Below are 72,089 nucleotides of genomic sequence, written 5' to 3' on the forward strand. Positions count from 1 at the left end.
AGCTTTGATACATTGTACAAAATATGGCAAAAATTGTCTTAAAAATGCTAATCTACACCTATACTATTTTGCATCGTAAATACATATAATCAAGTATATGGTTCATATATAAATGTGCCATAAATAAAACAAGTTATTTCTCTCTAGTTTAGGGAAAGGAAGAAAAAGAAAAGAATTGTGCAATTTTAGCTTTCTATTGAATAAATACATATTTTTCACAAATGCTTTAGTTGGCAAACATGATCTCACTTTGTAGTTTGTAAAATGGTACCTTGTTAGCAATGGTTTAGTTGGCAAACAAATATCACTTTTTTTATATATTAATTAAAATAAAATATACAAATATATATATATATATGAACATATTATATATTAAAAAATCAAAAAAAAAAAGAAATTATTAAAAAAAATAGTGGGGAGTATTGTAATCAATCCACTCTTGGTGGGTTAATATAATCCCTGGACTAATCTAATTGATAAGACTATACTGTCCAATCTTTCCATATCCAAAAATAAAATGCACCAAACATACCGAAGCATAAAATAGTCCAAAATAATTAGTAGCGAAATTCTTTTATGTTATAAATGTTATACACTTATTTTTATTTTTTGGTGATAATGCCTAAAGTTTATTTTTCAATAAAGCCTTTCAGCCCAAGTATCCCGACCAGCCCGGTCCACGTGGCGGATGCGGATTGGTCAGCAATCTGCAGTCAGACTTACCAACCAACCCGCATCCGCCATGTGGATTGGGCTGGCCGGTATACTCGGGCTAGATAGCAGGGTTCTTTATTTTATATACAAACTTGAGATTTCAGTTCAATTTTATTGTCAAATATTTTATTATCAAATGCCAACTAGAATTGCTGAACACCTGTATACATATGATACTAAAATTTTGAATCGAATGAAAACATGTCTGTATACACTATGGTAATATAATTCACATTTAACGGTAAAATTTAATTAGCATCCAAAATTTACAAGCGAAAATATTTAAGGGGTATTGCCACCTAAAAAAAAATAAAATCAAAGAGTTCAAAGTGTATAAAATTTAAGGTTTCATCCTCAATTACCCAAAAAGAAAAAGACTTACAGTATTAAATTAACAGACAATTATTAAATCAAAAAAAAAATTATAGACTAATAACTATCTTCCCCAAAATAGCTTACACAGAAGGGAAAAGAATTTTCCAGGAAGAAATTGCAATTTACAGAGATACAACAACAAAGAAAGGTTCAGATAGGCTGAAAAAGAAACGAAGAAACATCCAGTTTCAGAGTTAGTGGAAAGGAAAATCTCAATCTCGGAAAAAGGGAGAAATATATATTGACGAAATTAGACCTCGCAATTCGCAAACAGTTGAAGATTTAAGAGTTAGGGGCATTTTAGTAATTAGGGAAGTCATTTCTGCAACTCTGTCTGTTTCTGTAAGCAAATCTGAGAGTGCTGTTCTTCATGGCGTTCATATAAGGATCAAAATAGCAAGAGAAATTGCTAAGAAGAACGAATCCAAGTATCGTTAATAAAAAAATTAAAACATAAACAAGAGAACGTGTAACTTAAAGTCTCCGAATCAAATCGATCTAACATATAAGCTTAACTAAATCTAAAAGATCCCAAGAAATGGTTCATCCAATTCAGTCAAATCAATTTTTCTAAACTAAAATCACAGTTCGTTCTCCAATATCACAGGTAGAAAGAGGGATTCGCAGACTTAATCGATCAAAATCTAAGATTCAAAGGACGATACATTGAAGGAGAAAAAAACCAGATTTACCTTCCTGTAGGTGGTGCCGTCTTCCTCAACGGTCCAGCCAGCTTCATTGCAGAGAGCTTTAAGGACTTCGTTGTTGTCACAGTGCTTGGGTAACTTATAGTTTCCGTACATCCTCAGACCGGAGTAGATCTTCGCAGCGATCGCCCTCCGACGCCGTTCCCTCCGCTTGTTGTTCTCTCTCTCCTTCCACGTCGGCATTCTCGTGCCGGACGTCATGATTGCCCTATCTAATATTTTCTAACTGGAATTTTCTTGACAACCAAACAAGTTGATCTAGCGAAATCGGACCGGAAAAGTCACGGGGTTGTATGGACCGGATGTTGGCGGGCGGTTTATTTTTTAATATAAATAGAGTGAGTCTTTATATTAGAGGGCAAGTGGAGTGGTTAATCTTTTTAATCATATATAAAACTGAGAGAGAGTAGTTTTGGAAATGAATAGAATTGTAGCTAAATTACATGTGAAACGTTATTTTGCCCAATTTTTTTGTGGAAATTTACTAAAGTTGCCACTTCATTTTTCGTTTTTCTTTTTTTTTTTTGTGTTTTGGTTTGCGCGGAATCACGGGGATTAACACGTGTTTAGGCTTTTCATAAAGAAGAACCGAGGGCTTTCAAAAAAAAAAATTAAATAATTAAAAAAGAACCGAGGTATGATGTTGGGTCGGGTCGGGTCTGGTCGACGGGTGGGGTGTTGCCCTTCGCAGTAGTTGCTCGCCTGGTGGTCTTCTGATTCACAATTTCAAATCCATGATCAAGAAACAGCAAATTATTATTATTATATCTATATATATATATATGGTGAAATACAAAGACAAAAATAAACGAGGATTCTGATTATATTTTTAGTGTAATTTGCGCTATTAATATTTAAGTTTAACTTTTAATTATAAATAAACTAAGAAACAAATCGCACTTCGCGTGCGGTTGTAGTTTATTTAGTGAAATTATAAAATTATATGAAATTTTAATATTTTTATATAATTTTTTAAATAGTGAGTAGCCATTAAAAAATTTATTTTTTAACTCTTAATAATAAAAGAAAAATAAATTAATATTTTAGAGTCTTAATTTTTTTAATTATTTTAAACTCAATAAATGATAATTGTTAATTAATTTAATAGACATATATTTTTATAAAGTTAGTTTTCAAAATATATCTTTTGAATAAATTAAAATAGATTCAGGATATGATAGAATTTTTTTTTTTTGAAATGGGATATGATAGAATTTTAGTAATTAGATAAATGTTATTTTTGTGTGATTAAACTTATCTATAAAAAATAGAATTAGGAAAAAAAAAATATCACAATTGAGAAATCTATATATAGGAAACTCATCAAATTTAAAATCGTTCTCATTACCGTGTCTCACTTGTCACTAAATTTAAAGTTATTGTCATCACCGTATCTCATTTGTAATCGTCACTATCTTGAAAAAAAAAATATAACGATTGATAAATTTATATATATAAATAGGGTTTATCTACTGTAGGCCTATTTGTTTCTACCTCATCACATGGGGAAGTTTTTGGGCCAATGAGAATGAATTGAGGGGATGGTACATGTTATGGTAAATACATCTATGCACATGTGATTTTTTTTCAGTTTTTTTTTTTTTTTTTTTTTGAGTGAAATGATTTTTTCTAGTTTAAATAAAAAAAAAAATTACAGAGTCCCAGAATTAATTAGGGGCCGGCTATGGTTTTAGGTTTTTTGTTGTTGTTATGGTTTGTTATTTAAAAAATAAATAGTTTTTTAATAAGAATATGTGATTTAGGAGTAGTAAACTTCACTTAATAAAATATTTTTAAATAAAAATATTAATACATAATTTTATATAAATATTAGAGCAAATTAATTTGAAAGATAATTATAGCAAAACTCCTTATTTAGTTTCTTTTGTTACAATTAACTATTTATGTAAATAAATTGGTGAGAAAAGTACTTAAATGATCAGTTTTGTTGTAATTCACTACTAGTATAAGAAAATTAAAACAAAGTTCCTAAGTTAATATTTTTTTGGGACTTTTTTTTTTTATTTTTACACTTCAAAACAGTTTTTTTTTCTTATATTTTTACGAAATTCTACATAAAAATCTCTATTGCAACTAGCGGAGCAACCTAAATCGCAACGAAAAATCGTATAGCAACCCACATAGAAACTACTGGAGAAACCACTTTAGAAACTCAAACCGTAAATTTAAAAAAAAAAAAAAAAAGTTAAAAAAAAATAGTATATGGAGTAATTTCCATATTTTTTTACAATTAAATACCTATATAAAAATAATTTACATTAATTTTAGAAAAGAATAATATTAATTTTAATTAAAAATTAATAAATGCCTAATACTATGACTATTTCTAAATTTAAAATATTTGTATATATAGACCACTAATTACAAAAACATTTACTATTTTCGGTTTGCCATCAAAGTGTTTATATAAGTAGTTAACTTCAACTAATAAAACTATATTAAGAGTTATTCTTTAGTTTTATTTAAATTTAGTTGTGTAGGTTATTATCTATTTATTTATATTTAAATTATATTTAAAAGTGAAGTGAATACATTATAAATTTGTATTATTTGGAAAGAAAAAAATATACTATATATCTAATGTAAAAGCTCATCAAAATAAATCTTTAAAATATAAAAGTTATTTTGAACTTTTAGTTTTTTACAATAATTTTATGAAAATATTATTAGGAAGTAAACTTTTTTTTTTTTGAAAGAAATAACAATTTTATTTAATTTAGCATTCTTAATATAAGATATCCAGCATATAGGCGTAGCGTTAGACTCATAAATGCTACGATCACAATAGACTCGATTTATCCTAGCAACAGTTTGTGTTAGTCGGTTTGATGACTGTTTTACAAAACGAATTTTAACACTATATATATTGATAGTAAAATTGGTAACTAAAACTATTTTTTAAAAATAAATACCTACATATAAAAAAAAAAATTAAACTAATTTTTTAAACATAATAATAATTTAAATTAAAAATTAATAATTTTTTATAATTTATTAATATTATTTAATTTTTTAAAATAAACATATCATTAAATATTATTATAATATATAAAGTTTTAATTGTATACAAGCAGTCTTATCGTAAGAGTATACACCTTATATTATAATAACCACACGATCTAAAATTAATGGTTAAAAAAAGTACCCTACCAGTAGAGAACTTTTGCTAGGTCCTACCATAGTCTTGCCCTATATATATTGATAATTTCACTTTTATACATAGTGAATCATATTCTATTATATGTGAAGAGAGGGGTGATAATAAAATATAATTGAATTTAAAGTTTTGATAGATTTGGTGTACATGTAGATTAAGATTTTCCCTTTAGTACATATATATATTTATTAGTTATTTATGAAGTATTTTTTATCAATGATGATCTCTAATTAAATAAAGTATAATGTAATAATTAGAAAATATAAATAGTAGTTATATCTATTCTATATAGGGTGACTATTCAATGGTTACATTTTTATTGTAACCATATGGTTACATTTTTCTTTAACCTGTAATAGCAGGTTACTAATAGGTAGACTTTCCTTTTTTAGATTTAATTAATTATAATTAACTATTTTCTACATTCCTTTTTTAGAATTATTTAATTATAATTAACTATTTTCTTAAAATAATTAATTAAATATTTAACAAGACCTCTTTTAGCAATTATTATTTATATTTAAATCCTTTATTTAAATTATTTTAATAATTAAGCCATTTAATTATAATATTTACAATAAAATTTATTGTTTTTACAAAAATTAAACTTTTTTTTTGACACAAATTAAAATTCTCTTCTTATAATAAATTTTCAAATAATTAATTATTTTTAAATGATATTTAATTATTTTGTTACAATTATATGATCTAAGTATGAAGCCTCAAGCTAATCAATCGATAACAAGTGCAACCATTTTTTTTTCTAAAAAATCGTTCAACTTATTTCATTTTTTACTTTTTAAATATTTAAATAAAAAAATTAAATAATTAAGTGTAATAATTTAAAATTAAAATTACAAGTATAATAAAATTTAAATTATGAAATTATATGTGTATAATTTTTAATCATAAAAAGTTTTGCTATAAAATTTTAAATAATTTAAGTATAAAAAAATAAATTGCTAAAAGATCCTTATATAGTAATAAATTGCAAAAAATTAATTAATAATTATAATTAATTTAATTTAAAATATAATTAATCTTAATTAAAGTTATATAAGGAAATAAATGATTAGGTCACTTTCAGGTTACAAGTTATTTATTATTTATTTTTATTTAATTTCCAAATTAATCACAACCATTTAATAATAATCCAAGGGCTTAAAAAAATGTAACCATGATGGTTACAATAAAAATGTAACTATTGAAACCTCTTCCATTCTATATAAAGTGTGTCTATATAACTGAAATTCTTGGTTAATGAGAAATTCATGGGTAACTTTTAATTTTTGTTTAATAAAATAATAATAAAACAAATCCTATTAACATTTGAACAGATATTAAATATTCGAGAATCACACACCATTTTAAAAGAAAACAACGGGGATTAATCTCAAAAATAGCTTTTCCCCTTTCAATTCAAACCTCTTTCTTCTCTTCTTCGTCCATCGACGAAACCCTAGCGAGGTACCTCAAGTCCATAGAAGTATTTAAGCGTCAAAATTACTATCCCCACCGTCAACGGCAGGGAGATCAGGTAGAACACCCACATCTCTGCTTCTCTTTCGGAAGGTAAAGAGTTAAAGATATTTTATTTCTATTAGATCATAAAATCTAATCATGCGTTTAGTCAAGTCATACTTGATTCTGACTACTGCCCTCAATCTTCGATTCGGCATCCGTAAAATGCAACTATGTTTTGGTTCTAGGCATGATGATCGGCTCATCATTTATTGGTATATATGTTAAATTGTTTTTTTTTTTAAAAAAAAAAAAAAGTGTTGGAATTACTTCTGTTTATAAATTGGACTCCCACATAAATATATATATATATAGAGAGGTTTGTTATCAGTATTTTCAATAATGCTATTTTATCATATTTTGTTTAAATTCAAAAAAAAATATTATTAACTTTGACCAAATTGCTCTTACTAACATAAGTAAATAATTAGCTTTAAAAAAACTAATTAAATAATTAATTTTAATTTTAAAACTCAACTAATTGAAGACCATTGATTATATTAATAATTTTTTTATTGATTAAATTGAATTTAAGATACCAAAATGTACAATTCAAAATATCAAAACATAGAAGGTACCAGATATATTGAAAGCACAAAGCACTAAATTTTGTACCAAATAAGTACACATCATTTATAAATAGATTAGCATAATCTTTTTTAACTTGCCTTGGTATTAGAAACTTAGAATTAAATCAAGTGAACACGCTCTCGAAAATCTTTAGGCTACCTATTTTGAAAAAAAAAATGAAAAAGAAAGTTGAAACCATTTTGAGTGACATAGTATTGCATATAGCCATTGGAGGATGGACTTAACATACTAACCAACATGAGGCATCAGTTTTACTATGTGTGCAGGAGCTTTTTTCTGAAGTTGGTGATCTGAAACGTTATTCAATCCATTACGACCGAAGCGGTAGATCGAAGGTACCAAAGTTTGGCATAATTAGATCCTTTCCGATGATTCATTCTATGCTACTGTAGCTTAGAAAAAAAAAAAGCTCTTTTTCTTAGGGAACTGCGGAAGTAGTTTTCTCACGAAGGGGAGATGCTGTGGCAGCGGTCAAAAGATACAACAATGTGCAACTCGATGGGAAGCCAATGAAGATAGAGATTGTGGGAACTAACATAGCAACAGCTCCTGGGCCACCTCCTCCTGCCACGAATGGCTCGTTCAGAAATTCAAATGGATTTGCAAGCTCCAGACTGTATGTTTACTTCTATCTTCTCTTAGTGTTTCATTTTGTTACTGGTAGCTGTTTAAGCCCCCATTCATGTTTTGCTGAATAAGTCTGTATAATAGTTTGATTTCTTGCTTTATAGGTATGTTTGCATCAGAAAGAATTATGAAGTTTGCAAGTGATAGGAAAATAACATACAACTGTTTTCAGTTGACATTATAATTATGCAATATTGATGATAAACATGCTTTTATTCTCTGTTAGAATCTATCATTTGATGAGTGAGAGAGTAGGTGGAAGTTCAGTCGTTTGTTGCTGTTTTAACATATATGAAATTCTATTATTGCAGAAACCTGGAGGTATAATTGCTCTTCTGGATGAGGCGTGGTATGTATTGATATACAAGTTTTTATGAAATAAAATCTTTCATTCGTTTGTTTAAGATACGAATGTTAACATTACCTGTAGATGGTATTGTTTTATGTTGTTGAGGTCATGACAGCTCGTAATTGTTAATTGTAGTATGTTTCCAAGATCAACAAATGATACCATGAGCAGAAGCTGTATCAAACCTATAAAGACCACAAATGATTTAGCAAGCCAAAATTAGCCCGCAGCGACTTCACAATTTGTCATTATGCTGGAGAAGTAAGTGTGAAATTTAATAGACTTATTGTAAAATACTTTGATTATTTAATCTTGTGGAAGAGGATGCAAAAAATTGTACAATATTTATATCCATGGTAACATTGTACTGTCAGGTTACTTATCAAACAGAGCTCTTCTTGGATAAGAACAAAGATTATGTTGTTGCTGAACATCAAGAACTTTTGGGTGCTTCCAATAGTTCTTTTGTTGCAGGCTTGTTCCCTCCTTTACCAGAAGAATCATCCAAATCATCGAAATTCTCTTCGATAGGCTCTCGCTTTAAGGTCTGTTTTTCTTTCCTAATATTTATATCTTCAGGTATATTAGTCAGATCTGTTATGGTGACAATTTTTCTTGTACTTTATACATCAACAACTGTAGTCTTTGCTTGAAACGTTGAGTGTTACCATAAGATGTGTAAAGCCCAATAATCTTCTGAAGCTCTCTATATTTGAGAATAGCAATATTTTGCAGCAGCTTCATTGCGGGGTATGTTTTTTATTGTGGTCTTTCAAATGTTCTTGTGTCAATACCAATTGATTGTGTTTGGTTGCATTATGTACATAATGTAATTGATAAATTTCTTATTTCAGGGGGTTATGGAGGCCATTAGGATTAGTTGTGCTGGATATCCTACAAGAAAGCCATTCCGTGAATTTGTAGGTTGTTTTGGCATCTTGGATCCTAATGTCTTTGCTGGGAGGTAGGTTAATCAGAATCCAGGACATTTATTGTTATTGTTATTATTATGATTATTAGTAATTTAGTATATTTATTAGATTTACAAGAGTGATTTATATATATATATTAAATTGTCTACTTTTAGCTGTGATGAAGTAACTGCTTCTAAGCGGCTTCTAGAGAGTGGATCTTAAGGGTTATCAGATAATCACCAGTAGATCACTTTTTGCTTACCTACCCCCAATTGTATTTTCCTTAGCATTGCAGCTTTAGTTTCATAGGTTCCCGAATGTTGTAAACTAATCTTATTCTACTGTTGAGGTTAGAAGCTACTTGAAATAGAAAATCCTTTGATCTTTTTTGTCTTTTAACCATTTTTAATGACAGATTGGTAAAACCAAAGTTTTTCTCAGAGCTGGCCAAATGGCAGAATTGGATGCTTGTCGAAGTGAGGTCTTAGGAAGATCAGCAAGTGTCATACAGAGGAAAGTACGGTCATATCTTGCTCGGAAAAGCTTTATCTTGCTACGGGTTTCTTCTATTCAAATTCAAGCCTTTTGTAGAGGTATACAATAGTATCCTCTTGTTACTTTATACGTCCTCGATCACAGACTATTTTCCACATTGATAGAAAATTTTATATGACTCATGTTATGTTTTTTCGGATCTATGGCAGGACAAGTTGCACGTTACCAGTATGAATACAAGAGAAGGGAGGCCGCTTCTATCAAAATCCAGACTCATTATCGTATGTGTCTTTCTAGGAATGCATATCAAAAGTTGCACTCGTCAGCTGTTCTAATTCAAACATGTATACGAGGGATGGTTGCACGTAGTGACCTTAAGTTCAGGAAACATTTTATTTTTTATCTTTTTTTTATTTATTATTTTTTTGTTATTTAGCTTTTGTTTTTTTTTTATCTTTTTTTTTATTATTTATTATTTAGTTCGTCATAAAGAATTTAAAAATTAAATATCTATGTATTCCTTTTCCTATTATAATTTGGACATTCTTATTCTAATTTATATCAAAGCTAGCTGAGAATAATAATATATGTCATCAACTCAAAACCTATTTATATCTCATCTCTTCTCTCTTTTTTCATTCCAATATATATAACAGAATCATATACCCTCTAATTTTTTTTGTTGGCCGTTACACCACTTCTTTTCTTCTCCAGATTTTTCTCTCTGCTTATTCTCCCAAGTAATGTTAATATTCATCACTTTAATATTATATTTTTTTATTATTTTTTTTGGATAAAAATAAATATGAAATTTTAATGTTAATATTCATCGCTTCTTCATTTGTTTCTTTTAAGAAGAATATATCTTCATCATGCATCTCTCTCATATTTCGTTCTTATCCTATATTATTATTATTATCAATTTCGTTTCTATTGTTTCTATTAAATTTCAAAAACAATAATAACATTGATTGATTGTAAATTAAAAGAAAATATAAAAAGAAAGTAGTTGTAATAATTCATTGTGAATAATGAATATTGTCCAAAATGTTATATTCAAATATTATGAATATTGTCAAAAATAAAACTCTATACTATATTTAATCATATAGAGTTTTTCTTTTTTGATCTAACCGTTTCATGTAAGTATGGATTTTTTGAATTATTATTATTTAAATTTAATGTCTGCAATTATTTTATTACACCATCTTTTTTTACTTGTGTAGATTGGATTCTTACAACATTTTTTACATTATCATAATGACACATGGTAAGATGTCATACACAAAATACCTAAAACTTAAAAATGTGTTTTGTTTAAGAGAAACTAATACATATGAAATTAATGTTCATAATTTAATTTTACAAGATCGTGACAGAGAACCTTCAAAGCGGATTCCATATAAAGATTTACCAATCGAAAAAAATAAAGCAATATGTAAAAAACAAAGAGAGAGATATGCTAAACAAAACGCATTTAAGATCAATCCGATTAGTGTAAGTAGTAATCCCAATCATATTGATCTCCACACATATATTGTCGAGAATACGGCAGCGTCAAGTCAACAACAAACAAAAAGACTGCGAAATGATTCCACTCACACTACCATAAATGAAGATGAATCTTCTTGTGGAGATAATATTTCTACCAATGTCGATTGTGAAACTAATTTATTTGTAAATTCATCATCTTCGAGCAATGTCAATTTCAATCAGTTTTGCATTTGACCAATATTTTTTTTTTCAAAACTCTGCTACTTCCTTCACGTGATGAAACTCCATATGATTATTTTGGATGTTGTTTTTGATAAATATTAATATATATAATCAGAACCCAAATGAATTTGCTGGGGGACCAACCTACAATACAAGAGTAACAAGACCTCGTAGCGGTAAGGGACACTTTCAATTTATAATTAAAATCAATATGTTATGTGAGTTGGAATTTGATACCTAATTATTTTTTTACAATAAAAAAGGTCTCCATCTTCATTCCTCACCTCAATTTCGTCAATTGCTAAAAGAGGTGCCATCTGAAGCATTTTCTCTAGCATCTGTCCCTCGATGCAAACATTACAAAGCAAAGCGTTTCATTCATGAAACAACAGGCTTTTGTTGTGCCGATGGAAAAATTTATCTCGCAACAAATGATGTGCCGAATGAACTTTATGAATTGTTTACTTCCAGTAGCGAAGAATCTACACATTTTCGAACATACATTCGAACTTACAACAATAAATTTGCTTTTACATCAATGGGAGTTACTTACGACAAATCGATGTGTCGAAGGAATAAAGGAATATATACTTTCTGAAGCCAAGGGCAAATCTATCACACAATCAATAATTTACTACCATCTGATGGACGTCCCTCTAATCTGCAACTATATTTTTACGACACCGAGAATGAATTGGAGCACCGACTTAATAATTCAAAATGCAGACTGGATCCATCTGTTACAAGTCAACTTATGAATATCCTTCGAATCAATCCGTATTCTATATTCTTTCGTTCACTTGGAGATTTGCCAGATTTGGAAACATAAATAATTCAAGTAAGAGAAGATGCTGGGCTAGATCAGCGTGTATTCAATGCTCCTACATCCTCACAAGTTGCAGCAATTTGGGTGGAAGATGATGAAGGGTATCAACAAGGAGGGTGTGACATTTTTGTGTATAATCATTATGGTGGAAAACATAAAGTTCAATATTACTACGGCTGTTACGATCCATTGCAATATCCAATTTTATTTCCTCACGAAGATTCTGGTTGGCATCAACACATAAAACGAATTGGAGGACACACAACCAGATCCAATGTTCGTAGCCCAACAATAGATCCTCAACAGACAACCACTGCAGAAGAATTACTTGTCGCTGAAGAACGAGGTTAGATTGTAAAATTTTAAATCTCATCAATGTTTTATTCACTATGCACACCATATTTAGTAACACTTCCTTCTCACGCACCTCTTGTAGTATCAAACCGACAAAAAAAGGAAGCAGTAGTTTTGTGTCGCGAATATTATTGCTTCAAGTTACAAATAAGAGAAGATGCACGATCAATTTTGCTACTCTCAGGACGACTGCTACAACAGTATGCCGTAGATATGCATGTCAAGATTGAGACATCAAGATTAGACTATTACAGAAATGAGCAATATCATATTCGGTCTGAGTTGTATAAAGGTATAGTTGACTATTAGATTATGTTGGAGTTTATTTGCCACAACCTGTTTTTTCACACGGTCAGTTATATGTGGCATTGTCAAGGGCAAAAACATCGTCTACAGTGCGTGTGTTAATCTGACCTGTGACCACAGGCCAGCACGATAAGAACTACACCAAAAACATAGTCTACACAGAGTTATTAGAATTATCAAGTTCAAACTAATTTGAAGCAATAACCCCATACTTATTTTTATCTATGCCTTTACTTGGGTTTTTTGAACCAAGATGAAATGAACATTTTTAAGTGTATCACCTTTTTTGAAGTGATAATCATCTTATAATGGAGTTCACTATTTTTTGGGCTTATTGAAAATATTTCGAACAGTAATAATATTTTTCTCTCAGTTATATTTGTTTAAAATTTTAAAATAACACCGATATAATTTAAAAAAAAAAATGTCACACTTATAGTGTGTTTTTTAAAATAAAAATTAGTGTACTTTTTTTTGCTCAAGTTTTTTAAATGAATATTTAGTACTTACATGATAATTACATACTACAGAAAAAAAAAATAATAATTGAATATTTAGTGCAAAATACAAAAATTACACTATTGTCTCTATCAAAGAAAATGAAGATTGAAATCCACTAATGACTATCATTAGTTTTCTTATCTACAATTTTTAGACTAATGCTATCTTCAATTATCAACAATTTAGAGATTGATTTTTAATTTTCTTTTTATCTTATCCTCATTTAAGTAATGTTTCTTTAAGTATTGGAATATCAATTTTTAGTTTATTTTTGGATTAACTTAAGAACATATTTAAATCATTAAGCTTTCTTAAACACTAATATATTGCATTCAGTATTCAATAATAATCTCACTTTCAAATAACATAGAAAAAACCTGGCATAAAATTTATTACACGTGCCTCGCACGTAGTTTTTTGCTAGTATAAAATAATGTATATAATTTTAAAAATTGTTAGAAGATGAATATATAAATAGATATTTTGTTTTTGAATTTAAAATATATTAAAATGAATCGTGAATTAAAAAATTTTGTAGCCTACTTATATATTTATGTATTACTATATATTTTAACTAATATAAGATAATTAAAAATAAATATTCTAAAACTTTATAGTATATTCACATTTTATTTTTTGATGATTTTTTCGTTTTGTTTCTCAAATGTTCCTATAACTCTAGTACTCAATGCAAATAATTTTCTATAAAATTAATAAAACTCTACAACTTTAAGTACTTGAAGTCCACGTGTGGAATTTGAAACACAAAAGTTGATGGACATCTTTGTAAACAGAAAAATATAGAATTTTATACTAACTTAATTAAAAAATCACTTAATTTCAATCTTTCTACAAATTTATTATTACAAAGAATAAATTCTAAAAATATTATAATTATATGATAGAATCTTTTATAAAAATACATATTTATATATATTACTGGAAATGAATCTATATGATAAAGCATATTTATATATATAAAAAACTAATTAAGAAAATTTTAAGATAATAATTGAGAGAGAAGAAAAATGTACTCATACATAGAACCATATCTACATAGCAAGAACTTTGTTCGATAAAAAAGAAAGAAAAGAAAGAAAAAATCTTAGTTCTCGAGGTCTTTTAGATTAATATATGCGAGCTACTTGTAGATAGAAGTGTGTTGAGTTTGCTAGATGTAATAGTTTAATTAATAACTAAATAGATACCAAGACTTTTGATATTTTCTTTAATCGTTTGTTTTATTAAAATAGAAATCTCAAAGTTGAACTTAGAGAATGAAATGAAAACAGAGAAAACAGAGAAAGAAAAGAACAAAGTGAAGCTGAATCTTTATTCTCTGATATCAATTTACAAAGAGAGGTATATCTATTATATATACCAGTAGAACCAAGGCAACTGACAGATAACAACCAATACTAACTGAACAAGAAACAAACTAACTGTAATAACAGAATTCATAACTAACTATTAGTCGTTAGTGTCATGTGTTTCCTCAACATGCCCCCTCAAGCTACACGGGAAGAAATCCAATGAAAGCTTGTTACATAGAAAGTTAAATTTAGGAAAAGTTAAAGCTTTGGTAAAAATGTCTGCTGGTTGTTCTTCTGTAGGAATGTAGGAGACATCCACTTTGTTGTGCAGAACTAAATCACGAACATAATGGTTTGTTGGGTTTTATGCCCTAAATAAAACTCATTTCAATATAATCAGATTTACTTATTAATATAGATAAAAAATAACATTTAATGTAACGCCCTGACTCTCAGGAACGCCACGTGTGTGCTTTTACAATTTTATTATCAATAACCTACTAGCATAAGAAAAGTGTGGTTTAAATAAAGTTTGATAATTTAAAATATACATATAATTTTTTTTTAAAAAAAATACTACTAAAGTATGGGGATCCCTTGTTTATAAAATTTCCTTATAATAAATTTCAAAACCATTATTACCAAAATAAAGTTACATTTCCAAACACAAAGAAAAGAATTCGATCCTGCTTCCTAGAAGCCAAGACACCACGGTTGATATGTACATTACTGGAAGACCTCTGACTCATGGCCAAACACAGCTCTTAATCTCCTTACCTAGACCATGAAGCACTCGTGAGTCACAATGACTCAGCAAGAAAAGCTACTGATTAGACATTATGGAAAGTGCAGGCAGATTTCATAATAATATAATATACATACTGGTAGGTCTTATATATGTCAATCTACACATACAAAAATAGCATAACGCTTATGTAAGCACACTTAATACATAATAAAGAATATTTATAGCTATTCATAATCAACCATCTCAGTGGTTCATAGAGTACCCTAATCATACATCATTATAAACACTCACTTTCAGTACTTCATAAATCACTCTAACTCATATATTACAGTAACCACATAATCTCAGTGCTTCATAAAGCACTCAAACACATAATCTTAGTGCTTCATATATCACTCCATTCTTACATCCCTACATGTATTTTTACCCCCTGTCAGTTACAGAGACTAATATCATAAGTAATATAACGTTCATTCAATCATACCATAACACAATATATTTAGTTACAACTCATCACATAATAACACGCTTGATCGTTCCACAACTTCATAACCACATAATTTAGGTACTTCATAAAGTACCCCTACCACTCGTTAACCACGAGCTGCATGTGTCACTATCGTTGTCCGATACAACAAACGATAAGTAAGAAACCTATCCGCGATTTCAAGAGTAATTACTCATAACGGTAATAACCATTTCTTTTACTCGATCATAATCGAGCCACAACGATAATAATCGTTTCATAATACTTCCCTCGATCATAATCGAGTCAAATGATAATAATCGTTTCATAATATATCCCTCGATCATAATCGAGTCAAACGAGAATAATCGTTTCATAATATTTCCCTCGATCATAATCGAGTCAAACGATAATAATCGTTTCCCATTATTTCCCTCAATCATAATCGAGTCACAACGATGATAATCGTTTCCTATTATTTCCCTCGATCATAATCGAGTTACAACAAATATATATTAAGATCTCAACCATAATCGAGACCATAATAATGATATCATTAACCATAAACAGTGCTTAATACTTCTCTTACCTCAAGTCCAAAGTCAAGTATGTGGGCCAACCTGAGTGGAACGATGCCCGACACTTTCGAGTCCTATGTCACGACAAAGGTAAATCAATAAGGGTCTATTCCAAAACACTGTCTAAAACCCGCATAAAATAACCTAGGATTTTCTACCAAATCTTATGGTAAAAACACCCTAAAATAAAATATATCTTTTGGCTCTAATCTATGTCTCACACTGTAGAGCTCGACATAAGCTTCGAAATGGTACATAGAATGTCTAAAACGGACACCCGAGTGAAAAATTATGGCTAAAATACGAAAATCGACGATTCTTGAAAATTGACCATTGGGAATTCCGGTTCGTGCAGCCCTGTTCCATCCGGAATTCCGGTTCACAACAGCAGAAACTTGAAAATTTCAGCTCTTCAAAGTCCCAAAACTTGCTCCAAACCTAACCAATTGTTCCCAAACTTTGCAGAACAGTATAATAACATAAATATAACATATCTCAAGCTTCAAAACACAAAAATTCAATCCCTAACTCAAAATCACATGTTCAAGAAATTCAACTTTGGCTTCATCAAACGAAACTCAATTCAAACAGCCATAAAGACCACTTAACACCACTCCCAACATACTCAAAAACCTACCCTAAACACACCCCAAACTCAGTTTGATTCCTACAGCAATAGAAAAGCAAAACCCTACCTCAAAACCAACTCAAAAGCTAGTGTTTTCAACCCAAAAAGTAGGAAACCTACCTCAATTCACTTCTAGGCTGATTTGGAATTGAAATTCTGCTTGGAAAAAGAAAACTTGTTGAAGAAAATCCCCTAGGGTTGGCTGGTTCAAGCTTACACGAGAGAGAGAAGGAGAAGAGGTTTTTTTTTATGGTTACTTGGTTTCTAAGTAATATATAGTAATGGTTTTCTTTTCTTTCTTCTTTTTTTTTTAAAAAAGAAAAAAATATACAATCAGCCCATAAAATTAAAAGTCAAAATTCCCATTTAAAAAAATGACTAATTTACCCTCCAAAGAAACTTAAATTCTAAAAGAATAACCTAAGGGCATTTTGGTAATTTTACTAATCCATTAAACCGACATTCTAAAAATTCTAACCTAGTCTGGAATACCCTCAAAATAATTCTTCCATTAATGTCGTGACATTTCTTACCATAATGTTAAATTTCCACAGTAGTCGGGCCCGATAAAATATTTTATTCGAATTATGATATCTACGATACTCACATATTTCAATACAATCTCCGTAATTAATAAATTACGCTTTATTATTCATTTACTCATATTTTCCTAATCAACTCGTAATTAGTTTAAGTAGGATTATAAACCTACTCTAATACCCACTTAATCACATATTTAATAAAATATGTCTAATTAAAATATCAATATATTTTTTGGGATATTACAACTATCCCCTCTTTATAGAAATTTCTTCCTCGAAATTATTGAAATAACTCATGATACAGCTCCCGCAACTACGAATTTAACTCTCAAATCGCCTTTCAGTCTTGTTATTCTCTCAGGGCACTAAAACTAACAGTATAGTCTTTACTTCGCAACACTTTCTCTTTCAATTCAGAAAATCTATACCGATTGTTCCTCATATGACAAGTCTGTTTGAATTTCAATATTTTCATAACTCCATATAAAGATCGCTTCTACCTCGTACTCCTGAAACATTGAAGTGCATATTGGAAACCCTAGATAAAGCAGGGAGTATGGTTAGCTAATAAGCTACCCGACCTACCCTTTCCAGAAATTCAGACAGACCGGTTAACCGGAGAGTTAACTTTCCTTTCTTCCCATTTTCTGAATTCCCTCATTGGAACAACCTGAAGAAAGATAAATTTCCCCACTTGAAATTTAATACTTATACACTTTAGATCAGTATAGCTTTTTCATCCATTATATAAAGCAACATACGAACTTGAAACTTTAAATCGCATCAGTGCCACATTCACAGTACTCTAATAATTGTTATTATATAAAGACTCATTCAGAACCTTCCACTCAGCATCCTTATCGGACTGATATAACAATCTTGTTTATATCATAAAATTTCCTTCAAGCAAAATCAAAAGTCCTTTGTCAAGCCGGTGCCAAACCTCTTCTCGTGCTTCTAAAGTTCGGAGTTACTCTACTGAGCCATTTTATTTCTTTCCAACAAATTAAACTACCACGTAATATTAACAAGTTCTCCAATCATGAACTCAATCCCTATTCGGGTTACATTCCCAACAACCGATAGTAAGATTTTTTCGCTTTACGAACTTGTCCTAAACCTCCTCAATTTAAAGTATTTACTACTAATTTACTTCCCCAAGTGGTAATAAATCAAACAGTTAAAAATTTTCAATCAACTTTAACCGTCACCACTGCCTCCCATCTAAAGTCTTTCAAAAGAAAAGTATTTGATACTTTCATCATCCGTATAGACTTCATATTTTCACCATATAGAAAATCCACATAGAAAAATAATGCCCAACTTTCAATGTAAAACGATTACTGCCAATCCAATATCATGGCTTAAATACCACTTCTCATATTCCTTCAGTAGCCTAGATAGTTAGGCAATAACTCTTCTAAACTGTGTCAGAATACAATCTATTCCTTGTTTAGAAGTATCACCTTGAATCACATTTTCTCCTCACTGGCTAACAATGTTATAATTGGTACAATAGTTAACCTCTATTTTCGATTCTTTCGATCTAATCACTAAGGGTGTTAACAACCCCCAACAATTATCTGTAGCATCCTCTTAATTGCAGAAAACTTCTAACCTTTATTGTAAATTTAGGATCAGCGAAATTTGCATTTCTCATATTTAGCATAAAACTTATGCTTCTAGAGACGTTACAACAACATCCATAGGAATCACAATACCCTTACTGAAGACAATTATGAAGTCATCGGTACGAAAACTGTTTTAAGAATATCCTCCTTTCAAGTCTTCAACTGGTAATAACCAGATCGAAGACCAAACCTAGAGAAAATGATCATTCCCTAAAATTATTCAATGTAACATTTGTCCTTATCAAAGGATACTTATTTTTTTCACAAATAAAACTGGTGTACTCCAGAATGAAATACTTAAACTGGTAATTTCAAGCCCAACCTTTCCTGCAACTGAATCTTCACTCTTTTCAATTCTACAGCTACCATCCAATTCAGAATTTTGGATACAGGTTTTACTCCCATTACCACTTCAATTCAAAATCAATTTCTCGCTTAACCAATAACCTTGGTGGTTCCTCTAAAAGTATCTAGAAACCTTGAGCCACAAGATTGTGTCCCAATCTCACTAATGTTCCCTTTATAATATTGGCCACAATAACTGAAAAGTTGATACATCCCTCCCATAATAATCCCTTCAGCCTTAAACGCTGGGATCAATGGATTTTGGGACCTTTGAACGTTGCTCAACAACACCAATGGGTGCTCACTTTTTGATTCAAGAGTTGCCACCTTTCTTTTCAATCGATAGTTTCATTATACCTTGCAAATTAATTCAACCCTAGTATAATATTAGATTTCTCTAAATTCAGCACAACTGAAACAACCAACTATTTCCTTGCCCTCACAATCTGGGAAGGGTTTAGACCACATACTGGAAAATAACCAGTTCTCCAGTAGACTAAAAGGTACCAAAACTACTCAGTAACACATCATTAAGTTTACACAAACTCTTAATCATTCTTCCATTCCCACTACTGTAACCATGGGCAGTTTCTTTTTTAAATGGCCTACTACCCCACGTTGAATACAGGCTCTCATGTAGCGTTCATTTTACTAGTGTCCCTTGCATCTCGACCTTCTGAATGGGTTTACAAATCTTTTGTTCCCACCATGTCGGAAACTTTGGTTACCTTAAATTCTCCCACTAGGACCCATAACTGGTGGGTTGGTAACTTTTTTTTTTTAAGATCGTTAGGGTTAACACTTTTTACCCGTTCCAACACTAGACATTTACTTTAATGAATCTCCTTTCATATTATGTCTTTTCTGATCTAGTTCTTGCACCCCCAACAGTAAGGGTTAACTCAATCATCTGAGCATAGAACCAGACAAATTCTAGTTGCTTAGCCATTATATCTACATTCTGAATGATATACTCTTTCCACCTTCAATTAGATTTAACCCTTCTAGCAGCCTTAGCAACTACTCCATCAAAACAAAACTTTGCCAATCGGTCAAGCTTAGTGTCAGTTTCCATCACCGCGCTGCCCGAGACCAACTATGTAAATTCTACTACCTGGCCACTCAGGTAATTTCTTGCCTCATAGCATTCATTTGCTCTCAGTCCTGTGGTAGTGGAAGATTAATACCCACCACCTACCCCGAGCCTAGTAGGCTCTCAATTTTACTTACTAGATCACCTCAGGTACACCTCCTAGTATACTCGTGACCATTCCTTGCTCATAGTTAGAATCTTTCTAACTAGAACTAATGCTAATAAGCATTACCACACATGCATAAATATACTCAGGAACTTTATATCTAAACTTATCATGCTTCTCTAACAACTTACACATTTCAAATAAACAGACAAGTCAAATAATCAGTAAATAATTCACTAATCAGCTAATAATTAGCACTTACTAAACCATGAGTCGAACGAGTCTTCGCAGCCAAAGTACATATCAAACCAGTCTTCAGGATCTTTAAACCTTGGTCGCTCTGATACCATGTTGTAACGCCCTGACTCTCAGGAACGCCACGTGTGTGCTTTTACAATTTTATTATCAATAACCTACTAGCATAGGAAAAGTGTGGTTTAAATAAAGTTTGATAATTTAAAATATACATATAATTTTTTTTAAAAAAAAACTACTAAAGTATGGGGATCCCTTGTTTATAAAATTTCCTTATAATAAATTTCAAAACCATTATTACCAAAATAAAGTTACATTTCCAAACACAAAGAAAAGAATTCGATCCTGCTTCCTAGAAGCCAAGACACCACGGTTCATATGTACATTACTGGAAGACCTCTGACTCATGGCCAAACACAGCTCTTAATCTCCTTACCTAGACCATGAAGCACTCGTGAGTCACAATGACTCAGCAAGAAAAGCTACTGATTAGACATTATGGAAAGTGCAGGCAGATTTCATAATAATATAATATACATACTGGTAGGTCTTATATATGTCAATCTACACATACAAAAATAGCATAACGCTTATGTAAGCACACTTAATACATAATAAAGAATATTTATAGCTATTCATAATCAACCATCTCAGTGGTTCATAAAGTACCCTAATCATACATCATTATAAACACTCACTTTCAGTACTTCATAAATCACTCTAACTCATATACTACAGTAACCACATAATCTCAGTGCTTCATAAAGCACTCAAACACATAATCTTAGTGCTTCATATATCACTCCATTCTTACATCCCTACATGTATTTTTACCCCCTGTCAGTTACATAGACTAATATCATAAGTAATATAACGTTCATTCAATCATACCATAACACAATATATTTAGTTACAACTCATCACATAATAACACGCTTGATCGTTCCACAACTTCATAACCACATAATTTAGGTACTTCATAAAGTACCCCTACCACTCGTTAACCACGAGCTGCATGTGTCACTATCGTTGTCCGATACAACAAACGATAAGTAAGAAACCTATCCGCGATTTCAAGAGTAATTACTCATAACGGTAATAACCATTTCTTTTACTCGATCATAATCGAGCCACAACGATAATAATCGTTTCATAATACTTCCCTCGATCATAATCGAGTCAAATGATAATAATCGTTTCATAATATATCCCTCGATCATAATCGAGTCAAACGAGAATAATCGTTTCATAATATTTCCCTCGATCATAATCGAGTCAAACAATAATAATCGTTTCCCATTATTTCCCTCGATCATAATCGAGTCACAACGATGATAATCGTTTCCTATTATTTCCCTCGATCATAATCGAGTTACAACAAATATATATTAAGATCTCAATCATAATCGAGACCATAATAATGATATCATTAACCATAAACAGTGCTTAATACTTTTCTTACCTCAAGTCCAAAGTCAAGTATGTGGGCCAACCTGAGTGGAACGATGCCCGACACTTTCGAGTCCTATGTCACGACAAAGGTAAATCAATAAGGGTCTATTCCAAAACACTGTCTAAAACCCGCATAAAATAACCTAGGATTTTCTACCAAATCTTATGGTAAAAACACCCTAAAATAAAATATATCTTTTGGCTCTAATCTATGTCTCACACTGTAGAGCTCGACATAAGCTTCGAAACGGTACATAGAATGTCTAAAACGGACACCCGAGTGAAAAATTATGGCTAAAATACGAAAATCGACGATTCTTGAAAATTGACCATTGGGAATTCCGGTTCGTGCAGCCCTGTTCCATCCGGAATTCCGGTTCACAACAGCAGAAACTTGAAAATTTCAGCTCTTCAAAGTCCCAAAACTTGCTCCAAACCTAACCAATTGTTCCCAAACTTTACAGAACAGTATAATAACATAAATATAACATATCTCAAGCTTCAAAACACAAAAATTCAATCCCTAACTCAAAATCACATGTTCAAGAAATTCAACTTTGGCTTCATCAAACGAAACTCAATTCAAACAGCCATAAAGACCACTTAACACCACTCCCAACATACTCAAAAACCTACCCTAAACACACCCCAAACTCAGTTTGATTCCTACAGCAATAGAAAAGCAAAACCCTACCTCAAAACCAACTCAAAAACTAGTGTTTTCAACCCAAAAAGTAGGAAACCTACCTCAATTCACTTCTAGGCTGATTTGGAATTGAAATTCTGCTTGGAAAAAGAAAACTTGTTGAAGAAAATCCCCTAGGGTTGGCTAGTTCAAGCTTACACGAGAGAGAGAAGGAGAAGAGGTTTTTTTTTATGGTTACTTGGTTTCTAAGTAATATATAGTAATGGTTTTCTTTTCTTTCTTCTTTTTTTTAAAAAAGAAAAAAATATACAATCAGCCCATAAAATTAAAAGTCAAAATTCCCATTTAAAAAAATGACTAATTTACCCTCCAAAGAAACTTAAATTCTAAAAGAATAACCTAAGGGCATTTTGGTAATTTTACTAATCCATTAAACCGACATTCTAAAAATTCTAACCTAGTCTGGAATACCCTCAAAATAATTCTTCCATTAATGTCGTGACATTTCTTACCATAATGTTAAATTTCCACAGTAGTCGGGCCCGATAAAATATTTTATTCGAATTATGATATCTACGATACTCACATATTTCAATACAATCTCCGTAATTAATAAATTACGCTTTATTATTCATTTACTCATATTTTCCTAATCAACTCGTAATTAGTTTAAGTAGGATTATAAACCTACTCTAATACCCACTTAATCACATATTTAATAAAATATGTCTAATTAAAATATCAATATATTTTTTGGGATATTACATTTAATGTTGCATGGTTCACATGATTTATTTCATGATTATATGTACATAATGTATGAATTCATCTGAAACCCTTTTCACATACTTGATCCTGTTTATTGTGCTGCCAACACATTAAAAAGTAAACATGACTATGTGAATAAAGTTTCCTAGATTTATCAGACATATGGTTTTACTGATATGATAATCTACAACAGAGTTTACTTGCATTTGGAGAAATGCTATGTTCTTTCCAGAGCATTGGTTAAAGTAAAGCTCAGGTTGGACGCATGGAGTATGCATCGGAAGGGACCGATATTGAACTTTGACTTAGATTTATTAAACTTACCGTAATATCTATTCAAGTCAATATCGCCTAGTTGATCCTAGATCAAATGATCTTAATCCTGTTATGATTAGGCTCAATCTCAAGAGGCTATTCGTGTTCTTTGATTTGTTAGTTAAGCCTACTTTTAGGTCAGGGTGATACGTACATTTTGGGAACACGGTAGTGCAATTGAGTGGGAGCGCTAATATAAACATGGAATCTATAGCTTCTATCTGGCGAATAGTAAGTAAAGGATGATCTCCTTCGAGCTTGACCAAACGAAAATAAATGGTGGAGATCTCATTTCACATAAGCTGAAATATCATTTATACGGGGTTAAGTGTTTTAAGGATTAAATACATTGTAGGGTGTAACGGTAATCTAATCCCTTTACAGTGTAGATCATTCATATAGAGGATCATTGATCAAATTAGGATTATAACAATGGATAACTAATGATGTGTCTATATGGTGGAACATATAGAGCATTATATATACTGAGAGTGCAATTCTAAGTTCTATGCGTGGATTCAACGAAGAATTAATAAGTTAGTGAATTTTAGTGCTAAATTCTTGATCTACTTATAGGAAGCTCGGTTATATAGACCCATGGTCCCCCCACTAGTTGAGATAATATTGATTGTAAGACTCATATAATTGGTTTTGATTAATGAATTATAATTCACAAATTAGATTATGTCTATTTGTGAATTTTTCACTAAGTAAGGGCGAAATTGTAAAGAAAGAGTTTTAGGGGCATATTTGTTAATTATGATACTTTGTATGGTTCAATTAATAAATATGATAAATGACAATATTATTTAATAATTATTTATAGTTATTAAATAGTTAGAATTGGCGTTTAAATGGTTGAATTAGAAAATTGGCGTTTTTGAGAAAATTAGATGCAGAAAAGATAAAACTACAAAATTGCAAAAAGGGAGGCGAAAATCCACTTTGCATGGCCGACCACTTTTGTAGGATTTTCCCTCTGATATTTTCATTATTTTAATGCCAAATAATTCAAACCTAACCCTAGTTGAATGCTATAAATAGATAGTGAAGGCTTCAGGAAAATAACACTAACTTTTCTTCTGACTTTTCATTCAGAAAAAACTGAGCCTCTCTCTCTCCCTATCTTTGGCCGACCACTCCCTCTCTCTCTTCCTCCTTGAGATTTCGAAATACTTTGTGTTAGAGTAGTGCCCACACACAGCAAGTGATACCTCAATCATAGTGAGGAAGATCGTGAAGAAAGACTTTCAGCAAGAAGGAGTTTCAGCACTAAAGAATCAGAGAAAGAGATCCAGGTTCAGATATTGATAATGCTCTGCTACAGAAAGGAATCAAGGGCTAGATATCTGAACGGAAGGAGTCATATTATTCCACTACACCCAATGTAAGGTTTCCTAAACTTTATATGTGTTTATTTCATCGTTTTAGAAAGTTCATATTTAGGGTGTTAATCAACATACTTGTGAGTAGAAAGATCCTGGTAAAATAATTTCCAACAACATCTACTTTGATGTGTTTAGTGCGAGAGTGAAAAACTGGATTAGAAGCCAGCATTTGAGCGCCTTGGTTGTCACACTAGATCATTGGTTTGGAGTGAAGGTTTATGCCAATTTCTTTTAAGACTGAGGCAATACAGACCACTTCAGTTGCTGTAGTAGAGAGTGACCTGTATTCACTCTCAGTGCTAGAGCGAGAGACAACTCTTTGTTTGCAACACCCCCAAGAAATCAAGTTGTCACCAAGCTTGACACAAAAACCAGTAGTCGACTTCCGATCGATAATATCACATGCCCAATCGTTATCAGAAAACCCTTCAAGAGTTAATCGAGAGGCAGGTTTGAAGACTAAACCTTTGGTCATAGTACCTTTAATGTACCTTAAAACTCTCTTGCATGCACACCAGTGAGCAAGAGTGGGGGATTGCATAAACTGGCTTAACTTGTTAACAGCAAAAGACAAGTCTGGCCGAGTGAGAGTTAGATACTGAAGAGCCCCAATGGTACTTCTGTAGAGTGTAGGGTCAGAAAACACCTCACTGTTGGTATTGTACAACTTGTAACCATGACAAATGGGAGTATTGCAGGACTTAGCATTCAACATATCGGTTTTGTGGAGAATTTCCATTGCATATTTGGATTGACAGAGATATATGGCAGAATCTGTCCTGTGTGCCTGAAAGCCAAGAAAGTAACTCACTTGTCCAAGAGCTTTTAAAACCAAATTTGTTGTTTAGATGAGAGATGAGTTGTTGTATATCTTTGGATTGAGCCCCAGTAATCGATATGTCATCCACATAAACAAGAACTGAGTGTCAGAACTTGAAGAGGGAGATTGAATTCCTCATAAGGAAGAATAATCCCCACTTGCATTGTTATGTGCAAAACGACCAATCTCAGGAACAAGCTGCCTAGAACAGAGACCCTATGCAACCTCAAGTGGTGGTAACTTAGGAGTCATTATTGGCGGACCCCACATTGCAGGCGAGACCAGCAAGGCTAGGGAACGCTATGCTCGGACACTACGTCACGAGCCTAAAAGTGATATCCTAGCTATCAAAAAAAGGGCTCCAAATAACCCAAGCTCAGAGAGTCGACTATCTCTTTCTCAAAAGAATATGCTGCTCAAGTCAACATCTCACACAATGACCCCTTTGTCATTACTACATAAATCAAGAATATGACAGTTGCACGGTGCATGGTGGACAATGGAGCCTCCTCCAACAATCTTTTGCAATCAGCATATGAAAAGATGGGGCTCCACTAACTGATTTGGCACCCTCAACACAAGTAATGTACAACTTCTTTGGCTAAGGCATTGCACCCATAGGGCACATTTGATTGCCCCTGACAGTTGGAGAGACCAGAACACTAATGACACGGTTTGTTGTAATCGATGTGCCCTCAACTTTTAATGCCATGATAGGTCATCTAGCCCTGTATGACCTAAAGGTAGTAATATCATCTACCACCTTTGGTGGAAGTTACCAACACGGCATAGCGTAGGATGTTTGAGTGGATACCAATAGTCTGGTCGTCATTGTTACAACTTGGCTTTGTCCAAAGCCAAGAAAGAGAAAATGTCGGCCAAAAGCTCTAACGAAGAGCCCAACAAAGGGCAATGAAGTCCAGCCTAAAGTGGGGAGGCAGACATAGATCCTCACTTTGAAGATCTACAGACAGCTTTGAACTTGTAGAAGAACTGGAAGAAGTCGAGGTTAATCACATTTTTCTAGCTAGAAGACTAAAGATTGTGAAGGGTTTAGCACTAAAAATAAAATCGACATTGATAAAAAATTTAAGGGCAAACCTGGACCTCTTCGCATGGTCACACGAAGACATGGTCAGAATAGACCCCTTAGTGATGACCCATGCTCTCAACATTGATCCAAACTTCTGACCTGTACAATAGAAAAGGAGGTTGCCAGACATATATCACGCCCAAGCACTCAAAGATGAAGTCAAAAGGGTAAGGGCCCATGTAATATCCCAGAAAATAAATAATATTTAAATAGACATATTTTATTAAATATGTAATTATTTTGGAAACGAAGTAAGATTATGATCTTACTTAGGTTAATTATTGAGAAATTATTTAATGAAATACGATATTTTTGGGCTCGACAATTGTGAGAATTTAGCGATGTGGTGTTGGAAATTATTTTACCAGGATCTAGATTTACTAACAAGTATGTTGGATTAACAACCTAATATGAATTCTAAAACAATGAAAATAAACACATATAAAGTTAGAAAACCTTACAGTGGGTGCAGCGGAATATTATGATTCCTTCCGTTCAGATCTCTAGCCCTTGATTCCTTTCTATAGCAGAGCATCACCAAGATCTGAACCTGGATCTTCTTTTCTCCTTCTTTGATGCAGAAATTCCATAGTCTTACATACTATGACTGAGATACCACTTGATGTGTGTGGGCACTACTCATCTCACAAGGATTTCGAAATTTCTCTCTATTTTTCTCTCTCAATTTCATGGCTTATCATCCATGCAAGAGAAGAGAACAAGATTTCTTTATATAGGGAGAAGGGAGAGCACAACTTTCCAAATAAAACAGTTTCCTCTTTTACTGTGTAATTGATTAACTGCCTTATTTAGTGTGATCCACCACTTTCCTATTTTTGCTAGGCTTTGATTAGCAATTACATGGCAATTAAAATTGAAAATAATAATTGGGAAACACAAAGGGAGTGCCCGGCCATAGAGGGAAATGGGCCTCACTTGGATTTTGCAGTTTCCTCAATTTTATTTCTATTTCTCCAAAAATGCCACTTTTCCAATTCTAATCATTTAAATGCCAAAACTAATTATTTAATAACTAAAATAGATTATTAAATAATATTGTCATTTAAAATAATTATTAATTAGACATATAAAGTCTTTTAATTAATAATTAAACCTAGAAACCCTTTTTCTTTACAATTTCATCCTTAAACTGTGAGAATTCATAAAGTAGACATAGTCTAACTTTTAGAATTATAATTGATTAATTAAAATCAATTAACTGAGTCTTACAAGTAGTATGGTCTCAACTAGTATGGGGACCATGGGTCTATATAACCGAGCTTCCAATAATTCGAACTGAATTTACCAAGTAAATTCCCTAACTTATTAATTCCTCATTGAATCCACACTTAGAACTTGGAATTGCACTCTCAGTCATATAGAACGCTCTATATGTTCCACGATATAGACACGTCATTAGCTCAAGCCTAACCGCCCCGACATGTACAATCTTCACAAGCTCGCTCACGGTCCATCAGCTCTAGCCTTGCCTTTACCTACACATAAACGTAGAACTGTGAGTCGACAGACTCAGTAAGAAAAGCATAATAATACTCATACATAATCCCGGTTATGATCAGACGCCCATACCCCTGATCATAACCCTAACTGCCGTGTCCAACACGATACTGAGTCCCGCTACTGCCGTGTCCAACACGGTGCGAGCCACTACCGCCATGTCCAACATGGTACCGAGTTACGAACGTTCATAGGGACGGTACTATTGACACGTAACGTACTGATCGGTCGAACCGGTCATACTCCGCCGCCGGTCATACTCCGACTGTACCGACGTGTTACTATATCCTCCGATCGGTCGAACCGGTCATACTCCGCCGCCGGTCATACTCCGGCTGTACCGACGGGATACGTCAATAGTACGGAACCACCAACCAAGTGTCGGCTGATCGGTCGAGCCGGTCATACTCCGCCGTCGGTCATACTCCACCGTACCGACGTGACAGGGTTGGATGGTTCGAAGCCAACATACATAACTAATGTAATCTAATAGGCTTCCTACATGCACGCTAAACATGTAATCTACATATGCATACTGTTATACTAATCTTACCTGGATTCGAATTCGGTGTGTGCCGTCAACCCGACCGGAACTTTTAGCCGAGCGGATTACGGACATGTGCTCCTAAACCGTAAAAATCACAACACCGATAAGTGACACGCTAAATCACAACGGGGACAAAGGTTTTAAAACCAAACTTAACCTACTGTAACTTAATACAAAAATACCCCCAAACTAGCAGAAAACAAACTGTCTGAAAACCCGAAACTAGCACGAAACGACAAGTTGAGAAAAACCGGTTTCTCACCCTACTGCAAAATTCGGGTAACCGGTTTTACACGCAGTGTAAAACCGGTTAGCCGGTTTTACCCAAAAAAACCTCAAAATTCAATTCTCCAACCAAAACGTTTCCAAACTCAACCAAACTTTCCAGACCTGCTAATTAGACCCTAATAAACATTTTCCAAGTGATAAAACAAAGCTTCATGAAAAAAATCAAAATCCACCATTAAAGCTCCAAGCTTTGAGTTCAAAACTCAAACTTGGTTAAATCCCTCTAACATGCTTTCAAACCTGGTTAATTCTACTTAAATATGCATGATTCAGCTTCTGAAAACAACTAAAAATATCATCAACATCACAGCAACAGAATCTAACCATTTCTTTTTGAAAATCATATTTTGAGCTAAAAACTCCAAACTTGAGCAAAGCAATTAACATTCATTACTAAGAACCTAAATAACCACAAATTAACATGCTTAAATCTTAGAAACAACAACAAGATTTCAGCAGCAACAATATCAAAGATTCAAGCATGCATCAACTATTTTCATCATAAATTTCAAGAAAAACAAGGTAAGAAACTAAAACAAAGAAATACCTCAATGAAAATCACTTTGATCTTGCTAAACCACTAGAATCAACCAAGCAAAACCCAGCCCTTAGCACAGCCACAACCAGCCGAAAAGAGAGAGAGGGAAAAGAGAGAGAAAGCTTTTCCAATTTTTTCTAATTTTTAACTTAGTAATTTTTTTTTAATAAAATGACATCAACTCACATTACATAAACCTTATTTCAGCCAATTAAACACATAAAATAAACATCTATTTCATTTAATAAACTCACATAAGACAAAACACTAATGGGGGCAAAAAGACCATTTTGCCCCTCCACCATAAAACCACATAAATCATACCAAAGGGGAATTTTTGGGAAATTCTAAATTCCCGGTTATTCCCGACATTCCCAATGTCTAAAACCCGTCCCAAACTACTAACATACTAAGTTGTGATTTCTACTGAGCCAAACGCCGAGTTCCAAAATACCGGACACCGGAAATGCAAAATATGAAAACTACTGAATGACATAACCATGCATTTCTGAATTCCATAAATAACAGCATAATAAATTATTTAAATAGCTATAAATAATTTTCATAATTAATCATAATTAACTGCTAATTTCCAAATTAAACTAAGCGGGCTTTACAACTATCCCCCCCTTAAAAGGATTTCGTCCCCGAAATCTAACCTGAATAACTCTGGATATTGAGCTCTCATATCTAACTCTAGCTCCCAGGTGGCTTCCTCCACCTTGTTGTTTCTCCAGAGAACTTTGACCAATGCTATGGTCTTATTCCGAAGGACTTTATCCTTTCTATCCAGGATCTGCACTGGCTGTTCCTCATAAGTCATGTCTGGCTGTAGCTCAAGACTCTTATAATTGAGTATATGAGAGGGATCTGAAACGTATTTTCTCAACATCGAGACATGGAATACGTTGTGAACTGCTGATAAGGCTGGAGGCAATGCTAACCGATATGCCACTTGACCTATCTTCTCGAGAATCTCGAAAGGTCATGAAAATCTAGGGCATAACTTGCCTCTTTTCCCGAAACGTTTAATCCGCTTCATCGGAGATACCCGTAAAAACACATGGTCCCCTACTTGGAACTCAACATCTCTACGTTTCGGATCTGCGTAACTCTTCTGTCTACTCTGTGAGGCAAGCATTCTAGCTTTTATCTTCTCTATTGCCTCATTGGTCCGTTACACTGACTTTGGACCTAGGTATTTTCTCTCCCCTGTCTCATCCCAGTGGATAGAAGATCTACATTTCCTACCGTATAACAGTTCATAGGGAGCCATCCCTATCGTACTCTGATAACTGTTGTTGTAAGAAAATTCTATTAACGGTAGATACTTATTCCATGAGCCTTCAAAGTCCATAACACAGGCTCTCAACATGTCCTCCAATATCTGAATTGTCCTTTCGGACTGACCATCTGTCTGAGGATGGAATGCTGTACTGAATTTCAGCTTTGTACCCATTGCTCGTTGCAAACTTTGCCAAAATTTGGAGGTGAACTTCGGATCCCTGTCCGAAACTATCGACTTCGGTACCCCGTGAAGTCTCACTATCTCTCTGACATACAACTCTGCCAACTGATCCACTGTAAATGTTGTTCTAACCGGTAGAAAATGAGCAGATTTCGTAAATCGATCCACCACTACCCAAATGGAATCAAATAAACCCGTGGTCCTAGGTAACCCGACCACAAAATCCATCGTAATATCTTCCCATTTCCATTCTGGTAGGGTTAAAGGCTGCAACAACCCTGCTGGTCTCTGATGTTCAGCCTTAATCTGCTGACAAGTGAGGCATCTCGATACGAATTCTACCAAATTCTTCTTCATAGCGCTCCACCAGAAGTACGGTTTCAAATCTTGGTACATCTTAGTGGTGCCGGGATGTAGAGAATACGGGGTAGAATGAGCCTCCTCAAAGATCTCATTCCTAAGTTCCACACTATTCGGAACACAAACCCTGGCTTTATACAAAAGCATCCCACTGTCTGACACTGAAAAGTCCTTGGCTTGACCAGCCAACACCTCATCTCGGATCTTCACCGTCATCTGAGCAACTTTTATTCTTTCCAACAGATCAGATTGCAACGTTAAGTTGTGAAGCTGACCTACCACAAACTCAATGCTGGATCTAACCATATCCTCTGCTAGCTGAGGTGAGATCTGAACCATATTAGCTACTTGCCCGGGACCCTTTCTGCTCAGGGCATCGGCCACTACATTGGCTTTTCCGGGGTGATAGAGGATCTCACAATCGTAATCTTTCACTAATTCCAACCAACGTCTCTGTCTCATATTCAGATCCTTCTGATTAAAGAAATACTTGAGACTTTTATGGTCGGTAAAGATTTCACACTTTTCCCCGTAAAGATAATGCCGCCAAATTTTCAATGCGAAAACCACCGCGGCCAACTCTAGGTCATGAGTCGGGTATCGCTGTTCATAATCCTTTAACTGACGGGAGGCATAAGCGATGACCCGATCAGCTTGCATCAATACACACCCCAAACCCTGTTTGGATGCGTCGCAATATACTACGAACTTCTCCTTGTCCGAAGGCAAAGCTAGCACTGGAGCGGTAATCAACCTCTGTTTTAGCCCCTGAAAACTAGCTTCGCACTTGTCTGACCAAATAAATCGCTGATTCTTCTTTGTAAGCTCGGTTAGGGGCATTGAAATTTTAGAGAACCCTTCGACGAACCTACGGTAGTACCCAGCTAAACCTAAGAAGCTTCTGATCTCTGTCACAGTCTTCGGTCTCGGCCAATCCCTGACGGATTCGATCTTTCCGGGATCTACCTTAATCCCATCTTTGCTCACAATGTGCCCTAGGAAGGACACCTGAGATAGCCAAAATTCACACTTCTTGAACTTGGCATAAAGCTTGTGTTCTCGAAGCCGTTGCAGTACCATCTGAAGATGTAACTCATGCTCCTCTTCTGATTGAGAGTACACGAGGATGTCGTCGATAAACACAATCACACAGATATCGAGGAAATCCTTGAATACTCTATTCATCAAGTCCATGAATGCTGCAGGAGCATTGGTTAGTCCGAATGACGTAACCAGAAATTCGTAATGTCCATACCTAGTGCGGAAAGCCGTCTTCGGAATGTCCTCCTCTCGGATTCTCAACTGATGATAAGCCGAACGGAGATCAATCTTAGTAAAGACCGTCTTCCCCTGAAGCTGATCGAACAAATCATCGATCCTAGGTAATGGATATTTATTCATCACCGTCAGCTTGTTCAATTCTCTGTAGTCGATGCACATCCTCATAGATCCATCCTTCTTCTTGACGAATAAAACCGGGGCTCCCCAGGGTGACACACTGGGCCGAATAAACCCTATGTCAAGCAACCCTTGGAGCTGAATCTTTAATTCCTTAAGTTCAGCTGGAGCCATTCTATACGGGGTTTGGAAACCGGTTCCACCCCTGGTGCCAAGTCTATCACGAAGTCAATCTTCCGCTGAGGTGGTAACCCTGGAAGTTCTTCGGGAAAAACATCCAAAAATTCCCGAACCACCTTGATGTCCTCTGGCCGAATGGTATCTGGCCGAGTGGTGTCCACCACCACGGCCAGAAACCCTAAACAACTGCCGTGCAATAAACCCCTAGCTGACATGGCCGAAATCACCGGGATCCGAGATCCCTGAACTGAACCAACAAACACAAATGGTTCTTCACTTTCCGGTTGGAAGATCACCATCTTCCTTTTACAATCAATGCTCGCCGAATATTTAGATAGGAAGTCCATTCCTAAAATAATATTGAATTCGACTAAACTCATCTCTATCAGATCAGCACTTAACTCTCTACCATCTATCCTGATCGGCATAGACCTAATCCACCTATTGGAGATAACCAATTCTCCGCCAGGTAATAGGGTTCCAAACCCTGATTCATATCTATCATACGGTCTATCTAATTTACTAGAGATTCTAGCAGCCACACAAAAACAACCTTGACCCAAGCACTCACCCAGAGAATGCATTTTACTAATGAAACACTCCAGTAGGAATAACGGGTCTTAACACTACCCTGACGACCACCTTGATTCTGGTTCCCTCGGAACCTCTTGTTCTGCCCTGAGCCACTAGGTGCAGTGGGTGATTTCCTCCTCTAGTCCATGGCCGAACCACTACCTCCCCTGCTGGAACCTGACGCAGGAGGAGTAGGAGCCCCGCCACATTCCGGAGTCCTAACTGATTCCACATACATCTAGCTGCGCCCTCAGCTCACCATGCTTTCTTCGCCATCTCAGCTTAGATGGTCTTATCGTCGGTAGTGATCAAAAGGTCATACTTGATCTTCACATTAAGTCTATCGAGATATTTTCTTTCTTACTGAAATCGGTTGGCGCAAATCCCGAGGCTAACCTCGCCAACCGGTTGAACTGAGTAATATATTCCGTCATGCTCATATTCTCTCGCTGGGTCAGGTGGGCGAACTCTTTTCTCTTGGCGCTTCTGACCGCCTCGTTATAGCATTTAGCGCTGAAGAGTTCTTGAAACCTTTCCCAGGTCATAGTGATGACGTCATGGATCTGAGACACCATGTCCCACCAGACCAGAGTGTCTACTTGAAACTGGAAAGTGGCACACACCACTTTGTCATTACCGGTGACACCCATGAAGTTCAGGATCTTGGTAATCACCGTCAGCCACTGCTCGGCTTTCATCACGTCCGGACCTCCCAGGAAAACCGGAGGTGCTTGCTTCCGGAACCGCTCGTACAAAGGTTCCAATCTATTGGCCGCCACCACTATCTCGGCCTGGGTAGCAGGGGCAGGTGCCACTGGAACTACGGGCACAGGAACTGCGGGAGCACCTTGCTGTCTCAACCTCTGAATCTTGAGGTCTTGCTCTTCAATTCGGGCTTGCATTTCAGCAAACCTAACTTCCCAATTCTGGGCTTCCTGATTGACTTGGGCATCCTGCGGCGAGTTAACATCACCCCAACCGCGAACCCTGCCCCTGGGACCTCTACCTCGGCCCAAAACACTTGAGGGGAACTGAGCTCCTCGACCTTGATCTGACCCGACTGAGATGCCCTGACTCCTAATATTTCGTCTGGCGTCCATCTAGCCTGAACCGCCTCGAAATCCCGAGTTGGCACTTCAGGTCACGATCATCGAGAGCTTACTAATGCCGCTTAATTTGGAAATTAAAAACGAAACATGCGCCTATTCTACTATCAGGCTACTAACATGCTTCCTAACAGGCTTTTCTTTTTCATAACTAAATAAAATAAACTACTAAAGCAATAAAGGCTTACTAAACCGTGAACCGAGCTAACTGCTGATGATGATTGTACATGTCGTGACGATCTTCGGAAGACAACCTGGCGGCTCTGATACCAAATTGTAACACCCTAACTAACGTAGGCGTATTACGTGATTTTTAAACATACTGTGCAGCTCGTTGCTAATCAACGAGGTTTATGGAAAAATGTGATTAATTAAAATTTTGCTTTTTAATTAAACTTATAAAACAATATTACAAAAGACTCGGGATCCCGATTATAAAATCATTTACAAAAAGATATAACTGTTTAACTGATACACAAAATAAACGTCGCCTAGCGGCCAGTTACAAAATCAGCCTCGCTGTCCCGATGATCGTACGCTCCAGGCCTAACCGCCCCGACATGTACAATCTTCACAAGCTCGCTCACGGTCCATCAGCTCTAGCCTTGCCTTTACCTACACATAAACGTAGAACTGTGAGTCGACAGACTCAGTAAGAAAAGCATAATAATACTCATACATAATCCCGGTTATGATCAGACGCCCATACCCCTGATCATAACCCTAACTGCCGTGTCCAACACGATACTGAGTCCCGCATCGCCGTGTCCAACACGCATCGAGCCACTACCGCCATGTCCAACATGGTACCGAGTTCCGAACGTTCATAGGGACGGTACTATTGACACGTAACGGCTGATCGGCCGAACCGGTCATACTCCGCCGCTGGTCATACTCTAGCTCGTACCGACGTGTTACTATATCCTCCCGATCGGTCGAGCCGGTCATACTCCGGCCGGTCATACTCCGGCTGTCTACCGACGGGATACGTCAATAGTACGGAACCACCAACCACGTGGCAGCCTGATCGGTCGAACAGGTCATACTCCGCCGTCGGTCATACTCCATCGTACCGACGTGACAGGGTTGGATGGTTCGAAGCCAACATACATAACTAATGTAATCTAATAGGCTTCCTACATGCACGCTAAACATGTAATCTACATATGCATACTGTTATACTAATCTTACCTGGATTCCGAATTCAGGTGTGCCGGTCAACCTAACTGGAACTTTTAGCTGAGCGGCGGATTACAGGCTCCTAAACCGTAAAAATCACAACACCGATAAGTGACACGCTAAATCACAACGGGGACAAAGGTTTTAAAACCAAACTTAACCTACTGTAACTTAATACAAAAATACCCCCAAACTAGCAGAAAACAAACTGTCTGAAAACCCGAAACTAGCACGAAACGGCAAGTTGAGAAAAACCGGTTTCTCACCCTACTGCAAAATCCGGGTAACTGGTTTTACCCTGAAAAATCTCAAAATTCAATTCTCTAACCAAAACGTTTCCAAACTCAACCAAACTTTCCAGACCTGCTAATTAGACCCTAATAAACATTTTCCAAGTGATAAAACAAAGCTTCATGCACAAAATCAAAATCCACCATTAAAGCTCAAAGCTTTGAGTTCAAAACTCAAACTTGGTTAAATCCCTCTAACATGCATTCAAACCTGGTTAATTCTACTTAAATATGCATGATTCAGCTTCTGAAAACAACTAAAAATATCATCAACATCACAGCAACAGAATCTAACCAATTCTCTTTGAAAACCATATTTTGAGCTAAAAATTCCAAACTTGAGCAAAGCAATTAACATTCATTACTAACAACCTAAATAACAACAAATTAACATGCTTAAATCTCAGAAACAACAACAAGATTTCAGCAGCAACAATATCAAAGATTCAAGCATGCATCAACTATTTTCATCATAAATTTCAAGAAAAACAAGGTAAGAAACTAAAACAAAGAAATACCTCAATGAAAATCACTTTGATCTTGCTAAACCACTAGAATCAACCAAGCAAAACCCAGCCCTTAGCACAGCCACAACCAGCCGAAAAGAGAGAGAGGGAAAAGAGAGAGAAAGCTTTTCCAATTTTTTCTAATTTTTAACTTAGTATTTTTTTTTAAATAAAATGACATCAACTCACATTACATAAACCTTATTTCAGCCAATTAAACACATAAAATAAACATCTATTTCATTTAATAAACTCACATAAGACAAAACACTAATGGGGCAAAAAGACCATTTTGCCCCTCCACCATAAAACCACATAAATCATACCAAAGGGCAAGTTTTGGGAAATTCTAAATTCCCGGTTATTCCCGACATTCCCAATGTCTAAAACCCGTCCCAAACTACTAACATACTAAGTTGTGATTCCTACTGAGCTAAACGCCGAGTTCCAAAATACCGGGCACCGGAAATGCAAAATATGAAAACTATTGAATGACATAACCATGCATTTCTGAATTCCATAAATAACAGCATAATAAATTATTTAAATAGCTATAAATAATTTTCATAATTAATCATAATTAACTGCTAATTTCCAAATTAAACTAAGCGGGCTTTACAGAGCCTCTCTCTCTCCCTATCTTTGGCCGACCACTCCCTCTCTCTCTTCTTCCTAAAGATTTCGAAATTCTTAGTGTTAGAGTAGTGCCCACATACAGCAAGTGATACCTCAATCATAGTGAGGAAGATCGTTAAGAAAGACTTTCAGCAAGAAGGAGTTTCAGCACTAAAGAATCAGAGAAAGAGATCCAGGTTCAGATATTGATAATGCTCTGCTACAGAAAGGAATCAAGGGCTAGATATCAGAACGGAAGGAGTCATTATATTCTGCTGCACCCAATGTAAGGTTTACTAAACTTTATATGTGTTTATTTCATCTTTTTAGAAAGTTCATATTTAGGGTGTTAATCAACATACTTGTGAGTAGATCTAAGATCCTGGTAAAATAATTTCCAACAACGTCCTTTCCAGGGAATTGGCAAAGTTTACTAGTATCGGATGTATGGAGTATACATTGGAAGGGATGTTAAATTTTGTTGGAATTTATTTTACCAGGATCTTAGATCTACTCACAAGTATGTTGTTTAAACACCCTAAATATGAACTTTCTAAAACGATAAATTAAACACATATAAAGTTAAGAAAACCTTACATTGATGCAGCGGAATTAATGTCTCCTTCCACTCAGATCTCTAACCCTTGTATCCTTTCCGTAGCAGAGTATAATCAAGATCTGAGCCCGAATGTCCTTCTTCTTCAAGTTTGATCCTTCACAGTCTTCCAATCTATGATTGAGTTACTGCTTGCTCTGTGTGGGCACTCACGCTTTCACTAGGGTCGAAATTGATGAAGGAGAAAAGATAAGAGAGGGTTTCGGCTAGGTATAGAAAGTGGGGAAGGCTCAGTTTTTCTGAAGAGAGAAATTTCTATCAGAAAAGCTTGTGAAAACTTGTGATTTGACCGAGCCATCACTTTCTATTTATAGGCAACTACTAGGTTTAGGTTAGGAATTATTTGGCATTAAAATAATGAAAAAATCAATTTGAAATTCCTCAATTAGTGGCCGGCCAAGGTGTAGTAGTGGGCCACACTTGATTTTGCAGTTTTATCAAATTTTATTTCTATTTTCTCAAAAATGCCAATTTTCCAATTCTAACCTTTTAAATACCAAAACTAATTATTTAATAACTAAGCTAGATTATTAAATAATATTATCATTTAATTTAATTATTAATTAGACATATAAAGTCCATTAATAAATAAATAAACCTAGAAACTCTTTTCTTTACAATTTAACCCCTGCTTAGTGAAAATTCATAAAATTAGACTTAGTCTAACTTTAGAATTATAATTGATCAATCACGAATCAATTAATGAGTCTTACAAGAAGAATGTTCTCAACTAGAATGGGGACCATGGATCTATATGCTGAGCTTCCAATAAGTGAACCAAATTTACCAAGTAAATTCCTACTTATTAATTCTTCGTTGAATCCACTCTTAGAACTTAGAATTGCACTCTCAGACTTATATAGAGCATATTGTATGTTCCACGATATCAATATGCTATCTCATTTAACCATTGTTATAATCTTATTGTGATTTAAAGATCCTCTATATAGATGATCTACATCGAGATGGGATTTCTTTACCGTTCTCACCCCTCAATGTATTTTGCCCCTTAAAACACTTAGCTACCTTTAAATGGTGTTTAGTGATCTAATAAATAGTCAGTTAAACAAGAGCTCATCCATTTACTTCTATTTGCTAAGCTCGAAGGGAATCATCACTTGACTTCTATACACCAGTAGAAGCTATAGATTCCATATTTATGTTCAACACTCCCACTCAATCATACTATCATGTTCCCAAAATATACGTATCACCCTGACCTAAAAGTAGGCTTAACTAATAAATCAAAGAACATGAATAGCACTCCTGAGTTGAGCCTAAGCATATCAGGATTTAGATTCTTTTAATCTTAAGATCAACTACTGATATTGACTTGGAAAGATAAGTATAACGGTAAGTTTGTAATATCTTAACTTAGTTGCAATATCGGTCCAGTCCAATGTATAATCCATACATTCGAAACTAGTATATTTTACTAATGTCCTGGAAAGAACATAACACTTACTCCAAGTGTAAGTACACATCATCGCTGATTATCACATTAGTGTAAATCCAATAACACTGATGAAACAGGGACCTATTCTTTTGATTCATATGATCACAATCACATTCCACTGTGTTGACGATACTGTAATTGTGTATAAACATATGATCTGGATTTAACTGATTTTGTGTGTGTGAAAGTAATAAACATATTTAAACCATTAGCATGTAAAATTCATGCAAACATCAATCACTTCAAATTTCTTATATTGATAACTAATCAGATTGTAAAGAGTTTTATTTAGGGCATAAAACCCAACAAACTCCCACTTGCACTAATATAAAACAAACTGTGCAAATAGGTCAATCTGATGTCTTGATCTTCAGATCAAGTGTAGTATATTTGAATCCACCCAAACTTCTGGGAACTATTTCATAAATACACTTATGAAACATTCTTTACTATATACTTTACTCATCAAGGGATACTGAAATCTTTACTGTTTTAAAAGTACATCTGAATTAACAGAAGGCATATCTCTCATATTTTAAAATATGTAATTGAGATAATACAGTGTAGACTTTTCTTCAGCAATATAACTTTCTTGTAATCTCGAATCTACAAAGTTATAACTCTTCTCGTGTAGAGCTTGAATTATTATTCAATAATTCCTCCACCCCCAAAGTAAGCACCATCTCAAAGATCTCGAAATTAGATGGTTAGATACAAGGACAACTGATACACAGTTCCTTAATATCTAACATATAGATCACTTTCATAAATATTTCTTGAATATCTTCTAATGTTCCCTATTTGATTACATCTCAGATAGCTCCCACTCAATAGAAGATGTCTGGTTAAATAATACTTTTAACCTCTGATTGTTTGGAGAGTTATCTAGTTGTGACTTTTGTATTAGTCTGAATCATTAAGTTAAGACTAAGTCATCAACATAGCAGACTAGTATTTGAAGTAAAAAATACATGCCAGAGATAAAGTAATCAAAATTATGATACCAACAAATTTTGTGAGGATTAAGAATTCTAGGTTCAAGTCATTCGAATGGACAGAACTAGAGTTCTTTATCTTATTCTCATAATTCTGATAAGCTATTCCTATCCATGTGAATGGTTAGATTTGCTTTTCAGTAGTGTTCTTAAGTACCTATCACAAGTATCAACCTGATGAAGATGGGTATAGAATTTTAAAATTCTCCCACTCAATTAAGGTAGTGTGAAACTTTAACAAAGAACTTTCATAGGTATCAAACTTTTACTTACAATAGTAAAATAGAAATAGAACATACAATCAAGATCAAGGATTTATATGGATAACAGCTAACTCATTATATTACTTCCATGTTTAAAGAAAATATGTGTTACATAGGGAATTGTGGAATAGACTCCACCCCTAAGAATATACATATAGGGTACTTGTGGATAACCTCCACCCCTAAGTATATAGAGATTATGATCCACCCCTAAAGGTTGTAAAGATCATGATTCTCTAAGTGTGATAGAGTTTATGTGGAGTTGAATACTATCCAGAGTTCATTAGATATAAAAGATCGTTGAACTGCATAGTTTTCTTAACTTTTCTCCACCCCTATCAGATCAAAAGATCCTTTTATTTAACAAATTCTTAATAATTGTATTAGAATTAACAATTATTAATAAACATAGAAATAGTTTCTAGTGTTTATTTATTATAACTCTATGAAGAGTTGTAAATATAATAGAATTTGCATCAATAATAAAAACACTTACACATACAAACATACAAATATAATGTGGTAATAATTGATGAAGATAAATTAAATGAAGCTCAATCTCATAAATTGCAATGTTGAATTTCGAAAATTAAGAAACTTTATTAATGATAAAAAAATGTATTGCAACAATATGAGAAAAACAGGGATAAATATCCCTAACTAAAATTTGAAATCTAAATTGTCTTTAAACTAAAACAATTAATTCAAAAATAAATTGAAGAGCTTCATCTTCATCTGGACGATTTCACTTTTGGTCCAGCTTTCTGATCTAACTCATCTGAGTTCAAGTAGCTTGGCCTATAAGAAGAAGAAAACAAATAAACAAAGTTAGTCGAGAATTATAAATCCAATTGGATAATAATTCACTAAAACTCTTAAAGTTTATAAATAGAAATATCTTGTTTCTTTGCAAGAAGTTTAGGACATTGGGGTTTCCAATGACCTTTTTCATTGCAGTAGAAACACTTTCCTTTAAGTGTAGCATCACCAGAAGGAGCATCCTTTTTATTCTTCATGGCTTTTGTTCGCTTCTTGGTGTTCTTCCACTTCTTCTTCGATTTGGGCTTCGAAGCAGAGGCAACATTTGCTTCAGGTTTCATTGTCCCATTACCATTCCCAGGATTGTGAGGTTTACTCCCTTTCTTCTTGGGTCCTCCAATCAAATATTCATAAGTTTGAAGGTCATTGACTAATTCATGAAAGTCAATTTCCTTCTTATTCATGACATAATTTGATGTGTATGGTAGAAATGTTGGAGTCAGGCTATTCAAGATAAGACTTACTTGAGTAGCACTGTCCATTTCAGCACCATGATCCTTGGCTTCTTGGAAATAACTTGACATTAGGAGAACATGGTCACACACGTTTTGATGAGGTTCCATCCGTGCATTGATGTACTTCTTAGTCGCGTCAAAGCGTGACTGAAGTGATGCCTTACCGAATAGCTCATTTAACTTCGTCATAACTTCACTAGCCTTCTCGGTTTTAGAAAACTGAGTTTTGAGGGTATCAACCATGCTAGAAAGCATAAAGTATAGAGCTTTGTCATTTGCTTTTTGCCAAAGCTCATACTTTTCTTTCACAGCTTTGGAAGCATTGTCCCCAGGCACTTCAGGTGACGGCTCAGTTAAAACAAACAAGGCACTTTCTCCTATGAGAGCAATATTAATGTTCTCATTCCACTTATTAAAGTTAGATCCATTCAGCTTGTTTTCAGTCAACAGTGATAACATGGGATTCATTTTGATAATACAGGATACTACAAAATAATAGAAATCAACAAATAGAAATTAATAATGGTTTAAACAAAATCAATGAAGAAATTATAAGCACGTAGCAAGTAGGAATGATATGAGAAAATACTTAAAAAAAAAATCAATCCTAAATAATTTCCAAGGTTTTTCAATAAACTGATATCAGTGTCCCGTTTACGCGAGAGTCAAAGCTACCATCTATTGAATAGAGTTGTCAGCTCATCTAAAATGTTAAACATTCTAGCAACCTTTTATTCGATCAAGATTGGCATGCAGCGTTGTCCCGTTTAGGCGAGAGTCAAGGCTATTCTATCTTATGAGCTACTACCATTGTTTCGCAATTTGCAAGTCAAATATGGTCGCCACCATTAGGGTGATCTATACCATATAAAACACTTACAAACTACTTATCTTTCGAGATTAAACGTTGCGAAATTGCTAATGAACGTTCCTCCATTAGGGAGGATTACTCACTAAAACAAACGCGATGTAAAACGCACAATGGAGATCGAATATCTTAATAATAATAAAGCTCATTCTTTCAAATGTATTTTCTTTATTATTTTAATAAGTAAATTCTCATTAAATTCGAAATTTTAGAATTTAAATTCAAAAATAAGAATTTAATATAATATTTATAAAATTATACTTAGATGGTGATTGAAATAAAAGTAATTATTTCCATCTTAGTAATAATCTTAAATATAGATATTAAGGAAATTAATTTAAGTTGAATTAAATTAGATTAATTAGCAACTTAAAAATTTCCTTGAGAATATATTTATTGAGTTTGAAAATTTAAAGTATAAGAAAAAAATTTATACAAATTTTGAAAAAAAAAATAGAAAAGAAATACTTCAAGCAAAAATATCACCTACCTAGATTTTCTGTTGACTAGTTAATTCAATTTCTAATAATATATATATTTTTTAAATTTCTTTTATTTTAAATTAATCAATACATGAAAAAATCATTGATTTAAGTTGGCCCAAGAATTAATTAAAATAAATAATTAATTTACAACTTAATCTATTTTTCAAGATAAATTCAAAAAATATTGCATAAATAAAATGCAATTTTCGAAATTGATTAATAAAATAAAGAAAAATATATATATTTTGAAAATTATTTGAATTTAAGTTGAAAAATTAAATTTCAACCGAAAAATAATTTTCTATTTAATTAAGTGTCATGAAAAATAAATAAATATTTAAGTATCATGATGAAAATCAACTTAGATATTTAAAATTTTCAAGTTAATTAAATGTATTAAATTCAAGAAATAATAATTAAGTGTAGAGAAGGCTTAATTATTAATTTCTAGTTTAATACTAGGAAAAATATACTTAATAAAATTTGTACCAAAATTAATTATTTAAATAATTAATTTCACAAAGTATAAAATTTTTCCTATTAAATATTATAGATAATAAGTAGTCTAGAAATTACTATCTAGAAAATATCTTATTTGACTAAGTATCATTTCAACAAAAATTTGAAAAATATCTAATTTAAGTTATATAGAAAAAAAATCTAAAACTTAAATAATTTCAAATTTAGATTTAATTAAATATTAAAAATTAAGTTATAACCTCTTAATTTGAAGATATCTTTTTAAGTTAATATTCGAAAAGATATTAACCTAAAAAGTATCTAAAATATTCCCTTTTTAAGTTAATATTCGAAAAGATATTAACTTAAAAAAAATATCTTAAGAATCTTTAATAACTAATGCCTAGGATTCCTCAACTTTATTTAAAATTTAAATCAAATATTCAAATTTAAGTTAGATAAGAAAAATCAGTTGATACAACTAATTTATAACTTAAATAGGAATATTTAATTAAATAAGCTCCAGAAAGAATCTAGTTAGTTAAAATTCTATATTTAATTAAATATAAGAAAAATACAAATAGTTTGTCTAGAAATAATATCTAAAACTAAAAGTGTTTTTCTTAAAATTAACTTTAAAATATTAAAATAAAAATTAAATTTTCATATATTTTAAAAGTTAATTATGTTGCTAACTCAATTTTATTAGGTCAAACTAATATAATTAACCTAGTACAGTTATTCAAATCAGGCAAATGGGCCTTCACAATTGGGGTAGTTCATGTGAGGGGGTGTTGGGTTCAGTATGTCGTACCCACTTCTATGGCTCCCAACTCTCACACGAGGCCCAAAAGAGAGGAATTTAACCTTAAAATGAATAACTGTTATTAATTGAATAGGTCCAAGAACTAAATGGACCTAAATAAAATCTATCATGGTGTGACATTTTATTTAGCAACAACCTATATGCATCTATATAATAAAATAAAAACATAGGCTCACACAGGTACACACTTTGGATGGGTCCTATCATGTTGCTAGGTCATACACAGATGAAAGAAGATTGTAAAATTTACCTGTTACAAATTATTAACTTGACCAAGGGAGCCATCAGATCATTAGATCTGGCAAAAGGTAACCATGGCTATTTGCAATCAAGTAATAATAGGTTTTGAAAACTTTCACACAAGCTAAAACCACATACTCCTGCAACAAGGTTAGCTGGATAGTTGGAAGTAGGATTTATTTAATTTTAAATAAATAAATTTCGAAAATTAAAGTAATTAAATAAATATTTTATTTTGAAAAATAAAATAAATAATAATATTAATTTATTTTTCGAAAATAAAAATAAAATTAAAATTTAATTTTCGAAAATAAAAAAAAATATTTATTTAAATTTTGAAATTATAAAAAAATATTTAAAATTAAACCTACAATTTTGAAAAATTAGGTTTTAGCCAACCTAAATATCATTTCAAAATTTGCTAACTACTTTTAAAAATTAAATGTTATTTTATAAATAAAAATTAGAAAAGATAAATTAAATATCAAAATCAGATTTTAAATTTAATTTAAATAAATAAAATAACAAAATTTAAAAGTTAGCAAAATATCTTACATCTATTTAAAATTACATGATTATAGTTATCTTATTTTAAATTTAAATAAGGTCAAAATATTTAAAAAAAAATTAATTTAAAAATTTTAATATCTGACCTTAAATTTAAAAATAAGATAAGATATAATCAAATTTAAAAATAAGATAAATAATAAGGCAAAAAGATAGATATTTACTAATTTCAAATTCAAATTACACTAATATCATGAATTAAATTAAAAAAAAAAATATTAAATTAATTCATTATGATAATTAGAGTTGAATTAGGAATAGTAAATCTATAAATACAAAACTACACAAAAAATCGGAAGTTAATTCCATGAAAAAATGAAGAAAAACGAAAATTTTGGGAGCTGTACGGACAATATGCCAAGCATATTGTCCGCGCGCGCGTCCCTTGGTGACAGCCGAGTAACCTCGGCGGAACAGGGGACTTTGCAGGATATGCGTGCGCGTAGGGAGGCACCAGACGAGGTCCGCGCGCGGATGAGGAATTCAGATAGGGAAGTTGTCTGAATCCGCGCGCGCGTGTGAGTGCACAACCCCCTTATCTTTTTTTCGAATCTTCAAAAAATCATAACTAATTCAAATTAAATCGAAATTGAGTTCTGTAAAAAAGTAACTTGCTTAATTTTTTCCATACTATCCAATAAAAATAATTCCAGAAACAATATTTCAATTATTTTTCACGAAAATTCACAAACATCAATCAATCATCATATAACACTCAATACAACATGAAACCATCCAAATAACAAACAATCGTTTTAAAGTTCAAATTTCATGCAAGTAAATCAATTACCATGGCTCTGATACCAGTTGTTGGAATTTATTTTACCAGGATCTTAGATCTACTCACAAGTATGTTGTTTAAACACCCTAAATATGAACTTTCTAAAACGATAAATTAAACACATATAAAGTTAAGAAAACCTTACATTGATGCAGCGAAATTAATGTCTCCTTCCACTCAGATCTCTAACCTTTGTATCCTTTCTGTAGCAGAGTATAATCAAGATCTGAGCCCGAATGTCCTTCTTCTTCAAGTTTGATCCTTCACAGTCTTCCAATCTATGATTGAGTTACTGCTTGCTGTGTGTGGGCACTCACTCTTTCACTAGGGTCGAAATTGATGAAGGAGAAAAGATAAGAGAGGGTTTCAGCCAGGTATAGAAAGTGAGGAAGGCTTCAGTTTTTCTGAAGAGAGAAATTTCTATCAGAAAAGCTTGTGAAAACTTGTGATTTGACTGAGCCATCACTTTCTATTTATAGGCAACTACTAGGTTTAGGTTAGGAATTATTTGGCATTAAAATAATGAAAAAATAAATTTGAAATTCCTCAATTAGTGGCCGGCCAAGGTGTAGTAGTGGGCCCCACTTGATTTTGCAGTTTTATCAAATTTTATTTCTATTTTCTCAAAAATGCCAATTTTCCAATTCTAACCTTTTAAATGCCAAAACTAATTATTTAATAACTAAAATAGATTATTAAATAATATTGTCATTTAATTTAATTATTAATTAGACATATAAAGTCCATTAATAAATAAATAAACCTAGAAACTCTTTTCTTTACAATTTCACCCCTGCTTAGTGAAAATTCATAAAATTAGACTTAGTCTAACTTTAGAATTATAATTGATCAATCACGAATCAATTAATGAGTCTTACAAGCAGAATGTTCTCAACTAGAATGGGGACCATGGATCTATATGCTGAGCTTCCAATAAGTGAACCAAATTTACCAAGTAAATTCCTACTTATTAATTCTTCGTTGAATCCACTCTTAGAACTTAGAATTGCACTCTCAGACTTATATAGAGCATATTGTATGTTCCACGATATCAATATGCTATCTCATTTAACCATTGTTATAATCTTATTGTGATTTAAAGATCCTCTATATAGATGATCTACATCGAGATGGGATTTCTTTACCGTTCTCACCCCTCAATGTATTTTGCCCCTTAAAACACTTAGCTACCTGTAAATGGTGTTTAGTGATCTAATAAATAGTCAGTTAAACAAGAGCTCATCCATTTACTTCTATTTGCTAAGCTCGAAGGGAATCATCACTTTACTTCTATACACCAGTAGAAGCTATAAATTCCATATTTATGTTCAGCACTCCCACTCAATCATACTATCATGTTCCCAAAATATACGTATCACCCTGACCTAAACGTAGGCTTAACTAATAAATCAAAGAACATGAATAGCACTCCTGAGTTGAGCCTAAGCATATCAGGATTTAGATTCTTTTAATCTTAAGATCAACTACTGATATTGACTTGGAGAGATATGTATAACAGTAAGTTTGTAATATCTTAACTTAGTTGCAATATCGGTCCATTCCAATGTATACTCCATACATTCGAAACTAGTATACTTTACTAATGTCTTGGAAAGAACATAACACTTACTCCAAGTGTAAGTACACATCATCGCTGATTATCACATTAGTGTAAATCCAATAACATTGATGAAACAGGGACCTATTCTTTTGATTCATATGATCACAATCACATTCCACTGTGTCGACGATACTGTAATTGTGAATAAACATATGATCTGGATTTAACTGATTTTGTGTGTGTGAAAGTAATAAACATATTTAAACCATTAGCATGTGAAATTCATGCAAACATCAATCACTTCAAATTTCTTATATTGATAACTAATCAGATTGTAAAGAGTTTTATTTAGGGCATAAAACCCAACACTAGTACCCATGGCCTTTCGGCATGGTCTCCCATAATTCTTCAACGATGGCCTCTGCTTGGCATGTATGGTAAGGGTAGCCACTTGACTTCTAGAATTAGACCTTTTATTTTATAAGCTTGTAGATTCAATGTATGTAAGCTGCACAACAATAAAGATCAATTGATGAATAAAAACAATGTTTCAGTTCATATATATTGTATCTAAACAACTTGATAACAAGATTAGTTTCTTAAAGTTATTCCTTTCGGTTCCACATGCGTAAAACAGGTAGTAGCCCAAGAAAAATCCCATGCAAGGTTTATGAAACTCAGTAAATTGCAAGTGACGAAGAGACCGTAAGTCTACGTCATCAATTTGGGGCACCTAGTCCATACAATGAAGAGTATGAGCTACTAAACCTGCCTCTAAGTCAAGTGCAGGCATACTTCAGCGAGGCATAAAGAAAAGTAAATTTGGATATTTATATGTCAAGGTAATAAGAAGATAGCCAGGATTAAAGACTGTCTGGTCGTTCACATATTCATGATAAAAGGATTTAGGGCTAAAGAATAAAAATGTTTGAAAACAAATTGCTTATAGGTAAAAAGTGAGAACATGAAAGCCCTGAGGCCAAAAATAAGTATTGTTCAAAAGTAAAAGGCTAGCAGGCCATACATAACATGGTACTAATATGTCTATGAAAATAAAATTATAAATGCAAAATACAGAGAAAGTCAATCTAATCGTGTGCAGGTGCAGGTGGAGTCGAGTCAGAAGCTGCAACATCTATGTTGCGAAAAAATTAGGCTGACCATGGCATGTGCAGGCTGGCCGGCCACTTTTTTTGTAGCTTGGCCATCCACTTCCTCAGTAGGTATGCTAGCCATAGCCTCATCGAAGTGGTCCGATGATGACTCCTCAAAATGGACAATGGTCTTGTTTGTTTGCATGCTTCTCTTATACAATTCTCTACCCTGGGCTAGTGTTCTTTCATGAAAAGAAGCTCTCATGTAGGAGAGGTTCACATTGGGGTTGTGCAGCTTAACCTCGTACAAGACCTCTAAAACAAGCCAAGATACTCGTCCCTAATGGCTTGCTGGCCATCAAGGGCAAGTTTCAATGCTTTGTTAGCAAGCTTTAGTTCTTCATTCTTCTTCCCGAGTTCCACCCCCATCCTGGGGGCCTTAGCAGCAAAAGTGGTGTTTTCTTCAATTTTTGTGCCAAGCAAGTGCTCCAAACTGGTGATCAAGCCCTACTTTTTTTCTACAAGAGCACGAGCCTTGGTAAGGGAATCCTTCCTTGCTAGAAGCTCTGACTCTTAGGCCTTATGTTCCTCCTGAAGAGCGGCCAAGGACCCCTTGGTCTTTCCATGAGAAAGGCTGAACTTCAATAGGGTCTGAAAATAAAACAAAATCGAGTTAGTGCCAGAAACAGGACCTTGATGGACATCCCCTTTGTGGTGCTTGGCCGGCCAGCTTCTCACTACGTTAGCATTGGCTAGCCAACTTTGCAAAGATCCATTCTTGACCAGCCATCCTTTGATAGTACAATAATTTGAGCAAAATCGGATGTGTAACTTACCAAAGTCAAGTCCTGGAGACCACTAGATGACAACCTCTTTGGCCCGTCATCGTCAAGTTCTTAGAGATCACCACCAACAATGGGTAGAATTCTATTGATATGCCTATGAGCAGCCTCTGCAACTCTCTGTCTAGTGGTCGTGCATGCCCCACGGCTAGATCTCTAGGCACCTTTCCCGAAGGTCAGTGTGGTGGTGGGGTCTTCCTCAATGGAGGATCAACAATCATCATCATTCCAACTGGTCAGGCCCCGGAGGAGGGGGAGGTAGTGAAGACTCTACAACATCACTAGATCGAGTGGTCTGGGCCACCTTGGCCCTGGGATGACATGAAGCCCCACCTTAGGGCACTCCAACAAAATCTCTCAGCCTGGAAGCCATATCTGTAAAAAAGAAAGTAACAAAGTTAGAGTACAGGTTACAAATATTTAATACAAGAAAAAAGACAAAAAGTTGATGCTATCAACTATCAACTACCATCACCCTCGGAAGAGGAGTCATCTAAACAGCTAGTATTCGCCTTACCCTTGTCTCTAGACGTAGGAAAGGGGTAAGCAACCCTGCCAGAACCTTAGCCTCTAGGCCTACTCAGAAAGTGGCATCGCCAATATTGCCTCTACGAAACAAGCATTGGTGGAGGGCTTTTTCTCTTCTCTCCAAGTTCTTTGCAATTCTGGAGGGGGGGATATCGTCATCCTTGTCAAGAGTACGTCCCCCTCCAAGGCAAGCCTCCTCAACCACTGGGGCTCTATCTGGACCTCCCGACAGTCCTTCAACCCTTGCAATGCCAAACTTTAAGGGAGATAGATCATATCTCTAGAAGTTACCTGTACATGCAAGCCTCAATATATTCCTCCTATCAGCGAGAGGGATAGAATAGGATTAGCTCTATCCCACATCTGGAGGGTGGGGATGGAGCGTTTATAGGTTGGTACTCTCTGAAAGTGGCATTGACGGACTTGGTGGATGTCCTAAGTGATAAAATAGGTCTTGACATATCCTCCCACCTTCGATAAGGGCGTGCTAAATGTTTCACCAAACAACCGATAGCCAATTTGGCTAAAGTAGAAGTATCTTGTCTAGTTATGTTTTGGGATAGACTTCAAGTCAAAGATGTACCCTATCTCATAAGGGGAAGGCTGAGGCTAGCCTAACACAGCATATGGAATGAACATCGCTGAAGGGTACTTTATACCTTTTGGAGTGATTTGAGTCGGGCACACACTGAAGTATGCGGTGATGTCTCTGAATTATGGGTGCAGGGCCAAAACTGATCCATGCTCTATGTGGCACTTTGACCATGCCATCTAGTTGAGGGCCAACCAATGTGCTCGTTGGTCCCTCAATGGCTTGTCACACTTATGATCTCATACCAGTCCAATCTCCCTAATCCTGTCAAGTGTCTCGCCACTGATAATGGATGGAGGAGAGACCCATCGGTCCCGCTGCTCCCCCTGGTCAAGAACATGAGGCTCAATAACCTCCCTAAGAACGTGGTCCACTCTAACCATTGAAGGTTGACTAAGCCTATTCAAGGGTCACCAGCCTCATCATACAAGCCGAGAGGGCTGTTGAGGAAAATAGAACATGTCCTATACTAAATCCTCCTGACAAGTACAACCTCATCGACCTCGGGCTCATTATCCAAGCTCTCCGCATCCTGGTCAGCGATAGGTGCCTCTACCCAGCCAACCTCTGGCTCTCTACAATCCGAAGGCTGTGCAACCTCCTCAACTACACAAGCCCTACCTCTAGTAGCCACCCTGGCAATGTGAGGGTTAAAAGGTGGTGCCCTACAACATGTCTGTTTGATCCTTGCCATAATGGACAACTACAGGTCTCAATACCACTCGAGAAGCTGCTAGAGGAATGGACTAGATACTAGTTCATAGAGCGAAGACCAACTGAATCTCTGTCAATGCCATTGTCACTTCCTCCAACTATTACTCGAGATCATTTGCACAAAAGAGACTAGGGGAGGTGAGGAACCTGACAAAGCAACGAGGTGCACACAAAGTTCTGGCGAATCGTAGCCAAGGGTACTTGCCAAAAAATCTCATCGTACAAGGTTGAGTATCAGCAAAGTATCATCTTAGGTACAATAACTTTGACAAACATTGAGTCTTAAATTGAGCATTCAACTATAATAGACTCACCATTAAGTATCGTAAGGGAACCACATATGAGACTAAGGTTGTACATGCCTACAAGGCCTTAACGAGATGCTTGCTAAGGTCAAAAGAGGATAGAAAATTGGCTATCGGCTTGGAACCTAGGCCTAGGCTGGCCAGTGTTCCCAAGCTATGAGAGGGTCGGCTAGGGTCCCATGCCTAGGCATGAATGGGCCAACCCTCTATGGTGAACCCTTATGGCCAGCCAGCTCCCATGGAAAGACCCTATGGCCAGCCAAGTCTTAACCAAGACCCCTATGGCTGGCCAGGGTTGATGTTGAATTAATGTGTGTGTTTTTGAAAAACTCAAACGTATTCTTCGTGCTCTTTGTGACTGAAATAGTAAAGTATCACAATAAAGGTCAAAATCGAATCTTTTTTGTTAGAAAATCACACATTATGCATTCTAAAACTATCATGTAGATCAAAATACGAAAAAAGACTACAATCTAACGTGAAAATCAAAGAATGTTAAAAGCAAAGAAAAGCTTCAAAGTAACCATGGAAAATCCAAATAAGCAAGTGAATAATGGGATTTGAAAGCTTACCCACTAGTATAAACTATTGAGGAAGATGGTGGAAAGCTTGCATCGTTGAAATAACGTGAAAATCCTAAGAGTTGGAAGACAAGGGAGTGTTGGCCTCAAGGGAAGTGAGAGCTTTCTTGACTTGCTTTTTCAAGAGTTAGAACGAAATGTGGGAAATGAGGACTGAGTTACTCCCATAAGCTTATATAGCTTTTGTGGGACCCTCACTCACTTGCCATGCATCATATATCAGAAAACATGCAAAAATGTAATGTTATCAATTTTTTGCCTAGGAATGCATAAGACAACCAAGAGAAAATATTTCAAAGGCTAAATATACTACAAAATCTTCCCGGTTAAGGCTACATCAGTCCAAACTAAGCTCAAAAGTCCCTATGCATACAAATGTCCGCACAGGGACTTGCTGGGCAAATGTTATCCCAATTTTTGCCCACTTGACGTAGAATGTCCATGTGGCCAAGATCAATCCCACGTGGGAGTATAGCTTGTCAACAAGAAGTCCATGTTATGAACTCAACACTTCAGCAAATGGAAGGTCGGAGTACTTAGGAGGGGCAATAAAATGATGAACCAGCCACCTTAGAAAGGTTGGCTGACCACCCTTGGCCAGCCTTTTGGCCAGTGTAGGTCAACCAGCCTCCAAACATTTTAAGGCCAGCCAGCCTCCATCTGACAAGTGCATGGCTAACCAGCCAGCAACTGGTAGGTGCATGGCTAACCAACCTGCATGTAACGCCGAAAACTAATTAGGCATGCTACCCAGGATACTTATGAAACCCTAGTCCCCTAAATAGGATTACTAGAGAAATTAGCGCAAAATTTAAACTTTAATCATAAACGGAGTAAAAATAAAACTTGTAATAATTTAACTTTACGATCTAAAAGTTACGGAAATTGGGATCCCTAAAAAACATTTACAAAATATTATTACAAGTCCTTTTTCTTTCAGCTGGCCTAAGCGGTAAAACAGAGTCTCAAGAACACAACACTGGTAGACCCTAACCCGCTTGGTCTGATATGGCCCGGACATGTACATTCATCGTTCAGCTCCTGCACTCATGGCTGATCAACAACATTCTTACCCTTTCCTGCAAAATAGAGCACCCGTGAGCCAAGCCCAGTAAAGACAGTATAAAATATATCAATAAAATGCTCATCATATAATATAAGCAGTAATGTCATTCAAATTTGTCTGTGCGACACAGACCTGCATGTTGGGCTCACATGCCTGTTTATGTTTACGTGACGAAAACCTACGTGTTGCGCTCACACGTCTATTTATGTCTACGTGGCGTAGACCTACGTGTTGCTCTCACACGTCTATTTACAATAAGGCCTTAGAATAGTTCATCTCGTTTTTGGTTACCGAGTTCAACTTGATTATGCCTTGAACGCATAACCCTTTATTCTCAATATGTATAACACATAATTAATGGTGCCACTGCACTATTTGTCTATTTGCTATAGACCTGCATGTTACGCTCACATGCCTATTTATGTCTACGTGGCGTAGACCTACGTGTTGGTCTCACACGTCTATATACAACAAGGCCTTAGTAAGGTTTACCTCGGTTCTAGTTACCGAGCCTAACCTGGTTATGCCTTTCTCGCATAACCCTACTCGTATATATACATAATCCATACATTACGTTCTTTCGGTGGTTTATCCTGGTGATATACACCAGGTCTAACTCAGTTATGTTTTATACACATAATGCTTAACAAACCCTCATGTATTCAATATTTATGACATCATATAAAATCTTAGGGTAATAACCCTAACTCATATTTTCATTGGATTAATAACATTACCATATTTTAACGCTTTCTTACTTTCATAATATTCTAGGGTAACAACCCAAGACCGCATTAAAATTAAACTCAAGGTACTAGTTTACCGAGTCTAACTTCATTATGCCTTGAACGCATAATCCATAATCTCATTATACATAGCATTTACACAATACATTTCACTAGGGTAATAACCCTAAACTATCAATCGCTCATATTAGGGTAATAACCCTAATCCCGGTTACAATTACTCACATATATCATATTCAACATAAGTGTCACCGTGCATACTCTACGTGCAAACTACTGTCTTACCTATTGTCTTACAATAAGAGAGATTCCAAACCCCTGGGTGCACCTGATCATGTGCCGGTAATCCTAGTCACACAATCTAAGATTTCACAAATAGGGTTAATCCCTAATTCCAATTTCACAAAATATAAATTTGGCATTCAAAATACAAATAATCATAAAGAACTCAGAACGATCTTTCCAACGATATAAAGAACGTCCAAAACGGAGTCCTGAGTCAAAAGTTATGGCTAAAACAAAATCGGGAAAAAGATGGCTCTCTGCTAGGTTTGATGGCCGCGACGACCATAAATCTGGCTGCGGCCACTGGGTTCGAAAAACCCAGAAAATCAAATTTTAAGGTCTAAAAATGCCCACTTTTCTATATATTCGAACCTTAATCAAACAATACCCAAAATTAACTTCTTACAGATAAAAATCATCACAACAGAGAGCTAACAACATCAATTCCAACATTAATCAACAACATCCAACCAAAGCTCCAAAGCTTGAGCCAAAATCATCAAAACCCATAAACAAATTTCTAAATTCACAAGCACACTTAACCACAACTTTCAGCAGCAAGAACACAAAATACAACATGAATTCCAACCTTGAAAAACTCATCTAATACACAACAATATAATCCATTACATAATTATGCAAATCATACTCAGATCTATCAAAATAAACACCAATTTTCCTCACATGCAAAGTCAAGAACTTTACAACTCAATCATGCTCTTTTAACAATAACATTCAGCAAGGATTTTAACTAAATTCAGTAAAAAGAAAGCTACCTCAAACCAATTTAAGGCCAAGCTCCACAATCCCCAAATATCAAAGCTTCAATCAAGCTTATTTCTCACCAAATCAAGTTAAAAATCAAGAGAGTAAGAGAGGGAGAGAGGGCTAGTAAGAGAGGGAGAGAAACCCAGAATTTTCTATTCCATTTTCCTTAAAAATTCCATTTTTATCAAAGTATATCATTATAGGTCAAAAGACAAAAATGCCCCTAGGGCCAATTCTCACACATTCATACATACAAGGGAATAATTGTCATTTCACTCTCATTTATTTCCAATCAAATTTTCATATATTCGAACCGACCACATATGTCTCATTATGAAATAAAATGCCAAATATTTCCATCCAATTTGCATTTCGGGCCCGAACCCGGTTTGGCCCGAAAGACCTGGTTGTGACTATACTACACCAACCTGTCAAAACACACCTGAAAAGACAACACAAGCATACTATATAATAATATAGTTCCACAAGCACGTAATGAAATTAATTTCATCATTTTACCCTTCTCGAGTCATAATTACTAAAATGTCCCTGGCTCACCAACGGGGTCTTAACATATAATTAATCAAATAAATTCTCATATATTGAACTATATAATAATATAATTCCTCGATTATTCATAATTATCTAATTAGGGTTTTGCTAATCCATTTCTTAATTCTAGGGTTTTACAATTACCCCCTCCTTATAGAAATTTCGTCCCGAAATTTACCGAAACAACTCCGGATATTTCTGTTCCATATCGTCTCGAGTTCCGAGGTTGCCTCTACCACTTTACTGTTCCTCCACAATACTTCCTCTTTTCCATCGAGTATTTGCACTGGTTGTTCCTCATATGATAAGTCTAGCTGAAGTTTCAATGCTTCATAACTCAAAATATGGGAAGAGTTTGAGACATACTTCTGAAGCATTGAAACATGGAAGACATCATGTACAACTGCCAGTGCTGGGGGCATAGCCAACCTATACGCTACTTGCCCTATCCTCTCAAGGATTTCAAAAGGTCCAATGAACCTTGGGTTAAGTCTTCCTTTCTTACCAAAGCGTTTAATGCCTTTCATCAGTGATATTCGGAGAAACACCTTGTCCCCGATTTGAAAATTAATATCCCGACGCTTTGGATCAGCATAACTTTTCTCTCTACTCTGAGCCGCGAGCATTCGCGCTCTAATCTTGTCAATGTTGGGTTTTATGCCCAAAATAAAACTCATTTCAATATAATTAGATTTACTTATTAATATAGATCAGAAATAACATTTAATGTTGCATGGTTCAAATGATTTATTTCATGATTATATGTACATAATGTATGAATTCTATTTTAGTCCAGAACATATCAATTTGTTAATGATTATAGTGTTGTCAACACAGTGGAATATATCTTAATTATATGTTCGAAAGTTTATTCCCTGATTTGTCAGAACACTGGATTTAAACTGACATGGTATAATCAGCGATAGGTATTCTTACACCTTGGATAAGTTTTATGTCCTTTCCAGGACATTGGCAAAGTTTACCAGCATCGGATGTATGGAGTATACATCGGAAGGGACCGATATTGAACTTTGATTAGATATATTAGAATTTACCGTAATATCTATTCAATTCAATATCACATGTTGATCCTAGATCAAATGATCTTAATCCTGATATGATTAGGTTCAATCTCAAGAGTGTTATTCGTGTTCTTTGATTTGTTAGTTAAGCCTACTTTTGGGTCAGGGTGATACGTACATTTTGGGAACACGGTAGTGCAATTGAGTGGGAGCGCTAACATAAATATGGAATCTATAGCTTCTATCTGGCGAATAGAAAGTAAAGGATGATTTCCTTCGAGCTTAACAAAACGAAAATAAATGGTGGAGATCTCATTTCACTTAGCTGAAATATCATTTATACAGGGTTAAGTGTTTTAAGGATAAAATACATTGTAGGGTGTTACGGTGATTTAATCCCTTTACAGTGTAAATCATCTATATAGAGGATCATTGATCACATTAGGGTTATAACAATGGATAACTAATGACGTGTCTATATCGTGGAACATATAGAGCGTTCTATATACAGAGAGTGCAATTCTAAGTTTTATGCGTGGAGTGAACGAAGAACTAATAAGTCAGTGAATTTAAGATATAAATTCTTGATCTACTTATTGGAAGCTCGGATATATAGACCCATGTTCCCCATACTAGTTGAGACCATACTACTTGTAAGACTCAGTTAATTGATTTTGATTAATCAATTATAATTCTAAAGTTATACTATGTCTAGTTTCTGAATTTTCACTAAGCAAGGGCGAAATTGTAAAGAAAAGAGATTCTAGGTTTATTTATTAATTAAGAGACTTTATGTGTCTAATTAATAAATATATTAAATGACAATATTATTTAATAATTAATTTTTAGTTATTAAATAATTAGAATTGGCATTTAAATGGTTGAATTGGAAGATTGACGTTTTTGAGAAAATGAGATGCAGAAATGATAAAACAGCAAAATTGCATAAGTGAGGCCCATAATCCAAGCCCATGGCCGGCCACACATTAGGGTTTTATCATTTATTTTTTCATTATTTTAATGCCAAATAATTCTAACCTAAATCTAGGTGGTTACCTATAAATAGATAGTGATGGCTCTCATTCACACTTAACTTTGTGAACTTCTGTCAGAAGAAAACTGAGCCTCTATCTTTTCTCTATAGGTCGAACCCCTTCCCTATTCTTTTCTTCTCTAAATTTCGAATTCCTTGAGTGAATGAGTGAGTGCCCACACACATCAAGTGGTATCTCAATCATAGTGTGTAAGACTGTGGAAAATCAACCAACAAGAAGGAGATACAACATCAAAGGAAGGAGAGAAAGAGATCCAGGTTCAGATATTGATAATGCTCTGCTACAGAAAGGAACTAAGGGCTAGATATCTGAACGGAAGGAGTCATTATATTCCGCTGCACCCAATGTAAGGTTTCCTAAACTCTATATGTGTTTATTTCATTGTTTTAGAATTCATATTAGGATGTCAATGAAACATACTTGTTAGTAAATCTAGATCCTGGTAAAATATATCCAACAGTCAACTGCCTCACTCATTCTCTGAACACCCTCAGGACCCAAGAACTTTCTTTAACCTACTTCATCCCAATGAATAGGTGATCTACGTTTTCTTCCATATAAAAGCTCATAAGGGGCCATCCCGATTGTTGCCTGATAGTTGTTATTATAAGAGAACTCGATCAAGGGAAGGTACTTTACCCATGATCCTTCAAAGTCAAGCACACATGCCCCTAGCATGTCTTCTAAAATTTGAATAGTCCTCTCGGATTTCCCATCCGTCTAAGGATGAAATGCTGTGCAGAACTTTAACTGAGTACCATAGCTCGATGGAGACTCTCCTAGAATCTCGATGTAAACTTTGAATCTCTATCCGAAACAATGGACTTTGGGACACCATGAAGACAAACAATTTCTCTGACATATAACTCAGCATACTGGTCAATGGAAAAATTCGTCCGAAAAGGTAAAAAGTGCGCTGACTTTGTAAACCTGTCCACTATGACCCACACAGAGTCAAACTGTCCCGTGGTTCTAGGTAAACCTACCACGAAGTCCATAGTAATGTCTTCCTATTTCCACTCTGGTATGTTCAATGGCTGCATCAACCATGCGGGCCTCTGATGCTCAACCTTTACTTGCTGACAGATAAGACACTTAGCAACATACTCAGCGATGTCACTTTTCATGCCTGGCCACCAGAACATGGCTTTCAGGTCTTGGTACACCTTTGCTGACCCTGGATGAACTTAGTAAAGAGACGTATGAGACTCATCCATGATCTCCCTTTTAATACCATCATCCATAGACACACAAACACGATCTCCGAATCGTAACATTCCCGTTACATCCAATGAGAAATCACTAGCCTTCCCAGCCGAAACCCTATCTCGACTTTTTACCAACTCTGGATCTTGCATTTGTACTTTCTCTTATTCGCTCTAAAAAGAGTGTATTGTAGGGTAATATTAGCCAATTGCCTCACAACTAACTCAATCTTAGCTCGGGTCATCTCATTTGATAGCTGTTGGAAATTTACTTCACAGTACTTAACTGACTCTGACCCTTTCTGCTCAAGGCATCAGCAACCACGTTGGCTTTACCATGGTGATAAAGGATTTCACAGTCATAATCCTTCACCAACTCCAGCCAGCGTCTCTATCTCATATTCAAATCTCTCTGGGTAAAGAAGTATTTCAGACTATTGTGATTAGTGTATATCTCACATTTCTCGCCATATAGGTAATGCCGCCAAATCTTTAGCGTAAATACCACTGCTGCGAGTTCTAGATCGTGAGTAGGGTACCTCTGCTCGTACTCCTTTAACTGCTGAGAAGCATAGGCTATTACCTTTCTAGCTTGTATAAGCACACAGCCGAGACCCTGTCTCGAGGCATCACAATAAACCACAAACTTTTCCTTATCTAAAGGAAGAGTTAGTACTGGAGCGGTAATCAAGCATTGCTTTAACTCCAGGAAACTTTTCTCACACCGATCAGTCCAAACAAACTTCAAGTTCTTTCGAGTCAGCTCCGTTAAGGGTACAACAATCTTTGAAAATCCCTCAACAAACCGAGGATAATACACAGCTAAGCCTACAAAGCTTCTAACTTTAGTAACTGACTTTGGTCTTGGCCAATCCCGAACAGCTTCAATTTTGGCCAGATCCACCATGATCCAATCTTTATCCACTATGTGCCCTAGGAAAGAGACACAAGATAACTTTAATTCACACTTTTTGAATTTAGCATATAGCTTATGATCTCGTAACCGTTGCAAAAATGCTCTAAGATGCAACTCATACTCTTCTTCTGATTCAACATACACCAAGATGTCATCGATAAACACGATCACACATCTGTCAAGGTAATCCTTGAACACCCAATTCATATAATCCATATCAAATATAGTATGCAGCCTTGCTCCATCACTCACCCGGATGGTGCTTCTTGCATTTAGGACACTCGGGATATGATCACAATGAGGACCCGCAGCCCTGACCGCCACCTCTATTTCCCCAGAACTTTCTATTACCCCCTGATACTCTGTAAGCCTCAGCCTTCCGTTTGTGATCGGGTTGCCACTGTTGGTCCCCTTACTTACATTACCACTAGCAGGAGGGTTCGATGCCATGACAGCATCCTTTACAGTCTGCTCTTTCGCAACATGTTGCTCAGCCTCCTTAGCAATCAAGGCTAGCTCTACCACTTTCTTGTACAAAGTGTCATGTGAAGTGGTAATCTTTAAGTCCCGACTGATTGTGGCATTCAGTCATCTCACATATTTCTGTTTTCTGGCAAAATCCGTGAGCACCAGATCACTAGCAAACTTAGACAGCCGATCAAACTCCAGAGTTTATTCGGCCACTGACATCTTTCCCTGAGTAAGCTTCACAAAGTCTTCCATGTGTGAAGTTCTCACAGCGATGTTGTAAAACTTTTCATCAAACAAACTTTTAAATTCTTCCCAAGTCATTACACTGACATCCCGGGTTTGGCCCACGATATCCCACCAACGTGGGCATGATCTTGTAACATGAAGGCTGCATAGTTCACTCTTTCAGTTCCCACCACCCCCATATTATCAAGGATACGGGTAACAGTACTCATCCACTACTCGACCTTTATTATATCAATACCTCCAAGAAAATTCGGAGGCTGCAACTTCACAAACCGCTCAAATACAGAGTCTCTATACGGCATAACAAACCCCTAGTTACCCACCACTGACACAAGTGCTGGTGGTAACACTTGATCAACAGGGGCAGGTGCCGGTTGCCTTAAGCTTCGTAACTCTTCTTCTTGAAGAAGTATGACACTTTGCATTACCCACCCCCACATTATCCCCCAGATTCTGCGTAGGTGGACGCGGTGTCGGTGGATTGGTTTGAGAAGCCCTAGGCTCTACTTGCTCGCCCTGTGGTCTAGATGATTACGAAGGGTCCATTACTAGTACCCCTATAATCAACAACCCTAGCGAGTTAAGCACCAATACCACACTTACGCACTTATTGTTGGAATTATTTTACCAGGATCTTAGATCTACTCACAAGTATGTTGATTAACATCCTAAATATGAACTTCTAAAACGATTATAAGTGAACACATATAAAGTATGAGAAACCTTACATTGGGTGCAGCGGAATAATATCTCCTTCCATAGAAGTGGGTACGACATACTGAACCCAGCACCCCCTCACATGAACTACCCCAATGGTGAAGGCTTATTTGCCTGATTTGAATAACTGTACTAGGTTAATTAAATTAGTTTAACCTAATAAAATTGATTAGCAACATAATTAATTTCATTTATTTTGAAATTAATTTAAGAAAAACATAGTTTAAAGAATTTTATTCTAAGCTAAACTATATGTATTTTCTTGTATTTAATTAAATATAGAATTATAACCATCTAGATTCTTTCTGAAGCTTAATTTAAATTTTTTATTAAATATTCCTATTTAAGTTGATATTTAGTTATCTATAACTAATTAGCTTAAATGTGAATATCTTTTGGATTTAAAATTTCAAAATTAAGTTGAGGAATTTTAGGAATTGGTTATTAAGATTCTTTAGATATTTTTTAAGTTGATATCTTTTCGAATATTAACTTAAAATGGAATATTTTCAAATTAAGTGGTTATAACTTAATTTTTGATATTTAATTAAATTTGAATTTGAAAATATTTAAGTTCTAGATTTTTTCTAATACAACTTAAATTAGATATTTTTTTTTTCAAATTTTGTGGAAAAGATACTTAGTCAAATAAGATATTTTCTAGATAGTTATTTTTAGACTACTTATTATTTCTAATATTAAATAGGAAAATATTATACATTGTGAAATTAATTATTTAAATAATTAATTTTGGTACAATTTATTTTAAGTATATTTTTTCCTAGTATTAAACTAGAGATTAATAATTAAGCCTTCTCTACACTTAATTATTTATTTCTTGAATTTAATACATTTAATTAAATTGAAAAATTAAATATCTAAGTTTATTTTCATCATGATACTTAAATATTTCTTTTTAATGACATTTAATTAAATAGAAAATTATTTTTAGTTGAAATTCATTTTTTCAACTAAATTTAAATAATTTTCAAAATATATTTTTTCTTTATTTTATTAATCAATTTTCAAAATTGCATTTCATAATGCAAGATGATTTTGAATTTATCTTGAAAAATAGATTAAGTTGTAAATTTATTATTTATTTCAATTAATTTTTGGACCAACTTAAATCAATGATTTTTTTTTTCATGAATTGATTAATTTAAAATAAACGAATTAAAATATATTATTAAAAATTGAATTAATTAGTCAAAGAAAAATCTAGATAGGTGATATTTTTGCTCAAAGTATTTTTCTAAGTAATTATTATTTAAGTATTTCGAAAATATAAAATTTTTATACTTTCTTTTTCAAAATACAAGAAATATATTCTCATGAAAATTTATTTTGAGTTGCAAATCAATTTAAATTAATACAACTTAAATAATTTTCTTAATATTTATATATCAAAATTACTACTAAGATGGAAATAATTCAACTTATTTTAATCACCATCTAAGTATAATTTTATAAATATTAAATTAAATTTTAATTTAGAATTTTAATTATAAATTCGATCTTTAATGAATATATTTTATTATAAATAATAATGAAAATACATTTTAAATAATGAGCTTTATTATTAAGATATTCGATCTCCATTGTTGGTTTCGCGTTTGTTTTAGTGAGTAATCCTCCCTAATGGAGGAACGTGTTGGGTTTTATGCCCTAAATAAAACTCATTTCAATATAATCAGATTTACTTATTAATATAGATCAGAAATAACATTTAATGTCGCATGGTTCACATGATTTATTTCATGATTATATGTACATAAAGTATAAATTCATCTGAAACCCTTTTCACATACTTGATCCTGTTTATTGTGCCGTCAACACATTGGAAAGTAAACATGACTATGTGAATAAAGTTTCCTAGATTTATCAGACATAGGGTTTTACTGATATGATAATCTACAACAGAGTTTACTTGCATTTGGAGAAGTGCTATGTTCTTTCCAGAGCATTGGTTAAAGTAAAGCTCAGGTTGGATGCATGGAGTATGCATCGGAAGGGACTGATATTGAACTTTGACTTAGATTTATTAAACTTACCGTAATATCTATTCAAGTCAATATCGCCTAGTTGATCCTAGATCAAATGTTCTTAATCCTGTTATGATTAGGCTCAATCTTGAAAGGCTATTCGTGTTCTTTGATTTGTTAGTTAAGCCTACTTTTAGGTCAGGGTGATACGTACATTTTGGGAACACGGTAGTGCAATTGAGTGGGAGCGCTAACATAAACATGGAATCTATAGCTTCTATCTGGCGAATAGTAAGCAAAGGATGATCTCCTTCGAGCTTGACCAAACGAACATAAATGGTGGAGTACTCATTTCACATAAGCTGAAATATCATTTATACGGGGTCAAGTGTTTTAAGGATAAAATACATAGTAGGGTGTAACGGTAATCTAATCCCTTTACAGTGTAGATCATTCATATAGAGGATCATTGATCACATTAGGATTATAACAATGGATAACTAATGATGTGTCTATATGGTGGAACATATAGAGCATTCTATATAACTGAGAGTGCAATTCTAAGTTCTATGCGTGGATTCAACGAAGAATTAATAAGTTAGTGAATTTTAGTGCTAAATTCTTGATCTACTTATTGGAAGCTCGGTTATATAGACCCATGGTCCCCGCACTAGTTGAGATAATATTTCTTGTAAGACTCATATAATTGGTTTTGATTAATCAATTATAATTCTCAAATTAGACTATGTCTATTTGTGAAATTTTCACTAAGTAAGGGTGAAATTGTAAGAAAGAGTTTTAGGGGCATATTTGTTAATTATGATACTTTGTATGGTTCAATTAATAAATATGATAAATGACAATATTATTTAATAATTATTTATAGTTATTAAATAGTTAGAATTGGCATTTAAATGGTTGAATTAGAAAATTGGCGTTTTTGAGAAAATCAAATGCAGAAAAGATAAAACTGCAAAATTGCAAAAAGTGAGGCCCAAATCCACTAGTATAGGGCCGACCACTTTTATAGGAATTTACCTATGATATTTTAATTATTTTAATGTCAAATAATTCAAACCTAACCCTAGTGGAATGCTATAAATAGATATTGAAGGCTTCAGGAAATTTACACACACTTAAATTTTCTATTTTTCATTCAGAGAAAAACCTGAGCCTTCTCTCTCCCTATCTTTGGCCAAACCCACTCTCTCTCTCTCTCTCTTCCTCATTGAGATTTCGAAATTCTTAGTGTAAGAGTAGTGCCCACACACAACAAGTAATACCTCAATCATAGTGAGGAAGATCGTGAAGAAAGACTTTCAGCAAGAAGGAGTTTCAGCATCAAACATTCAGAGAAAGAGATCCAGGTTCAGATATTGATAATGCTCTGCTACAGAAAGGAATCAAGGGCTAGATATCTGAACGGAAGGAGTCATATTATTCCACTGCACCCAATGTAAGGTTTCCTAAACTTTATATGTGTTTATTTCATCGTTTTAGAAAGTTCATATTTAGGGTGTTAATAAACATACTTGTGAGTAGATCTAAGATCCTGGTAAAATAAATTCCAACAACTGGCCTCAGAGCCATGGTAATTGATTTACTTGCTAGAAATTTGGACTTTAAAACGATTGTTTGTTTGTTTTTGGATGGTATCATGTTGTATTGAGTGTTATTTGATGATTGATTGGTGTTTGTGAATTTTCGTGAAAAATAATTGAATATCTGTTTTTGGAATTATTTTTATTGGATAGTATGGTAAAAATTAAGCAATTTACTTTTTTACAGAACTCATTTCGATTTAATTTGAATTAGTTATGATTTTGTGAAGATTCGAAAAAATCGGAGTTGTGCTGAAATTTTCCTGCGATCGCGAAAACTGTCCGTACAGCTCACAATTTTTTTCGTTTTTCTTCGATTTTTAATGTTTTTTCATGGAATTAACTTTCGATTTTTTGTGTAGTTCTATATTTATACTATTACTATTCCTAATTCAAATTATCATTATGAATTAATTTAATATTTTTTTAAAATTTAATTCAAGATATTAGTGTAATTTGAATTTAAAATAGTTAGTATCTATCTTATTTGCTTAATAATCTATCTTATTTTTAAATTTGATTATATCTTATCTTATTTTTAAATTTAAGGTCAGATTTTAAATATTTTAAATTTATTTTTTTTTTAAATAATTTGACCTTATTTAAATTTAAAATAAGATAACTATAATCACGTAATTTTAAAAAGATGTAAGATATTTTGCTAACTTTTAAATTTTGTTATTTTATTTATTTAAATTACATTTAAAATCTGAAAAAGATATTCATTTATCTTTTTTTTTTTAATTTTTTATTTAATTTTTATTTATAAAATAACATTTAAATTTTAAAAGTAGTTAGCAAATTTTTGAAATGATATTTAGGTTGGTTGAAACCTAATTTTTCAAAATTGTAGGTTTAATTTTAAATTTAATTTTTTTTTTAAATTTCAAATTATTCAATTTTTTTTAAAAAAAAATTTCTAAAAATTATTATTTTTTATTTAATTAATTATTTCGAAATTAATAATTTAATTTAAAATTAAATAAATCCTACATCCAACTATCCAGCTAACCTTGTTGCAGGAGTATGTGTTTTAGCTTGTGTGTAAATTTTCAAAACCTATCATTACTTGATTGCAAATAGCCATGGTTACCTTTTGCCAGATCTATTGATCTGATGGCTCCCTTGGTCAAGATAATAATTTGTAATAGGTATATTTACAAACTTCTTTCATCTGTGTATGACCTAGCAACATGATAGGACCCATCCAAAGTGTGCCTGTGTGAGCCTACGTGTTTAATTTTATTATAGATGCATATACGTTGTTGTTGCTAAAATAAATTATCATAGTTCTTGATAGAATTTATTTAGGCCCATTTAGTTTTTGGGCCTATTCAATTAATAACAGTTGTTCTTATTAAGGTTAAATTCCTCTCTTTTGGGCCTTGTTTGAGAGTTGGGAGCCATAGTAGTGGGTACGACATACTGAACCCAGCAGCCCCTCACATGAACCACCCCAATTGTGAAGGCTCATTTGCCTGATTTGAATAACTGTACTAGGTTAATTACACTAGTTTAACCTAATAAAATTGATTAGCAACATAATTAATTTCATTTATTTTGAAATTAATTTAAGAAAATTATAGTTTAAAGAATTCTTTATTCTTAGCTAAACTATATGTATTTTCTTGTATTTTATTAAATATAGAATTATAACCATCTAGATTCTTTCTGGAGCTTAATTTAAATTTTTCATTAAATATTCCTATTTAAGTTGATATTTAGTTATCTACAACTAACCAACTTAAATATGAATATCTTTTGGATTTAAAATTTCAAAATTAAGTTGAGGAATTTTAGGCATTGGTTATTAAGATTCTTTAGATATTTTTTAAGTTAATATCTTTTCGAATATTAACTTAAAATGGAATATTTTAGATATATTTTTAAGTTAATATCTTTTCGAATATTAACTTAAAATGGAATATTTTCAAATTAAGTGGTTACAACTTAATTTTTGATATTTAATTAAATTTAAATTTGAAAAATATTTGGGTTCTAGATTTTTTCTAATACAACCTAAATTAGATATTTTTTTCAAATTCTGTGGAGAAGATACTTAGTCAAATAAGATATTTTCTAGGTAGTTATTTCTAGACTACTTATTATTTCTAATATTAAATAGGAAAATATTATTCATTGTGAAATTAATTATTTATATAATTAATTTTGGTACAATTTATTTTAAGTATATTTTTCCTAGTATTAAACTAGAGATTAATAATTAAGCCTTCTCTACACTTAATTATTTATTTTTTGAATTTAATACATTTAATTAATTTGAAAATTAAATATCTAAGTTGATTTTCATCATGACACTTAAATATTTCTTTTTCATGACACTTAATTAAATAGAAAATTATTTTTTGTTGAAATTTATTTTTTCAACTAAATTTAAATAATTTTCAAAATATATTTTTTCTTTATTTTATTAATCAAATTTCGAAATTACATTTCTTAAATGTTGGAATTTCGAATTTTATCTTGAAAAATAGATTAAGTTGTAAATTAATTATTTATTTTAATTAATTCTTGGATCAACTTAAATCAATGATTTTTTTCATTTATTGATTAATTTAAAATAAATTGAATTAAAGTATATTATTAGAAATTGAATTAATTAGTCAAAGGAAAATCTAGCTAAATGATATTTTTGCTTGAAGTATTTTTCTAGTGTATTTAATTAAATAGAAAATTAATATTTAAGTTGATTTTCATCATCATACTTAAATATTTGAAAATTTTCTTATATATTTAATTAAATAGGAAAATTATATTTTTTGTTGTAAATTAATTTTATTAATTAATTTTGGGCCAACATTAAATTAGAACATTTTTTCGAGGATTTAATTTTTATTTTAACATGCATTTTCGAAAATTGTATCCTTGAATACTTTAATTTTTCGAAATGCAATATATATTTATAGAAAATTAAATTTGAGTTGTAAATTAATTTAAATTAATTTTGTAACAACTTAAATTGAATATTTTTTTAAATATTTATTGGAAATTATTACTAAGATGGAAATAATTCATATTATTTTCATATCCATCTAAGTAAAATTTATAAATATTAAATTAAAATTTATATTTAGAATTTTTCATTCTAAATTAGAAATTTTAATTAAATAAATATATATTTAAAATAAATAGATTAAATAAAGAGAATCAAAGAAAATACAACTCACTTTAAATAATGAGCTTTATTATTATTAAGATATTCGATCTCCATTGTTGGTCAATAGTTAAATGTTTTCAATATAACATCGAGACGCTAGACTTCGTCCCCCTATGGATGGTTATTCGTTGAACGCATTTAACACCATAAGATCTCCTTTGATAAGTGTTTTGTAAGTTTTCGTCTCTATTAGACTCTCCCCTACGGTGACTACTTAGAGATAAACTTATAAAACATGAAACAATGGTGGAAGCTCATAAAATGAGAATAACCTTGACTCTCGCCTACCGGGACAACGTTGGATTCTTATTTTTATCGAATAAAAGGTTGCTAGAATGGTTTCTATTTTAGATGAGCTGACAACTCTATTCAATGAATGATACTTTGACTCTCGCCTACCGGGACACTGTATCAGTTTGTTGAAAACCTTGGAAATTATTTAGGATTGTATGTTTTAGTATTTTCACTGGTCATTCCTACTTGCTATATGTTTAATAATTTTTGAATTGTGTATGAATTTAAATTGAACCATGTTAATTTCTGTTATTAAATTGTAGTTTAATTTCGAATCTTCATTGTTGGTCTAACATGTTTGTTTATCTAATGAGATAAATCCCTAATGGATTTTCACCATTAGACATACATAATAGTGTAAGATCTCAAAAGATAAATATTGTATATGCAACATCTACCTGTTCATCAATCGATGACACCTTAGACTAGTATTTTTACAATATGAAACAAGAAGATTATATAAATAAGATTACTTTGACTTTCGCTAATCGAAGCATCGTTGGATTCTTATTTAAACAACGAAATTATCCTAATTCCTCTTAGCTTATTCATTTCGAATTAGCTCAATAACATATCATTGGATGAATGGTCTATATATCCTTTAATGTCATTATATTTTCTCTTAAGAAATTAAATGACGCATATGATTATAATCCCGAAATTCTATTCCCAATTGATATAAATCCTCAATCTTAGAAATCTCCTACTTGTAAGGGCAAATTAGACTTAGAGTTAAATTATTAGTGGTGGTCCAAGATAGAATTACTCATTATATTTGGTTAAATTTAAGTCTTTGACTTTAATTTTAGAATGCAAACAGAAATTTTCTTATATTTCTATTTCCAGGAAGCAATACAGTTACACTTTCCAAGTGTTTAATATTCATCTTCTATTAATGGATTCAAACTGTATGGAATATGAGTTAGGTATTCTGTGACCAGGATCCACTTTCACTATTCTAAGAATTCTTTGATGTAACTAAACCTAAGTCATCAAAAGACACTACCACATTTTTTATAATCTATGGCATTTGTATCTTGTTCATAGTGGATTTGACAAGATCAATCTCTGCAAAGTGTTAATATGCCTATATCCACTGAAAGTAGTTCATCTCATTCGCAGATGGATGTGCATTCAGGGGTGAATATGAGTTTTTCGTTATATTCTTAAAACGATAACTCTAGATTATACCTTTTAGCAAGAAATTTGAAATGTTTAAAAATTTCATTAATTTCTAGCAATGGTTAAAACCATTAAGGTAAGTGGTTAAAGATCTTGCGAACTGATAGGGGTGGAGAAATAGTTAGTAGATATGCAGTTTACTGATCATTAAATTAATTTTTGAATTATATCCAAACTTACCTCCCCAGAAATTTTGAGTTGCATGTTGATGATTAGTTACTAGTCGTTGCCTAATTCCTTCTATGGTAATACAATTTCAGAATGATGTAATGGTTGTATACTTAATGTAAATCATTACTAGATTCATGGATGACCTAATCAAAATCTTACGAAAAGCTAGAACTGTTAACCATGGTTTGTTAGCTATTCTAAGTGATTAGGGGTGGACTATCCCATAGTCAATAGATAAGAAAGTGTTTGTTCAAACAAAGACTACTTTTCTAAGACAATGACTAAGTCTGAAAATAAAGTAGCAAATAAAGGAGATATTTATTGATTCCAAAAGTGTTCTATCATCTTATATGACATATGATGATCCCACTCCCTCTGTTGTCTTGTCACAACCAAAGAGGTTAATACCATTTAGTTTTCTTAGACATAATTCACGGTACCTTGTCGTAGTGGGAGAGTTTCTAGGAACTCACCTTCTTATGACTTGGGAGACACTAGTGATTAAAATCTATTGTGAGTATAAACAAGTAATGGATTGTCAAGATAAGAAACTAAGAAGAAAAGCCAATAGAACTATGGTTTAATCCATTCACATGGAGTAACCTAAAAGTTTTCTAATACAAGGACATCAAAGGAAATTTTAGCTAATAAGTCTATTCTATGGACTTAACAAAACTTCCTGTTCCTAGTATTATAGGTTTGAGTTTATCTAAACCTATGGCTTGTGGTATACCTGGTAATTACTTACTCTAATGCAAGCAACTTACTTTAGTAAGATGCTGAAGCATTTTCTTTCTAATGGCAATCTATAGAAGCTTCACAACTTCTTAGGCATAGATTTTATTTATCTAAGGAAAAGTCTCAACTATTCCAGAAAAGATAAAGCCATGAAAGAATTTCTTATATCAACAGTGAGAGGTCTTAGATATGCTTTTGTATGCCTTAGACCAAACACCGGCTATTGAGTGGGAGTAATGAGTAGGTATCAAATTAGTCCAGGAGAAGGACATTGGGAGACAATCAAGTAAATCTTAAGATTAAGAAGAGGAACTATATGTTAGTCTATAAGGGTGTGTTTAAAACTCTTAAACTACACCATATCAGATTTCGAAATTTGCCTTTATGCTAGTAAATCTTTCTAATAAGATGGTGATTACTCTGGGGGTGGAATAGTGATTTTGGAGAAGTGTAAAAACCTATCTGAAGTCTCTAGCTCTACCAGATAGGGACTGAATGTTAAAGTTGCAGGAAAGGTACTTATTCAGTCTAAGGAAAGTTCTATACATTTTTGGCACCATTCCAAATTGCCTTAAACTACTAGTGTTAATTTCTTGATTAACCAAAAGTAGTTGCCAAAGGTATAGAATCCAGTATCCCAAGAGAGTAGACATATAGAGAGGAATTTCACATTATCAATGATTTTGTGATTAAGGAAGAGTAATAGTGGAGGAAAGGTTGTGGTTAATTCAACCTTTCAGATCCTATTACGAGGAGTTTACTACTACTACACTTGATTTGTATATCAAGGTGTTGAGATTATTTGAAACACACTTTTTTGTTTTATATTAGTGCAAGTGGGAGTTTGTTGGGTTTTATGCCCTAAATAAAACTCATTTCAATATAATCAGATTTACTTATTAATATAGATCAGAAAT

The 72,089-nt window shown here is 33.5% G+C and overlaps 3 protein-coding genes across 5 annotated transcripts in view; 1 reads left to right on the forward strand and 2 right to left on the reverse strand.

The window, feature by feature from the left end:
• LOC115697642 (BES1/BZR1 homolog protein 4) overlaps nucleotides 1-2,264 on the reverse strand; it is a 5,006-nt gene extending 2,742 nt beyond the window's left edge. For 2 of the 3 annotated variants that reach the window (XM_030624724.2, XM_030624725.2), the window contains exon 1: nucleotides 1,782-2,251. In XM_030624724.2, the coding sequence (XP_030480584.1) occupies nucleotides 1,782-1,997 (216 nt within the window). In that variant the 5' untranslated portion in view covers nucleotides 1,998-2,251. Of the gene's footprint in view, nucleotides 1-1,781 lie in introns of all 3 variants that reach the window. The other variant, XM_030624723.2, reaches the window with a different exon arrangement.
• A 4,774-nt stretch (nucleotides 2,265-7,038) lies between these two features.
• Nucleotides 7,039-7,814, forward strand: LOC133039685 (THO complex subunit 4A-like). Its single transcript, XM_061118598.1, has 3 exons — nucleotides 7,039-7,069; nucleotides 7,336-7,421; nucleotides 7,509-7,814. The coding sequence occupies exons 1-3, from the start codon at nucleotides 7,039-7,041 to the stop codon at nucleotides 7,782-7,784; spliced, it is 393 nt and encodes a 130-aa protein (XP_060974581.1). The 3' UTR covers nucleotides 7,785-7,814.
• A 17,824-nt stretch (nucleotides 7,815-25,638) lies between these two features.
• LOC115696644 (uncharacterized mitochondrial protein AtMg00810-like) lies at nucleotides 25,639-49,841 on the reverse strand. Its single transcript, XM_030623536.1, has 3 exons — nucleotides 49,747-49,841; nucleotides 49,480-49,654; nucleotides 25,639-26,235 (listed from the first exon to the last, which is right to left on the reverse strand). The coding sequence occupies exons 1-3, from the start codon at nucleotides 49,839-49,841 to the stop codon at nucleotides 25,639-25,641; spliced, it is 867 nt and encodes a 288-aa protein (XP_030479396.1).
• Nucleotides 49,842-72,089: the final 22,248 nt, after the last annotated feature.

Source organism: Cannabis sativa, chromosome 7, assembly GCF_029168945.1.
Source record: "Cannabis sativa cultivar Pink pepper isolate KNU-18-1 chromosome 7, ASM2916894v1, whole genome shotgun sequence".
NCBI lineage: Eukaryota > Viridiplantae > Streptophyta > Magnoliopsida > Rosales > Cannabaceae > Cannabis > Cannabis sativa.

Coding starts and splice junctions, on each gene's coding strand:
- LOC133039685 (XM_061118598.1), top strand. CDS start 7,039: ATGTACAATTCAAAATATCAAAACATAGAAG. Junction 7,070..7,335: donor AAAATATCAAAACATAGAAG/GTACCAGATATA, acceptor ATGAGGCATCAG/TTTTACTATGTGTGCAGGAG. Junction 7,422..7,508: donor ACCGAAGCGGTAGATCGAAG/GTACCAAAGTTT, acceptor TCTTTTTCTTAG/GGAACTGCGGAAGTAGTTTT.
- LOC115696644 (XM_030623536.1), bottom strand. CDS start 49,841: ATGGGGGTGGAACTCGGGAAGAAGAATGAAGAACTAAAGCTTGCTAAC. Junction 49,655..49,746: donor CAGCAAGCCATTAGGGACGA/GTATCTTGGCTT, acceptor TTTTCATGAAAG/AACACTAGCCCAGGGTAGAG. Junction 26,236..49,479: donor GCCAGCCTGCACATGCCATG/GTCAGCCTAATT, acceptor CTTGGCTTTCAG/GCACACAGGACAGATTCTGC.